General features: G+C 35.4%; 4 protein-coding genes and 3 pseudogenes across 6 annotated transcripts; 6 read left to right on the top strand and 1 right to left on the bottom strand.

Moving 5' to 3' along the window:
* Positions 1-14654: 14654 nt before the first annotated feature.
* LOC145088544 (putative F-box protein At5g50220) lies at positions 14655-17278 on the top strand. The gene is made up of 3 exons (XM_079026912.1): positions 14655-14832; positions 15791-16920; positions 17059-17278. Exons 1-3 carry the CDS (start codon positions 14812-14814, stop codon positions 17066-17068), a joined length of 1161 nt encoding a protein of 386 aa, XP_078883038.1. The 5' UTR covers positions 14655-14811; the 3' UTR covers positions 17069-17278.
* A 2028-nt stretch (positions 17279-19306) lies between these two features.
* On the top strand, positions 19307-24814 carry LOC145088543 (general transcription and DNA repair factor IIH helicase/translocase subunit XPB1-like). The gene is made up of 20 exons (XM_079026911.1): positions 19307-19867; positions 19996-20042; positions 20475-20532; positions 20635-20803; positions 20898-21162; positions 21224-21280; positions 21367-21501; positions 21636-21716; positions 22061-22160; positions 22245-22582; positions 22662-22737; positions 22886-23079; positions 23149-23312; positions 23405-23477; positions 23556-23669; positions 23746-23826; positions 23933-23992; positions 24072-24155; positions 24274-24401; positions 24580-24814. Exons 1-20 carry the CDS (start codon positions 19858-19860, stop codon positions 24662-24664), a joined length of 2319 nt encoding a protein of 772 aa, XP_078883037.1. The 5' UTR covers positions 19307-19857; the 3' UTR covers positions 24665-24814.
* Positions 24815-36915: 12101 nt separating this feature from the next.
* Positions 36916-38888, bottom strand: LOC145090805 (uncharacterized). The gene is made up of 2 exons (XM_079028876.1): positions 38776-38888; positions 36916-38420 (listed from the first exon to the last, which is right to left on the bottom strand). The coding sequence occupies exons 1-2, from the start codon at positions 38794-38796 to the stop codon at positions 37293-37295; spliced, it is 1149 nt and encodes a 382-aa protein (XP_078885002.1). The 5' UTR covers positions 38797-38888; the 3' UTR covers positions 36916-37292.
* A 5406-nt stretch (positions 38889-44294) lies between these two features.
* LOC145090065 (uncharacterized) lies at positions 44295-49200 on the top strand (annotated as a pseudogene).
* LOC145088542 (uncharacterized) lies at positions 46160-47496 on the top strand. The gene is made up of 4 exons (XM_079026910.1): positions 46160-46398; positions 46534-46721; positions 46803-46856; positions 47002-47496. Exons 2-4 carry the CDS (start codon positions 46557-46559, stop codon positions 47479-47481), a joined length of 699 nt encoding a protein of 232 aa, XP_078883036.1. The 5' UTR covers positions 46160-46398; positions 46534-46556; the 3' UTR covers positions 47482-47496.
* A 5726-nt stretch (positions 49201-54926) lies between the features above and the next one.
* LOC145088540 (uncharacterized) lies at positions 54927-58242 on the top strand (annotated as a pseudogene). Its single transcript, XR_013701170.1, has 2 exons — positions 54927-57582; positions 57668-58242. The product of XR_013701170.1 is annotated as an uncharacterized LOC145088540 (transcript).
* Positions 58243-59642: 1400 nt separating this feature from the next.
* On the top strand, positions 59643-62980 carry LOC145088539 (uncharacterized; annotated as a pseudogene). The gene is made up of 2 exons (XR_013701169.1): positions 59643-62401; positions 62486-62980. The product of XR_013701169.1 is annotated as an uncharacterized LOC145088539 (transcript).
* The last annotated feature ends 9109 nt before the right edge of the window (positions 62981-72089 follow it).

Genomic DNA, 72089 nt, shown 5'->3' with positions numbered 1-72089 from the left:
AACCACGAAGGATGGGAACCGCTTCTACGTGACTTTTACCGATGATTACAGTAGATATGGGTATATCAATTTAATCAAGAAAAAGTCAGAAACCTTTGAAAAGTTCAAAGAGTTTAAGAATGAAGTGGAGAATCAATTGGGCAGGAAAATCAAGATACTTCGATCCGATCGAGGAGGAGAGTACCTAAGTCTTGAATTCCACGATTATCTCAAGGAGTGTGGAATAGTTTCGCAATTGACGCCTCCTAGGACACCGCAGTTGAATGGTGTGGAAGAAAGGCGTAATCGAACCTTATTGAATATGGTTCGCTCTATGAGGAGTCGTGCTTCACTACCTATCTCTTTTTGGGGGTATGCCTTAGAGACTGCCGCCCATATCCTTAACCGAGTCCCTACTAAGAAGGTTGCCAAAACACCTCACGAGATGTGGACAGGGAAAGCTCCCTCGTTGGCACATATCAAGGTTTGGGGTTGCGAGGCTTTCGTAAGACGAGATACTCACGAAAAGCTCGAACCTCGAAGTGAGCGATGTATTTTCATTGGCTACCCGCAAACATCCTTTGGATATCTCTTCTATAGACCGAAGGACAATGTTGTCTTCTTTGCGAGGAGAGGAGTTTTCCGAGAGCGAGAACTCATAAGCCAAGGAGACAGTGGGAGGCAAATCGAACTTGAAGAGATTCAAGAGTCGATAGATGAAGGAACCTCTATCGCTGGCACTCAACCCGAGGAGGAAACTCCGGTTGAACCGATTGACGAATCCTTACCTCTTAGACGTTCCGATAGAGTTAGAGTTCATCCCCAGTTTTATGGTTTTCATATTACTACCGAAGGGGACACGTATATTAGTGATGGTACACTAATAAATCTTGATGAACCTAATAGCTATAAGGAAGCCATGGCAGACCCGGAGTCTGCGAAATGGAAAGAGGCAATGGATAGCGAGATCCACTCCATGTATGATAACCAAGTTTGGAATTTGGTTGATTATGTGCCCGGACGTAAGATCGTTGGGTGCAAGTGGATCTTCAAGAAGAAGACCGACGTGGATGGAAAGGTACACACATATAAAGCACGATTGGTTGCGAAGGGCTTTACTCAAACTCCCGGAGTTGACTATGATGAGACCTTCTCACCAGTCGCGAAGATTAAATCTATTAGAGTGATGCTAGCAATTGCCGCATTTCATGATTATGAGATTTGGCAAATGGATGTCAAGACCGCTTTTCTTAACGGAAAGTTGGCTGAGGATGTTTACATGGCTCAGCCAGAGGGGTTTGTGGATCCGAAGCATCCGAATAGAGTGTGTAATCTTGAGAAGTCCATTTATGGACTTAAGCAAGCATCTCGCAGATGGAATCTTTGCTTCGATGAGAAAGTCAAAGAGTTTGGATTTGTACGAAGCGAAGACGAATCTTGTGTATATGTCAAAGCCAGTGGGAGTGTAGTAAGCTTCCTCGTTCTATATGTCGATGACATATTACTCATAGGAAACGACATCCCGACTTTGCAGGAGGTTAAGTCCTGGCTCGGGAAGTGCTTCGCTATGAAGGACCTTGGAGAGGCTTCTTACATTTTGGGAATAAGGATAGTAAGAGAAAGAAGTAAGAGACTAATTGGACTTAGTCAGAATACTTACTTGGATAAAGTACTAAAACGATTTAGTATGGAAAACTCGAAGAAGGGAGAATTACCGATACAGAGTAATGCCAAGTTGAGTAAGACTCAAAGTCCGAGTACCGAGGCTGAGATAGCAGAAATGAGCCGAGTACCATACGCTTCCGCAGTTGGCTCAATCATGTACGATATGACTTGTACTCGCCCCGATGTAGCCTTCGCTTTGAGCATGGTTAGCAGATATCAGGGGAATCCTGGCAGAGCACATTGGATTGCGGTGAAGAATATCCTTAAGTACCTTTGGAGGACGAAGGAATGGTTCTTAGTCCTCGGAGGGAGTGATGACTTGAAGGTGCAAGGGTACAGTGACACCAGTTTTCAGACCGACAGGGACAACTACCGTTCGCAGTCGGGTTGGGTCTTTACCCTAAATGGAGGAGCAGTGACATGGAAGAGTTCCAAGCAGGAGACCGTAGCTGATTCAACGTGCGAATCAGAGTACATTGCAGGGAGCGAAGCGTCGAAGGAGGCAATATGGCTGAAGAACTTCATCGGTGATCTTGGAGTTGTACCCGCCATAAAGGAGCCTATGGAGATTTTCTGTGATAACGAAGGAGCGGTTGCCTTGACCAAGGAACCGAGGGATCATGGTAGATCAAGACATATCGACAGAAAATATCATTTCATTAGACATCGTGTAGAAGAAGGACAACTCGTAGTGAAGAGGATATCATCAGAAGATAACCCAGCAGATCCGTTTACGAAGGGACTGAGTAGGGTTAAGCACTTGCAGCATGCTAGGAGTATTGGGCTGAAGGATGATATTAGCATAGATTAGATAGTATTAGAAACGTGTAATAGATAAATGTAATTAACATTTGATGATTGAATAAAGGAGTTTTCTTTATGAGTAATGTTACTGTCTTATGTTAATTGTTTAGCTATTGTTTCACTTTGCATGTTTTGACTTCCAGAATAATTGAGTTTATTAGGAATAATCGAATTGTTCAAATTATCCACAATCATTCATATGTTGGAAGTAGATATGAATGAAGATTGTCATGAATTGGTGTGTAGATTGTCTAAATGGTTTTAGACATAGCAAAGGGTTGCTGCAACGTTCATGAGTGCTTATGAACTAGTTTTGAGCATTGGAACAAACCCGCGCTTGCTGGAATCACCTTATGGAATATGATATAAAAAGGTGATCGCAAGACGATAATATCATATAGTCTTAAACCCTAGATATATGGTTTGTTATTTGTTAATTGATTGTACATTGATAATGCGAAAACGCATCAGTAACTCGGTGTTATAAAACGCATTGTTGTGTATAGTTGATTATTGAATAAGTAAATGCATATAAGTCGAAGTTTATCTATAACTTTTATCTAAGAAGGTAAAAGTGATATCTCGGCCGCTCGATGATTTGATTTGACTTATGTGTCGGGCCCGGTCAGAACTGAATTGATGTGTTCGATTAAGTTCTATGTCGAATAAATCAGAGATCGAGAAACCTAAATGCTTGACTAACCATTCCATAGGATTGTCAGCATGATATCTAACAGAGGACTGTACGATCCCTTATCTAAAGGACAAGATTGATTAGATCAGAGTTTGACAGCGTCTTTGAGAGCTACGATTGCAAACCGAATTGTACTTATGCATATAGTTACTAGACTTATCCAAGTGGGAGACTGTTGGAATAGTGTCTAAGGCTGCAACTATATTAGGCAAGTATTTGACCCGGTTGTGCATGGTCCTTTTGGGTTGCATTCACCATAGCAACTTGATAGGATGATTTATTAAGAGAGAGTAAATATTATTAATATATTATGGGAATAATATAAAGAATAATATATTGTTATTTGATTAATATAAGTCATAGAATTAATTGGAATTAATTTGGTGACTTAAAGAGGTTAATTAAATAAAGGGGTATAAACTGTCAATTGTTTGATAGTTAAGCTTTAGACTATAAATCCTTATAGATATATAGTGGACGGATTTTAGAAGCTAGGATAGCTTCAAAATCATCCATGACTTATCTAAGGAAAGGATTTGGATAGCCTTAAGAGAAGATTATCCAATTAGGGTTTAGATTGTAACCCTTAAGGAGTCTACAAGTATAAATAGATCCCATGGGCAAGGGAAATCGGCACCTCACCAAAATTAAGAGAACCCTGGCCGATTTCCTCCTCTCTCCTCTCTCCTAAATCATCTTCCTTGCTATTGGTGTTTTTAAGCCATTAGAGGAGTGACATTTGTGACTCTAGAAGCTCCAAGACAACAAGGTCAACAAGGAATTCAAAGGTATGGTTCTAGATCTGTTTCAATGTTGTTATTAAACCTAATTAGCCATTAGAAGTCTTGGATTCAAAGCATGTTTAATTAGAAAGCCTAGATCCAAGCATTAGGGTTTTGCATGCGCACATAGGAAAGTTCTTATGGCTAAAACCCATCATCTTTGACGTGTCAAACTTTCAAACATCATGCATGTTGAACTCCATCTAATGTCACAATCCTAATGAGGACTATATGGAGTTACGTTAATGGAAATGGCAAACTTTCGATATTTTTCCATTGTAGCTTTATTTTTTCCAAAAACTCTAGTTAACACAGTTTTGAATTTTTCAATCGTTGAATCTATCATTTTTAAACCATCTTGTACCGCAAGATTAATAATATGACAAACACATCTAGTATGAAAAAACGAGCCTTCCAAAATAGGTTTATATTTTGCAATTAATCTTTTTGCCGCGACGGTATTGTTACTTGCATTGTCAAACGAAATAGAGAAGATTTTGTCGCGTAAATTATAAGTCTCTATAACACTTACTAAAATTGCAAATAATCTTGCCCCCATGTGAGGATGCGCAAAAAGTTCAAAAGCAATAACTCGTTTGTTCATTACCCAAGTAGAGGGATCTATCCAATGTGCCGTGACACAAAGATAGCTTTTGGGACAACTACCGGCGGAGGACCAAACGTCACAGGTAAAAGAAACACCGGTTTTTATATTTAAAAATTTCAATTGCATATCTTTTTTGGCTATATCCCAATACTTTAAAGCATCACGTCTAAGAGAAGTGCGACTTACTTGCCGGTATTGCGGTTGCATTTTTTCCCGCAAAATCCTTGTTAATCGTGGGTTGTCGAAGTGGTTGAAAGGATAGCCCTCTTGAATCACGAACTTGCAAAAACTTTCACGAAGGTCATCATTGTTGTAAATGAAGATCGACCCGTCGGGAGTAATATTTGGTTGACTTGGATCGCTTTGACCTTTTACAGCCGGACAAGTTTTTGTTGTATGACTCCTTAACGTGCTATTGCTATCTTTTCCCAAAAACATTCCGCACTTCTTGCATCTCGCTTTTTCCTTCCCGTTCGACAACAAACACAAATCGTAATGTTCCCACACTTCTTTACTCCGAGTGGTTGGTATGATTTTAACCACCGTTGCATCCGAATCTTGACCCGCGGTTGAATTTCTCGAGCTCATTTTTTTGAGTATTATGAAAATAAGTAGTAAATTTTTTGTGTAAAATTGAAATGTAGCAAATGAAAGGTATATATAGGTGTTTAGAAGTGCCAAAAAGTCAAAAAAAGTCAAAGTAGCCGTTTTTTTTAGTTCTAACGGCTAGTAAATTAAAAAAAAAATCAAATTTTCCCGTTTTTTAACGGTAACAAAAAATCCGGTTTCAAACCGGTTTTGGATCCGGTTTCAACTAAATCCGGTTCTCGATCTGGGGTATAATCCGATTTGCTGTCCGAAGTCTCGATCCGGTTTCAATCCGGTGGCCGGTTCAATCCGATCCGGTTCGGTCAAAACCGGTTTTGACCAAATCCGGTTTTCGGATCGGATCGGATCCTATAGCCCAAACCGGTTTTTGTGTGTATGTCTAAATGTTAGTATAAGCAAATTATTGTCTTTATAGAGTAAAAAGTTAAGAATGAATATTGTAAGCAATCTTTAGTGATTAATATATATGATTGTGATGGTTGAATTTGTACATTGAAACATATAATCATGTTTGTTTTTTGTTTTAGTAATAACAATATTGTAAAGTTTAGCAAAATTATAAATTTGATAATTAGAAATTTTTTTCATATTTATTATATTTTCGTATTCTTTGAAAATTTTCTTCGTTATAAAAATTAACAAGACATTAATTTACTTCTTAAATTTTTATACTAAAAAACTAAACGTGTATATGTATATATATTTGTATATATGTGTGCAAAATTGTGTGTAACCTGTTTATCATTTATTTATTCCTTAGACATGACAGAAAAGAGAAATAGAGCTAGTTGGTCTTCAGATTTTGTGAACAAAACTTTTCTAGATGCATGTATCCAAGAACTAACAAGTAATGGTAGGGAGGGTAGTGGTCTCAAAGGTACCTCATGGAATACAATAGCTGAGAAACTAAAAAAAGAACACGACTTTGTTGTTGAGAAAAAACAAATGAAATATCGTTATGACTACTTGAAAAGCAAGTATGCAGTTTGGTTGAAATTAAGAAACAAAACTGGGAATCTCTATAATCCTGTTACAAACACGTTTCAAATGACGGATGAAGAGTGGAAAGCGGAGGCGAAGGTAATCTTTTAATTTAAAACACATTATTATTTTTTATAAAAGTTTAATAATAAAATCATTTTTTCAAACAGTCGAACAAGATGGTTGAGAAATTAAGAAATGCACCCCTCCTTTACCCTGATCTATGTGCCCAGTTGTTTGACGGTGCGACCTCGACCGGTGCTGCTAGTTGGGGACCATCTTCGACACTCCCTCATCCTGCAGAAGTCTTTACTACACAAGATTATGATGATATTGACATGGTAGATACTCCATCTCAAATGGATATCCCAGCCTCAGCTTCAACAGTACCCCCACCTACAAGTGCGTCACATGCAAGTGGAGATTCGTCTGCTCGGTCTAAAAATAAAAGAGGAAAACGAAATGCACCCACAGACACACTGGATGATGACATAAGAGAGGTTGGCAAGGAAATTATGAAGGCGGCTCAAGCGTTCGCGCAAACTAATACTCTTGACAAGGAGATGGATGAATGTATTGAAAAATTGAAAGGCTTGGAGTGGGGAAATTCTGATCCGAAGTACATCACTGCACTTATGTTGTTCGCTGAAAATGTTGGTAACAGGAAGATTTGGTTACGCCTCGAGTCTTCGACTTGTGAGTTGTGGGTGAAAAGTGCGGGAAAGAATTTTGGATTACTTGGTTGACTTTAGTATGACTTTAGGATGTTTTTGTCTTTATGCTTTATGGATTTATACTATGGTACATGTTATGGATTTTTACGTGTAGGGTTGTTCTGTGTTATGTTTAGGATTTTTAAGTTTAGGTTGTTTATGTGTTATGTTTAGGATTGTTAATTGGTATTGACTTTTTTGTTATGGATTTTTATTTTATGAAGTTATATGTCATCCATTTTAATGTTATTGATTAATTTTATGGTTTATGTTATAAAATTTATGTGATTTGTATTAACATGTAACAGGTTACATATGGATAAGGAATGTGAGTTTTTAGGTTTCCTTATACTCTCATGCTATTGGTTGATGTTGGTTCAAAAAAGAAAAAAAAGAATTGAAAGAATAAAAGCTAACGAATCGGAAGAAACTGGGCATGCATATACACAAGATTTGATACACGGAGATCCTATACAATGTTTTGATATGATACGTCTTACACAAGATGCATTTGTATTATTATGCAATCATTTTACTCAAAGAAATTGGTTGCAATATAGTAGGACAATAAGCGTTGAAGAGAAGATGACTATATTTTTACATGTTATAGGACATAATGAACGTTTTCGAGCTGTTAAAGAAAGATTTCACCATTCCATACAAACGATTCATCAATGTTTTCATGAAGTGTTAAAAGCAATGATGTGCTTTGCAAGAGAAACTATTGTACCAACATATTCTAATACAACAAGAAATACCTCGGAAACTTATAGACGGCTAAAAAACATATTTCCTGGAGCATTAGGTGCACTAGACGGAACACTTGTACATGCAGTTGTGCCCGTTGATGAACAAACTCGCTATAGGGGAAGAGGAAAAGGTGAATGTTATCAAAATGTAATAGGAATTTGTGATTTTGATATGATATTCGCCTTTGTATGGGCGGGATGGGAGGGCATAGCACACAATTCTAAAGTTTTGAAAGAAGTTGCATTTAATCCGACTTCTGGATTTCCATTCCCTCAACCAGGTTTGTCATTTTTCTATAAGTTTTATTATCTATATTGTTAATATGATTAATTTGTCACCCATTTACAGATAAATATTACTTTTGTGATGCCGCATACTCCAACACCCGTGGATTTATGGCTCCTTACCGCAATACTAGGTATTGGTTAGCTGATTTTCGAAGAAACAGAGCTTTAACTAAGGAAGAAAGGTTCAATCATGCTCATGAACAACTTAGAAATTACATTGAACGTGCTTATGGTGTATTGAAAACGAGATTTCCAATTTTAAAATGTATGGCTCCTTATCCTTTTCCAGTGCAAAGAGACATAGTCATTGCCTGTGTCGCGGTCTATAATTTTATAAAGAAATACGATATTCAAGATGACCTATTTACGAACTTTGAACAAAACACTATTTTTACTCCTAATGTGGGAGGTGGAGGAAGTGAAGGCCAAAACATACAAGGCATGAAATGGGGTTCGGAAGCCGTTGAGTATATGACTACTTTGCGTGACCAGATTGCTAATCAGTTACTTTCAAATGGTTCACGTTAAATGATATATTTTTTTTATTATGTATGACAATGTGTATTTGGGTTTTGTATTACACTTCGTATTTGGATTTTTAATTATGTATGTTTAATTTGGATTTTATGTGATAATTTTTATTTGTATAATTATTTTATCCAGCACAAAAGAACAACATAAGGATAATATGGTCATTTTAATCATTCAGCACAATCAGTCATAAATAAATCAAACAACATAAATTCAGTCAGATGTGGACCCAGTGAGCATTTCTAACCCAGTAAACTCCTAACTCGGTCAGCTCTAACCCAATCAGCAACTATCAAACGACCCCTAAATCTAAAAGCCTCCTTTTAGATTAATAGATATCTTTTTTTTTTTTTTTTTTTTTTTTTTTTTTTTTTTTTAAGATTAAAGCATTAAGTTTTTATTTATCAAACAAACTTTTTTTTAGTGCAAATTTTAATTAATATTTAAGATTTAACAACTCTTAATTTGCCTAGCATACTGTAGAAAAGCATTTGTCGTTCACTTTTTTTTTTTTTTTTTTTTTTTTTTTTTTTTTTTTTTTCATTTGAGTTGACCATGATCCATAATGTACAATTTAAAAAAAACATGTGATTTTAGCAAATTTAATCTATACAAGAAAAAAATAATATTATTAAACAAAAAGCAATATCTAAACAATCACTTACTTTCCATATAAATTTTAAAGCCAAAATTTAAAGATGTGAACACATTAAATGTAATCATATTTATACCTATATTATATCGTGTTAGATGTTAGATACAAAGTATTCTGTTAGATACATAATCGTATATATGACTAAATGAATAAATAACATTATTAAAGTATTGTGTTTTCGTAATATTTAATGACTAAAGTAGGTGCAAGACCTATGTATTATATTAGTTAATTAAAAAAAATATAAATGTCTAAATATTTAAAAACTTTGAATTTATAAAAAACAAAAAAATAATGAATTATTAAAATTGATTTTTTTTATCTTTTAAATTTAAACAAATAAACAAAATAAACTAATGAGCTTAAATTTGGTAATTTTGAAATAAAAAGGTAAGTTCATTAATGAAATTGATATTCATTTATTACTATATTTATTGTAATTATTACATTAAAGTATTATGTGAAATTTATTAAAATAGAAAACCCATAAAATGACATGGAAAAGAAATTAATTCAAAATAACCACAAAATAACATTTGGGAAATTGAATGAAGTGTGAGTTTATTAGAGTAGACTAGGTGTAAAACCCATATATATATATATATATATATATATATATATATATATATATATATATATATATATATATATATATATATACATGGGTTGATTAAAGAAAATAAAATATTAAAATATAAATAAAAAATATTTTTTAAAATAAAATTTTGAAATAAGGAATGAAGAAACATATTAATTGCAATTTATTATAATATTTATTACATTTGATACTTTACATATATGAGTATAAGATTACGTGGTTTTTTAATTTTAAAAATTAAAAAAAAACGTAAATTAACATGTGAATATTATTTGTTTAAAAAAATCACAAAATGACAAGTGCCAAAACTCATTAGAGATTTACATGTGACAAAAAAAAACTTTCATTTATTAAAGATGATTTATTTAATTATTACATTAAAGTATTATATGAAATTTATTAAAATAGAAAAACTCATAAAATGACATGTGGAAAAAAATTAATTCAAAATAACCACAAAATGACATTTGACAAATTGAATGAAAGTGTGACATGTGGCAAAAAAAACCTTCATTTATTAGAGTAGATAATATTAAAAGTACTTTTATATAGCGATAATGATCAAAACTGAAAGTCCATGGACGTATTTAAGGGTGTGCGAGGTGGGCGACCGCACATCGCCATATCCTGTAGGGGGCCCAATGTTTACATAAAATTCGTTATAGTAGACTAGTATTCCAGTTCCAAAAATAAAATCAATTAAAAGGTATCATCATCAAAGTCAATTCACCCTCTAGTTATCGTCATTTTAAGTCAAAAGTCACTACAACGCTAGTACTTCTCTTGAACTCGTTAAATGGTTGAGGGTGTGTGTTTTTTGTTATTGATTAGCCGATTGTTTTGGAATCAATGCACAATTAGATTCAAAAATCAAAATTATAAGTTTCAAAATCTAATAAGATCTCTCGATTCAAAAAAAAAATTCGGCCTTCAATTTTAGATTATTTATTAACCAATTATTTTAAGTTGAAAAATTAGAATCGATCTTATGAGAAATCTAATGCTCACCTACAATGTTTTAATTTTAGAATCGGTCGACTTATATTGTCGTTTGTGTGTGTGATTGTTTCAATTTCAATCGATGTCTTCTCTTAAAATGTTTGAACAATTCAATAAGTATGAAAAGAATTTTGGTTCTTTGCTTTCAAAAAAATTGAAGGAATTTTATGACAAAGTTCTTAAGTTGTGTTGTAGTTGTCTTGAAGCCGCACTTAAGTATGATGAATGATCAAATATCCCGCACTTAACTTTATCGGGAGTTAAAGTTAGTTGATGAATTCTTACAAAGTGAAGCTATTAACACACTGATTTTTTTAAATTATATGAAAAAAATCAGTTGTTTACCTAATGCAATTAATGTATATAGAGTCTTACTGACTATTCTAGTAACCGTTGCATATGCAAAAACAAGTTTCTCAAAACTAAAACTGTTAAAGTCCTACTTACGGTCCACAATGTCACAAACAAGACTTAATGACTTGGAAATAATAGCTATTAATAACAAATATATTGGAGTGTGTTAATTATAAGAGCTGGCGAACAACTTTGCTTCTAAGAAAGCTATGAGAGCATCGTGATTCATGTAACTATATAAAATTAGATTTTATATTATCATTCTTTTATTGCTTTTCAAATAATTATCGACTTATCGTAGTATTATCGAATTTTGCTTATATATAACAAAATTTATGTCTAGGGGCCCAAGTTTATTTTTTCGCACAGGGCCCTAAAAATCATCGAGACGCCCCTAACCGAAACGTATTTCTTAGATTTATAAGCAAATAAGGCTACCAAATAACAATAAATTTTGTTGAGTCAAGAATCTTCAAAATATAAAGCGGAAAGTAATGAAGACAAAACAAAATACAAATTAGCTATATACCGATCGGAAAGTATTCATTAAAAACCTCCCGAATTTGCTAAAATACAATGTAAGTTAAGATAAAGTAAAACCTGAACTCACTTAGGTATTATAATAAATTAGGAAACAAAAATCGTACATTTGACAGTTATAATGCAAATTTTGATATACCTAAATATCATTAAGACAAAATTGTAAATTTGGTTCTTATTGTTTGCGGTTTTATTTGGATTGGGTTGAAAAACTTTTCAACTTGTAGATTGCGTCCTTATTGAAGAATTTTATTGTGGATTTGTTCCATCCACTTATCACCTGATAAACAAAGTTTATTAACCTCCTCAAATTCCCTCCACGTGAGGGTATTTCAGTCCTTTCAAATAGGTCCTTATGGTTTGCAATAACCATTGTATAAAATTTGAACAAACATCAACTTCATCACCAACATCTCTATTTTACACTGATATTCACATTCTTTGGTGGAGCTCATACGTAATTGCCATGGTTGTATGTTTCTGTAGAAGAATCACAATATTGAAGACATATTTGACGAACATAAAACCATGGGTGCCATTTTTTCTTGCCCTAACCCTAAACACTAAACATGTATGCAATGATTTTTGTGAGTAGTGATAACATTTAACGGTGATGAACAAAATCTCATTATTTTTTAGATTGAAGGTATCAAGATGTATTTTTTTTGGTGGAGATCCACCAATGTATGCAAGGTCAAGGGGCGTGTTCGGCAAAACTAGGTGGTAGTTGGTAGTAGTTAGCGGTTAGCAGGTAATGGGTAGCTGGTGGCAGGTAACATTTGATTTTGAAGAGTTTTGTTAAAAGCTTCTCCATGCAACTTTTTATTTTGGAGCGTTTTGATGAAGGTAAAAGCTAAACGCTCCTGTTGTCACCGAACAGAACTTTTTTTTACGAGCGTTTTCTTAAAAGCTAGAAGGAAGAAGCTCTCAAATGCCACGAGCGGAATACGCCCAAGATTAATCTTCCCAAGGCTTCTTAGAAACATTAACATGGTTCAAGAACACAACATATTGATGAATGAAACTAGAGAGTTAAAGATGTGTCTGTTTTGTAGTTGAGTTTCCTTCTTATGATTGGTGTATGTTATTTTTAGTTGCAAGGTGTTGGGTTATGGGGTTTTTTTTTTGTTTTTTTTTTTTTTTGGCTTAGGTATGCTAGTTTGTAGTTGGAATGTGTTTGGTTATGGGGTTAGATATGGTTTTTGGTTGTTATGGAGTTTAGATGGGGTATATGTTATGTTTAGGTGTCTTCTATGAATTCAATGTCAAACTTTCACCCATTGGTTGATTAGCATATGGTAATAACATGCTTTGTTTTGGATATCGTTCTCTTAGGGGTTGCTAGGTTTGTTGTTTCGTGGTTTTCAACCCCTTCATCGACTAGTTCCTCATTAATTACGCTTTTAGATGGTTGGGAGACATGTAATAAGTAACCAGATTTGTAGACCCGTGTTTAATGTATACCTTTATGACATTGTTATCTCTAATATATCGAGCTAGATTGAGGACATCATCATTATTCCCTAAAACCTTAGTCCAAAGTTCATTCATTCTCATGTCATTTTGAAATAATAGTATATCATTGGGTACTATGTAGCCTAGTTCACAAATTATCATGTTTATCTCGTGGACATAAAACTCATCAATATCAACGCAATCAATGAACAGAGCCTCACCATCAAGATATTTAATGTTTGGAAACTTAGTAAACCTCCCACCACGATGAAGTTCTATGGAAAATAGAGTAAGTTCTTCAACATAAAACATAAAAGCATTCAATATAAGTTAGTAACTTTGATCTTTATAGTTGATTAAAAAGTTTTTTATATACTCAATGGACACATATGAACTTACCATATTTGTTTGTGAGGTCGTAGTTTTGACCTAATGGATGAATCTTCCACACGATTGTCGTTGAACTATGATCTTGCTCTCTATTAAGGTTCTCTAGAGCGAATGAATGGGATTGCAGAAGAATGCAATTCAAAGTCAAGATAAACATAGTGAATGATTACAAACATAGGTACTACTTCAACATTATGACGATAAAAGGGTGAGTGGGCTTCGTCACATTAGAAATGACTGAAATACCCTTACATGGAGGAGAGGAGGTTAACATACATTAGCTAATGGTCTTAAATGATATACCAAATCCACAATGAAGTCATGAATAAGGACACAATATGTAAGTTGGAAAGTTTTTAGACACAATTAAAAAAAATTACAAATCTCACGGACCAAATTTACAACTTTATATGTCATCCTGTTTAATAAATGAAAGTTTTTTTTTTTTTTTTTTATCACATGTCACACTTTCATTCAATTTGTCAAATGTCATTTTATGGTTATTTTGATTTTTTTTTTCTACATGTCATTTTCTGAGTTTTTCTATTTTATTAAATTCCACATAATATTTTAATGTAATAATTGCAATAAATTTATATCAATTTCATTAATGAACTTACATTTTAATTTCAAAATTCTCAAAGTTAAAACTCATTAGTTTCTTTTATTTATTTAAATTTAAAAGATAAAAAACATTTTCATTATAATAATTCATTAATTTTCTTATTTTCTTATAAATTCGAAAGTTTCAAATATTTTCTTATAAATTCAAAGTTTTCAAATATTTTGATTTTTATATTTTATTTTTTTTCTTAAATTAATTCATGTAATACATGCGTTTCACAACTAGTCAACGTAACAGGGATGTGTTCGGCACATGACGTTTTTGAGCGTTTGAGAGCTTCTAGCTTCTAGCGCGTTTGACAAAATGCTCCATTTAAAACAAAAAGTCTTGTTTGACACTACAAACTTCTAGCGTTTAGTTTAATTAAAACGCCCCAAATCCAAATGCTATTTCATGTAGTTACAAACTACTTGCTACCAGCTAGTTTTGCCGAACACGTTCTAGGTAGGAAATGAAGCAAGTTCGGTACGGCCCACACAAATAATGTGCTTTAAAATCAAAATTAATTCTATTACTTAATTTAATTTTATAGCATAAAAAGAAATCAATGTTTGACCGAATAGTCAATAGTCAATATAGTCGATACTCAATATATATATCTGGAGATTTTGCCAGAAAAAGTGAAAAACTCAAAACCCACCGCTACGGCCACATTTGGAAGCGTATGAATCTCCCGCGTCTGCTCGATTGAGCCCTAGAAAAACTTCGATCACAACTGATTCTCCCCTTTTCTATGGATTCCCCCGACGACTCTCCGGGAGGTTCACTCCGATAACCGTCGATTTCTTTTCAAATGGAAGCTAATCACCTACAGGTTCGCTCTTGATCATTTTGTAGTCTCTCAATTTCGTCGATGTGGCTGTTTATGTACCCCTTTTCTGGTATCTTAAGATTTCTTGATGTGTGTTGGTCGAATCGTAGTTTAGGGTGTGTAGTTTTGCTTGGTTTAGGAGGATACGATCGGACTCTATAAGATCCGATTAATGGATGTTAGCTCATTTGGTTAAGCGATTATAGAAATTAGAGGTGATATTACTACTAGGCACTAGGTAACCTTAGCTGGACTTCAATTTAGGACATCTGTTTTAATAAGATGCTCCAATTTGTCCCTAGTGGCTGAAGATGTGTATGGGATCTATCTCTGCGGTGCTCAATCTGTTTCAAACAGAGAGGCGACTCTTATTTTCAGTTCATTAGAGATGAAATATGCATTCTTTTTTGGTCCTTCTTGAAAAATGATATACATTTCTTTATTGCATTGAAAATTGCCTAGAATTGTCTTAGCTGTTTGTTAGACAACACTTGCATTATCCAAGGTGATGTAGTTGGATTCTTATAGAGTACGAATGCAATGTCTTATGTTTAAATAGCTTATGGAGATAGGAAGTCAGATGTCTATTGGTCTGTGTTTATTTACATCAAGGTTATGAGTTGGGGATACAATCTTTTTGTAAAACATGCAATATCAATGGAAGAGAAGTATGTTCATTGCAATAGAGATGCATAAAGATATTTATATCAAGGCTTTCAAGAAGATCATATTCTTTACAGCATTTTAGATTGTGACAATCATACTCATACCTAAAAAAGTATCGTTACTTACTTTCATGCACAATAAAACATGCAAATTTCGTTTCGAGTACTTTCTTAATTATTACCATAAGTGCTTCTAAATAGACCTATAATTTAAGACGCGTACCTTCGTTTTCTCTAAAATCCCATGAAAGTTGGCTTGGAAAAAAACTCATAATGTATGTATTATTTTCTAACAGAAACCCTTGAAGAGGGCATTGAGAAGTTGCAGAAGACAATCTAAATCCGAACATGTGACCAAAAAGAAAAAATCGTTGGACGGTTTTGCCCTTCTTCCCGATGACGTCCTTCTAGAGATCCTCAAAAAGCTTCCACCTGATTTACTCCGATACAAGGTTAAATTCGTCTGCAGACGATGGTTCTTCCTAATCACCAACAACATCTTGTTTGACCACGCTTCCCTAATCCTACAAACGTCAACCGGAAGCAACACAATTCGTCTGATGGATATAAGGGAAGAAGAACAAGGTCTAAAAATGAAACAACAATTTATTAAGATACCATTTCATGGTTGTATAAAATCTTGGTGTAATGAGTACCTTCTACTAACCGACTCAATTAGAATCGGAATTCTTTACCTTTTCAACCTAATCACCAAACAAGGATCATTTATTTCATCACCTTCCGTATCATGTGGAGGACATTACAACTGCAAATGTGGACTCGGCATGTCGAACGATCCATTCAAAAAAGTATACAAAGTCGTCCACGTGTACATGGGCCCACCAATCCAATGCGAGATTCTCGTGTTAGAAAGTAATATCCCAAGTAACGCATGGATAATTTGGAAAAAAGTCAATGGGACTTCGTATACGGGTCAACGACAGTATTATTGGGAAAACCCGGTTTCGGTTCAAGGGAGGTATTTTCATTGGGATGTTCATAGTGATAAATACTTGGTTTCTATGGATACAGTTAAAGAGAGATTTCGTCAAACTTTCTTACCGGATGTTTATCGTATGGATAATCGGTATTCTTTGGTTGAAATGGGTGGTTTTCTTACTCTTCTTCATAAAGTCTCGTTTGACCGAGTCAACGTATGGATGCTTAAAGGTTTTCAAAAGACCAAATGGGAGAGGTTTCATTCGATATGTATATTGGGTTATGTGTGCTTGAGGGTTTTCCCTGGGAGTGTTGTTTCTTTTCCTGTGACTAGTGTGAAAAGTAAGAGATATATTATTTTTAGGAAACCCGGATCTAATACGGGTTTATATAGTTATGATCTGAAAAATAAAATCATGAAAAGACTGGAGATTGATATCGCGGATAATGAACGTTGTGTGGTTCAGTCAACAACATCAAGTTTTTGGTGAGTCTTTTATTTTTATTTATTTATTTATTTGCTTTTTCAGATGTAGTCCGGTTTGCACTGGAATGAACTGTTAATATGTTCTTGAGGGTTCAATATTATTTTGTTTTGATTTAATTTTGTGTTTTTGATGTTTAGGAAAACATAAATTTTATTGCGGTAGAAGTCGATGTCTCTGCTGTGAAGGCTGGAGTTGTTGTGAAGAGAGCTTTTGAAGATTTAGAGGACTGGTTAATCCTATCAATATAAATGGGTCCATTGTGCCATATGATCTCTTTACTTAGATTTAATTTATTTACCTTATATTTCATCAACTAATGGGTTATAATAACAATTCATTTGGTTGGATTATTAATCATTAGTGGGATTCAAAGGTTTTGAGATTATGATTTTAGTTTTATGCTTTGCAAGATTGTGATCGTATGATTGGATCAAGGTTAGAGATCCTTATAAAATGAACTTGTCTCTAAGTTTTCTCGCAAGGTCTTGTTTTTGCGCTATCTTTGTAATTTTATGTTGATTAAGACATGTCGGTGGAATTAATTTTTTAAGAATTTTACGCAACAACCATAATTCTTATAGATGCAAACCACAAAAAATTAGGAAGAAAAGAATTTATGCTAAAAAAGACATTGTGTCACAGTGCGAATTTATGAAGTTGTGATGCACTATGAGATGAATAATTTTCGAATTTTGAGAAAATTATTCATTCTACACCCTGCATTTTCTTAGGGTGTCCATCTCAACATCGTGACTTCCGGTGTCTAAACTTTGCCACAACCAAAATTATCATCTCTAAACATGTTGTCTAATTTGATGAGAGTATTTTCCATATTGCTCCAAGATACCACACCAATCTCCTTCCTATGAGATGGTAGTTATCACTCACCGATCTCTCATCATAATGAAAATGCTTTGGAAACATAAGAAGGACTTGATTCTTTGCCTAGGAGTTCTTAAATAAATATGTGTTTTCGCAAAACTTATTTACCAACAGATATATTTTTAACTTATTTATCAAACGAGTTATTTAACAATTTAATAAAAAAAAGTTCTCTATCCTTTCATATTCTTTTTTCACAAACAAAGTTGCACTAGTCTTCTTAATTTTAGTATAGAAAGAATTTTCATCGTCGTGATGTTGTCCTCTTAATTTAATATGTAAGGCTTGCATATGGAACGTTGTCCTCTTAATTTCAGCTTAAAAAAATATAAAAAAATAATTTTTTAGTATATATAATTTGATTTGGAGGGTACTGTGCTTAAATTTACAATTTTAAAAGAACTAAACTAAAAGATGTAAATAATAAGCGGGTCTCTTTTGCAAATTTGGAAGTGCATGATCTTAAATTTCATTGTCTCGTCTGCTAAATCAAAAGTTCCAATTAACCGTTTTCTGAGTCAATCCTAAAACTGAAATCAGGAAATAAAAAGGAGGGGAAGGAAATGATTAATTTTTTTTTTCGTGTTCCCGAGTTCGAAGGAAAAAAAAGAAATTTAAAAAAAAATGTGTTCCCAAATTGGAAGAAAAAGAAAAGAAAAAAAAAACAACATTACAATTTTACATTTATTTTTTTAGCAATCATATTACATACATAGTTCTAACTGGAAAAGAATGTTGATCTACATGTCATCTTCACATTTTGTGTCTTCACATTCTTTTACACACATACACATATTTAGTCAAATACCACCAATATATAATATTCAATTAAAATATCGACGGATAGCAAATATAAATAATATTAAAATGAAAATATTTGTGACTCTCTTACTAGCATTTGTCTAACTAAAAAGGAACCAAAATTTAAAAAATGTCCAAAACAATGCAATTTAATCATACTAAGACTCCAAAAACCAAAATTCAATTCGTGAAGCCAAAAATAAGTCAAACATAGAAACGTGTTATGTTTTTTTTGGCAGCATCTATGTACAAATCCTACAAGTGAAACTAGTTTAGGAGAAATCCTATTGAGTCAAGATAGGAAGACATCTGCAGAATGTAGCAGTGAGAAAGATAAGAGTTCAAGAAACGTGAGATTCTCTAATTGTACAAGGGCAAAAAAGTCAAGAATAAATGGCATTACCTGAATCATTGTGTTTACATGAGCATGATTCTCTAATTGTAGAAGGGCAAAAAGGTCAAAAACATGGCAGATGAAAACATCAACAGTAACAGTGAAAATTTTAGAATGTTTAAAATTAAAAGAATTGTTTAAAAACTTGGCTGATGAAAACATCAAAAGTGTTTGTGACTGCGCACTAATAATTTTACATAACATTCTATTCTTGTATTTTAATAATATCCCAACTTAGAATCATGAGTCAATACACATGGCCACACACGTAAAGCAACAAGAAGAAAATAACTCTAACCAAAACAGATTTCAGTTTATTGATTCAAAACTCAAAGAATACCCATATACATTATTTGATATGACATTGATTAATTCTCAGTTGAAATACAAACACTGAATTGAAAAAAGAAAAAGAAAAAAAGGAACAAGTTTTAGCTATGTGCAATCTGTGTAAGATTGCAGGGACGAACATGAAGACCTGATGAACGGCTTGAGGATGAAATCTTGTATGTGATAAGAAGGGTAATTGGATAAACTTCAAACAAATTGGATGAAGATACGGTCGACTTCTCTCCAAATCTCTCCAGGGAGGAAGATTAGGAGGGAAGATCTTCCTTTATCTTCTGTTCTTTTCTTTCCAAATCCACCAAAAAAAAAAAACTCGGGAACAAGATCATCTCCTCCTTTCCTCCCGTTTTCATTCCGTACATCCGCCTAACAAAACTCGGCCATATAAGTATATAACCTGCACTTGTCAGTGATTTCCTCACTACTATACTGTCTGAAAAGATCTTCATCTTCTCCCAATCCGCACACACGAATTGTTGATTCGGTTGACAAATCTAAGAACCGATCGATCATGGGGCACGGTATATTCGGATTTAATTTAGAAAAAAACCCCTAATTTATGATCAACATATAAGGATCGCAATCAAAACACAAAAGCTTGTATGGATGAATGCGATAATTATCTAACTCTTTATGTGTTTGCTCGCAGGTGATACAAGTGGGAGACCTAGCAAGAAGCACAAGCTATCAGCCAAGGTTGTTCGCAAAAAGAATTTGTAATTTGTTAATTGTTATTAACACCATTTGATTTTATTATTTTGGGTAGGAGAATTGTTTAACTAAAGAAAATCTGAATTCTACTACATCTAGGGTTAGGTTAGACAATTGGTTCATTGAAGTTGATGAACTGTTAATCCTACAAAGAAGTTAAATTACTGTTCATCATTGTCACCGTTTGATTATTCTATTTTCAATTGGTATATTGGAAGTGTCTTACTGTTTCACTATGTTTGATGAATTGATAACTGAACTAGGGTATCTCATATCAATGAACATTTAGATTATACTTCAACCTTCACATGAGAAAACAAAGATTTGCTCAAAAGTCAATGAAACCTTTCCTAGAATGATTGAGTAATCCTAGTCGGCTAATGTATATATATATATGCGTGTTATAACACATGACAGGAGGACTATAAAGCTGCAACTTTTGAAGAGGAGGATGCATATTATGTTGAAGAAATTGGTGAGGATGATCCTGATGGTATTTTTATCTAAGTATTATATATTAATAGTGATTTGATATCTTTCATATCTAAATCAATGTTTTCTTGGTTTGTATAAGCAGGTGATGGAGAAGGAAATAAGAGAGATTTTACCAAATTGGAACTTAAAGCAGATCATGTGAATCGGCCATTATGGGCTTGTGCAGATGGCCGGATCTTTCTAGAAACCTTCTCTCCATTGTATAAACAAGCTTATGATTTTCTAATTGCAATTGCAGAACCTGTCTGCAGGTAATATATATAAGTCTGCATCTCAACTATCAGTATATATATAAAAAATCTGAGATTGATCTTTCATGTTTGGGGTGTTTGTGCTTATATATAGGCCAGAGTCGATGCATGAGTACAACCTGACTCCACACTCACTTTATGCAGCTGTGTCAGTGGGTCTAGAAACTGAAACCATAATAGCTGTGTTGAACAAGCTTTCAAAGACGAAGCTCCCTAAAGAGATGATCGATTTCATTCATGCTTCAACATCCAATTATGGAAAAGTAAAGCTTGTACTGAAAAAGAATCGTTACCTAGTTGAATCTCCATTCCCGGAGGCAAGACTGCTTATTCTTTTCTTAATCTTTAAACAACAGATTGTATATGGATGGATATTCAAATATTTAATTATTAATTCTGTTATCTGATTGGTGTTTGCAGGTATTGAAGAGATTATTAAGTGATGAAGTCATATCTCGAGCGAGGATTTCCAACGAGGTTGTAGCTATTATTCTTATTCTTCTTTTTTATGTTGTTTTATATGAGGGATTGATCTTGATCATTCTGTCTATTCTCACATTCAGGGTGACGATGGGTTTGCTGTTAGTAGATCAGTAGGTGAAGTTGAAGGCAGACATGAGGAACTGCTAACAGAAGCACAGCTGGCAGCTGCAGCTGAAGAAAAAGAAGCTCATTCATTTGAAATTGACCCCGCTCATGTATAGTATATGATACATTGTATCCGTTTCTGATGAAGGTCATCTTATTTATAACGATCACTTAAAAAAAAAGGTCGAAGAGTGATTTGTAGATTTACTGCATCATTGATTGAAGAAAATTAATTACTTGACAGGTTGAAAATGTAAAGCAGAGGTGCTTGCCAAATGCTTTAAACTATCCCATGTTGGAGGAGTATGATTTTCGCAATGATACTGTTAGTTCTCTCTCATACTTGTATGACGACATTCTTGGTTCATTATGCAATGTGATTTGTAAACAGACTAACTGTTAATTTTTACCCATACATTCCAACAAACAGTTTTCACAATGTTCATGGCTTTAAACAATATTCATCAGTTTTAACATCAGAGGAGTTGGGTGGGAAAAATAAAAAGGGAAAATAGGTAAACGGTTGGTTTCATAAGCTTTTTGACTTAACCCATTAAGTCGTTCTTTCCAGATTAAGTAAAAAAGAAACAGTCATGTATAGCTTAGCTGTGAAAAAGAAACATTCAACCCCATAGTCTTTTCTACAATTAATTGATAATTATTGATAAGCAAATTGCGCAAATAAATCCGGATGTTGAGATGGAATTAAAGCCTCAAGCACAACCACGACCTTATCAAGAGAAGAGTCTTAGTAAGATGTTTGGAAATGGTAATTAGACGCTGATTAGAAAAAGTTGTTAATATTTGTATTTGTTGAGAGAGAGTTTTTTGGTAACATTTGTTGAGGCTGCAGGAAGAGCAAGGTCTGGGATCATTGTGTTACCTTGTGGTGCTGGAAAGTCTTTAGTGGGGGTTTCTGCAGCCTGCAGGATTAAAAAGAGCTGTCTCTGTTTAGCAACAAATGCTGTTTCTGTTGACCAATGGGCTTTTCAATTCAAGTTATGGTCAAACATTCGTGATGAACATATATGTCGCTTTACATCCGATAGTAAAGAAAGGATTTGTGGAAATGCTGAAGTTGTTGTCACCACTTACAACATGCTTGCTTTTGGTGGTAAAAGATCCCAAGACTCTGAGAAAATCATTGAAGAAATAAGAAATAGAGAATGGGGTTTGCTACTCATGGACGAGGTACATACACATACACTTTTGAATACAGTAATCATGACCATTTTACCCTTATATTCCAAAAAAACAAAACAAATTTCAGGTGCACGTGGTACCTGCACATATGTTTCGTAAAGTTATTAGCATCACTAAATCTCACTGCAAGCTTGGGCTTACTGGTATGCTTCTGGAATACTAAGGATTTAATGTTCTTTTGTCTGAGGTTGGAGTTTTTTATATATATATATATATATATATATATATATATATATATATATATATATATATATATATATATATATATATATATATTTTATTGTTTTGTAGCTACACTTGTTAGAGAGGATGAAAGGATTACGGATTTGAATTTTCTTATTGGTCCGAAATTATACGAGGCAAATTGGTTGGATTTGGTTAAAGGAGGATTCATTGCAAATGTGCAATGTGCTGAAGTGTGGTGTCCAATGACAAAAGAGTTTTTTGCTGAATATCTAAAACATGAAAATTCCAAGAAGAAACAGGTATGTATGTATGTATGATCTTATTAGAATCAATAGTAATTGTAGTTGATAATTGTGTATGTTATGCAGGCATTATATGTGATGAACCCTAACAAGTTTAGGGCTTGTGAGTTTCTTATTTGGTTCCATGGGGAACAACGTGATGATAAGGTTATCGTTTTTGCTGACAATCTTTTTGCACTCACGGAGTATGCAACGAAGCTTCGTAAACCAATGATTTATGGTGCCACAAGGTCCATATATTTTTGACTTTAAAAGAAAAAAAGGCAACCTTTTATCTTCGCTTGCACATGTTAAATTTAAAAACTTTATATTTGGTGTTCAGCCATATTGAAAGGACAAAGATACTGGATGAATTCAAAAACGGCAAGAAAGTCAACACTGTATTCCTGTCAAAGGTAATGAATGAATGTTTGTTTGTTTCATGTGTACGTTGTCTTTTAAAATTTTAAAATGTTTGTTTTTGTTTGCTGTAGGTGGGAGATAATTCAATAGATATTCCGGAAGCAAATGTAGTTATTCAAATTTCATCACATGCTGGTTCCAGACGTCAAGAAGCCCAACGTCTTGGCCGTATTCTCAGGGCTAAGGTAATTTTTTTTAATTAATTATTTAATTATTTTAAAATTTGAATTTGTTATTATATTTTAAGGATGTGGAGTGTAGGGTCGTCTGCAGGATAGAATTGCAGGTGGAAAAGAGGAATATAATGCCTTCTTCTACTCCCTAGTATCTACAGATACACAGGTAGGTAATAATATAATATATCATACAGTATTATTGAAGGTCTAAAAAAGACAAACGTATCATGAATTGATGGCTAATTTGTCAAAGACATGCTTGAATGATGTAGGAAATGTACTACTCAACTAAGCGGCAGCAATTTTTGATCGATCAAGGTTATAGTTTTAAGGTAATTCATCAGTTAGTGTTTATTCAAAAAAAAAAAACCCCGAGATTAATATAATATTTGTGTGGTTGGTTTTGAACAGGTGATAACAAGTCTGCCTCCACCAGACAGTAAGGCAGAGTTGAGCTATGATTGTCTCAAGGACCAAGTTTCTCTTCTTAACAAGGTCTTGACTTAATGCTGAATTTCTGTTGCTGGTATAACTTTGAAGCAAGCATCAGGAGTAGGTGTGTTAGCATACATATGCTTATTTGATATGATATGATATGATATGTATATAATAGGTGTTAAGTGCTGGGGATGATAAGTTAAGCTTGGAAGATGATACAGATGACATTGCACGACAAAAGCGTATGATGGGGTCCATGGGTGCCATGTCAGGAGCTAAAGGAAATATCTATCATGAGTTCAGGTTGGTTTGGTGGCCTATTTAATTATTAATTATATGGCTTTTTCTTTTTGTTATATATATATATATATATATATATATATATATATATATATATATATATATATATATATATATATATATATATATATATATATATATATATATATATATATAAGTCGCGTGTTTGGTTGGTTTGCAGGAGTGGACAAAAGGGAGGTTTTGCAAAGAGCAAGCCTAAGGATCCGGCAAAGAGACATCAGCTATTCAAGAAACGTTTTGGATGAACAGATCATCACTTGTTTTGTTGTTTTGAATGCAAAATTAAAGCAAAGCCAAATGATTCCATATATGGCATACAAACAAACATGTTGAGATAAATTGTAAATTTCCAAAACTATGTCTACATGGGCATCTACTCGATCAACAAAAACCTCTTTTTTGCCTGTAAAGAAATATAATAAACTTTACAACACTTATATTGGTTTTCCTGTGTTGTTTTGTTGGCATGGTTCAGTGCCATTTGATCAGAGTACACTGTACGTATTGTATTTGATACAAGTGTACGGTTTTCTGTGCCTGTGCCTGTCAAGTCAATCAAAGGTTTTGTATTGTATATATGGACTTGGTTTCAACTTCCAAGTAAAAAAATGACCTCTTAATAACACTTCTGATTTTTTTAAGTCTAGTCTTTTACTATTTTAACCCACCATATGATCTAGTAGGCTAGTAGCTAGACCGAATGAAGTATGACTATTTATTTATCTATCTATCTATGTGTTTGTGTTTTAAACCGGATGAAATAAATTGCAAAGGGTACTATGAAACATAGTAACACCAAGTTGTTTAATTTTGTCACATCATTGGATTGGCAACTCGATATGTACCTACTGTTTAGGCAAATCCGAGTTTAGAGTTTAGGCATGTTAGGGACGATATGTTACAAGTGTATCGAACTCAAAGATTATGCGGTGTAAAAACACTATTCTTCACCCACTCTTTCATGTTGAAGAATTTTCAGCCTACTGATGATACAACATCCGGTTCAAATAAATTGTCTAGAAACAATCTTACCCACCAACAGCTAGCTTAGGATTAGGATCCCCCTGTTATAAGATGTTCTTGAGAATTCAATTGTATTTCACTATTTTTTATTGATTTATTTTATATTTATGATGATTTGGAAAACATATATATTTTGTTGATATAGAAATTGATGACTCCTATGCTGATTTTTTTCTTTCTTTCTTTTGCGTGTTTGGTTAGTAGTTAGAAGTTAGTATCATCAAATTAATAGGAAACGTCCGGATGTATATGATGAAATTCCAATGTTAACTATCCCAACCTTATTGATTTACATCAACATTACTTTTTCTCACTCCTTTACATTATTAGCTTGTTGTTTTAGAGTTATAAACAAACCAACTAACCCCCTTATTTAATTCTCTTTATAAAGATATGTTATAAAAGGATGTAATAGATAGACAAATTGAGTCAATCTCCAAAGATTGGACCCCTTTTGCCACTATACATTTTTATTTGTGTTAGAACATATGGTTATTTAATTGTTGATCTCGACAACCATCAACTACATATATACTAAGCTATGTGGCGATTTGTCATGCACTACAATTTATTGTGAAATTAATAATGCAATATACCTCACAAAGGGTTCGATGTTCAACTAGTGAACATAACGCATTGACATACAAGACCATTACACTAGATTTGTCATTGCCCAATGCAATATAATATCAATAGTTCAATGGAAGTGAGAAGTAGGAGCGGGTGATGTGTGGAAGAAGTAGATTGGCTGAGATCGACGGTGGGAAAGGAAGTTGATGACTAAGCGCATTTTAGCCCCTAGGCCGATGAACAGTACCCAGCTGACTGGATACTGTTCATAAGCCAGGAATATATATATATATATATATATATATATATATATATATATATATATATATATATATATATATATATATATATATATATGACTGGGTGTAACGCCCGAAATCTAGAAGGTTAATTGTGGAATTATGTCAATTTCAAGTCGAACTCGACGAGTTGAAGATAAATAATCGTGAGGTTAATAATTGAGGAGCCTCAACTTGGCGAGTAGAGGTTGTTTTGGTCACAAGGTTAATGAGACAACTCGGCGAGTTGGAGGAGCCAACTCGACGAGTTGGGCGCTGTTTAAGAAACCCTAATTTTGGGGTTTTGCACCCTATTTAAACACCTTAAGTTCCAGGTGTTGGCCTCATTTCCAGCCTCCATAGCCCCTAAACCCTAATCTCAAAACCCTAGAGCCTCCTTGAGTGTTGTGAGCTCATTGTGGGTGTGTTTTGGGTGTTTGAGGCTCATTGAAGGAAGAGAAGCTTGGTGCAAGGTGGTGGTTCAAGTAAGAGCTTTCAAATCTTGGTTCTTTGCTCCATTTCCAGCACATTTCGGGTATAAAGCTCCAACCTTGCTTAGTATTGGCTTAGATCTCTTCTTGGGTTTATTTGTATGCTTTTAGCCATGGATAGGTGGTTGTTGAGGAAGTAGAAGTCCCAAGTGTTTATCCTTTCCAGATCTATGATCTTCATGAGCTCTTTTGGAATAAATGTGCCAACTTTATGGTCCTAAGGGCTTCATGCATTCATTAAGTACTTCTTTTGGTCCTTTTTAAGCTTTTGAGCTTATTCTAATCATGAATAAGTGTAAAGTTGGAAACTTTACATGGCTATCTAGCCTCTTATGGTCAGATCTGCATCTCGGAGTCGTGTCCTTGTGGAATAATTGCTTAATAATTAAGTCCTTACCCTTTTAAGTTTAGGGTTTGGGTTTTAAACCCATTTTGGTGGTTCTTAGGGGTAAGGTTGGAAACTTACCCTTCTTGAGGCCATTTCAGTTAAGATTTGGGTTGAGAAGCCCTTAATTTCGAAAAGGTCGACTTAATGAATTAAGAGGTTGGATTTCTGGTGAACTCGGCGAGTTGAGCGGGTTTTGCCTGATCTTTGCAGTTTAATGAAGAAACTCGATGATTTGAAGGACAACTTGGCAAGTTGGGTCAACTTGGGCCGTTGTATTTGACTTTTGATTTATGCCTTTGATCAAGTTTGTCCCAAGAGGTGTTTGAAGCAATCTGAATTGTAAAATATGGGTTTAGGATAAGGCCTGTATGGAATTGGGCCCAATTTGGAAAATCGGGCCATTAGTGGGCTTTTATGGATTTTGTGGTTTTGGATATTGTGGGATTTGGGCTTGGGCCTTAGTTATGAATCTTGTTAGGATAGGGGTAAAATGGTTATTTTACCCCAAGTATGGATTATGGATCATGGTTTGGAACCCAATTGCTAATTGGGTGATATTTTGGTATTGTTAGTTCGAGAAGTTGTCAAGGTAGCAACTAATGATTTCTTGCAGTGAGCTTCAGCATTCGAGGCGAGTCTCCTCACTGTTGTATGGGTCGAAGGCACCAATTTCCGCCCATTTGGTTTATGTATTATAGGAAGACCCGGGGGTTATCCCTTGGCATTATGTATGAAAGACCAGTAGGCGGCTCATGGCACACTGTATGCAAGACCAGGGTCTGAACTCTATCAAGTAATTAGTTAAGTAGTATAGTTGTATTCTAGTTGTCTTTGTGATGCTTGCATGGAAGACCAGGAGGTGGATCTTGGCGCTTGTCTGTAAGACCAAGTGTTGTTGCCCCCAGCTTGGAAAGAAAGACCACGAGGTGGCTTGTGGTATAATGGCAAGACTATGGTTGGCACATAACACACTTATTGATTATGGTATATGAATGATATGTATGGCTCACAGTTATGTATGACATGTATGGATCATTGGATATATATGGTATGTGGTATTAGGGAAACTCACTAACATTTGTGCTTATAGTTTTCAGTTTATGTTTCAGTACTCCAGTTTTCAAATGAAAGAGCTCGGGACGATCGCAACGCATACACCCGTGTTTTTCGCAATATGTGATCTTTGGGACTGGACTCTGATAATTGTGTTAATTGAAATGCTTTTCAAAGTTTAGAACAAAGTTACAATAGTATTTTGATTATAATAAAAATGAAATTTTTACTTTGGATATTTGGGTTGTTACATTGGGTACTGTTTATAAGCCGGTAATAGAATATATATATATATATATATATATATATATATATATATATATATATATATATATAATGTGACTAAGATTAACACGAAAGACAATCCGAGTGCATGTCTTGGAGATAGTGTTTAATGTCATTAACTAAACATTTCTAAATAATAACAAAATCTTATTGGGTTGTCATCATTATACAATTAGCGATAAGGAAATTTAGAAAAATAAGTTATTATATTATTATTATGAATTAATAAATTTATTGGAAATTATTTTGGTAATTAATTAAATAGTTTCAATTAATTAAAATGCTAGAATATTAATTGATTCCTAGAGATTTATTAGAATATTCCAGAAACCTTTTGGAAGATGGTAATGATGATTTCTAGGAAACTTCACAGATAAATGTAAAAGACCTGTCTTGATGACAAGTGTTATGTAAGTAACATGCTCGTTGTTCAAAGTGTTTTCCTATCATGTTATTTTCTAAATTTTATGATGAAAAAAATACGTTAACATTGCATTGTAAGTGGAAAGAAGGAAAGATTATTGTGTTAGTGAACCCCACATGCCTTGCACGGTGGGGGTAATTTAGTCTGTTTTACATATTAGAAATCTGTCAAATGCTTCTTCTATACCTGCTTGTTTCTTTCTCTCACTTTTTTTCTCTATCAAATACTCCCGACTATCAAGGTAAACAATGAAGAACATGGAATGTGGATCGCATACTAGCAATAACCCAGGAAAGACTTTTTATGCATGTCCCAACAAGGTAAATTGCAATTTGTTCATCTTGTGATGTTAACCCTAGTTTTCTTAACATTTACTAATTGTGGCACATAATTGTTGGTCAGGATGCCTGTTCAGGTTTTATAGCTTTGGTTGATGAAATCCAGTGCAACGATGAAGGTGTGATCATAACTGGGTTGATTAGGTCGAAGAAAAAGCTTCAGTCTAAGGTGTTTAAGTTGAAGGTCGACCTAATATGTAGTTGGGTATTTTTTTTTGGGTTTAATTATGTACAAGTTGTAATCAAGGTCATTTGGAGTAAATTATGAACATGTTGTTTAACATGAATGCTTGTGTAATTTGTTGATATTATTTTGCTTATTATATTACCCTTAAAGTTAATGTCTTAAACGATCTAGTGTCCACTGATGTTACCCTTTAAATTATACAAGGACCACAACGAACCAACCAACCAAATTATTGGACCACATGTGTTCAGTGATGTTACAAGGACCACATGTTCCCTTGTAACCTAACCAAATTACCATTGTTTACTTAAACTATTGACCCTATGTACATTATGTAAAATGCACCATGCACATTCATTAAATAACAAGGAAACAAGTACAAATGTGTCTGAAACAAACAAACAAGTAGCAATTTTTATCAAACATACAAAGTTACTACAAATACAAACATAACAACCTAGAACAAACCAATTCCAAACATAACAACCAAGTAGGACGAAGTACAAACATAACAAGTACAAGAAAGACATATCCTAATCATTAAGGTCCAATGGGTTTGCACTAGTATCTCCTTTCCCATCCTCTCCCTTAACCCTCTTAGCGAGTTTCATCCTGATAATTCTTTCCGATTTCTTTCTTTTACACTTACCTAATGAATTTTCTCCATTTTGTCTTTAAGGCACTAATTTTGATCCACTTCTTCCTGCACCAACTCCTTGTGCTCCTTTACCATTTTCACCGACTGATGTTTTCCTTTTTTCACATTTAGTTTTGGCCGCCTTCTAACTTGAGGTTTTTGCACTTGAGGTCTTTCAGCTAGGGGACATGTTACCTTGTTATGTCCTACTTGTTTACAAACATTGCATGTTATTTTTTCCCCTGTCTTAGACACAATATGTCTCGGAAGCTTTTCTGATGCATCTCTTCTTCTATTTACCTTTGGCCTAGCTGACATTCTTTTCTTCAATGGTGGAAGAGGTGGTATGAATTCAGTAGGTGGCCACATGTTGCTACCATTCATCCCATGTATTTGGTAATTGTAAGTGTTCTTGTAAAAAGCACCATAGAACATTTGATCCAACAATGACTCCAAAGCTCTTTCAAAAATAAAAAGTATGGGGAAATACTAATAGAGTACTCCCGTACGCTCCCGTAACCGACACACAATAGTGTCAAAAAGACTTTGTACATGATAGTACTTCTGGCACATTATAGGACTCTAGTATGCGTAGGACTCGTACCCAAGAACATAATAATACCCCGACACAAGCAGCACCTAAGACACATGGCTTTGAAAAGGACTTCGTACATAAAATGTACTTCTGTACGTAGGACGTACTCCACCGATCATCGATCTCACCACACACGTACTCTAAATAAGAGGCTACCCAATGTCCAAACTTAATTGAACTAAACATCCCTTTTTAAGTCTTAACCCATCACTAGGCAAACGTACAATGCTTATAATCAATTTTCGATACTATCTCCGTTTAGGCAAAGCTAACTAGTGTATACTTAACATATAGTTTTAAGTAATAATATCATATATACACATCTTAACACATATTGAACCATAACTGATTCGCACGTTGTATATAATCAAATATATATCTAACACGTATTTCAGGTAATAACAAATATTTCACATACATATATATTTAATACTTTAATCAATACTTGTATTAAAATCATGTCCATGAAAGGGACTATGCACATGATACCTTATCGGATGAACACATAGTTCAAAAATACATAATTCGTACTCCTAGATCTAAAATTTACCTCCTTACCTAATCCATATTCCCGGATCGGGTATGTCTGATCTATCTTAATAAACAAACGATATATATATATATATAGACACACACATACACATACACATAACACGTATTTTATAAATTACTTCATATCTATGTCTAAGATGAAAGGGACTATACACTCACTTAATAAGACGACGACTGGACAACACTTCGTCTCTTAAAATAATATTCTTCGATGAAACCGGGATGTTCTCTCAGAAATTGGGCTTTTCACGGGCAGAGTTTCGGCTCGAAAACTCTTTTTCTCGGGATCTTCGGAGCTTCAGAACTGGCTTCGGGTGTCGGGATGATACCAAGGCTTCGAGGGGCTAAAATTAGGCTTAGAGAGGGTATAGAGAGTGAGAGAATGGTGAAGTAGCAACCATGGCCGGCTGCCCTTTGGTTCTATTTATAGGGCCAATTTTCTGGATTCACGTCGTGAACCTCAAATGTTCACGTTGTGAGTTTGGTCCTGCTCAGGTCATGGCGTTCGTCATCAGTCCACTTGCTCTTTCCATCACCTGTTCACGTCGTGAACTCTTTCAGAGGTGGAAGTTTGTGCCCCGAACTTCAGAAATTCATATGTCTCGCATACGAGCTCCGTTTCGATGTTCTTTATATCCACGCGTAGGTGAGATTATGCTCTACAACTCTCGTTTAGACTCTGTCGGCTAATTTTGATTTAATTTTTATTATATTATTTTTTGTAGGCAGGGATTTTTGTAGGCAGGGACAGAACAACTTCGTTAGAAATTCATAACTCCTTCATCTGATGTCCGTTTTCGTCTGTCTTTTTACCGTTGGACTATTATCAACGAGATCATCGATTCTCTTTTAGATTGTTTCGGTTAGAAAATCACTCGATCTCATATTCGAACTTTGGGCTGCATACGAAGTCAGATTTAGACGTTCTTTTTATGCACGCTCTCTGTTTAACATATTCTACGACTTTCGTTTAGATCGCTATGGCCAAATATTGCTCTATCGTAAATTCACTATTTACGTCACGTAGTGGCGTGTCGGTATCGTCGCGGAACTTCGACAGGGCATAACTTCTTCGTTATAACTCGGATTTCGGTATTCTTTATATATTTGGAATCCTTGTCACGACCACTACAACTTCCTTTAGAGATATCGGTTTATCTAATATTTATTTTCGACGCTTATTTTATCGTTAATCATAATAATTAAGTTTAAAGCACATAATTCATTCTTATTTCTTTAAAACGAGTTCCAATGGTTGACCTAGACTATTATATCGTCATTAATGCATAGCCCAGAAACACGGGCGTTACAATATATAGGGTAAAAAGACCATTTTACCCCTCACCTAGTTTGGTCTAAGACTAAGGCCCAAACTCCCAATCATAAAGGCCCACAAACCAATAATCATGAGCCTTACCCTAAAGCCTATTAACTTTTCCTTAATCCAAAACACATATGCTCATATGGCCCAACAAAGCGCTAAGCAACCAACCTTAAAAGATAGCCCAAACATACAAGGCCCAACAGACCGAGTACGCGGGGTGTACAAGCACGTACGTGCAGCGTACTCGCTTGGAGGCTTGTATGCTAAGTGTACCTGCTTGTACGCCCAACGTAATCACCCTATTCAACCCAAACTTGATTTTTCACTTAAACAATTAAGATAAAGTTCCAAAACATATATTTGACTTCCTTGAGCTGGATTATCACGTAAAGTTGCCAACTTTACGTTCACACATGGCTAAATAAAGTTCTTAATCTTAAATGGGACTTAATAGATGACTTAATGCATGCATGACACCAAAATTCACATAAAGCTTGCACCTTTATGCTCAAGGATACCAAAACAAACTCAGATCTGAAAGAACAAGCCCATAAGCAACCCAGCTCATCCATAAACCTAAAAAAGGAGACCAAAATCACAACAAAGAGATCTAGACATATACCAGCCAAGATGCAAACTTGATACCTCAGAAAGCTTCCCCACAAGATGATGATCCTGGATCCAAAGCCTTTCCACCAAACAAAACAACTTCAAGCTTCTCTTATTTCCTTCCCAAGGGCAAAATGTGCACTAAGACCTTCTAATAGCTCAAGAACACCACCAAAAGGCTACAAGGGTCGATTTAGGGTTTTTAGGGTATGGAGACTGGCTTAAAAATGAACAAAAGAGGCTAACATAAAGCTTATATTGTGTACATCATGAAAAATTAGGGTTTCTTAGTCATCCTCGTACGCTTAGCGTACTCCTTGTATGCCCGGCGTACGAGGTCTCGCACCCCAATCCAAACTTCGCACTACGCTAAGCGTGCGCCCCACTACGCATTGCGTAACACCCTTCGTATCAGTACGCCCCGCGTACTCCCTATGTACGCCCAATGTACTAGGTTTCCTTCTCAAACCCTAAAATACTCCGAAGGTCATAACTTCTTCGTTACAAATCCAATTTCGACGGTCCTTATGTCCATGAAAAGGTAACGAGAAACTCTACACTTTTATCCGATTTTCCCCGCTTGCCATATAGCTCCCGGAACAATAATCCGATTTCCATAAAAGCTCGTTGCCATTTTACCAAAATACCCATTGGCTCCAAAACCAAATCCGAACATCCGAATCATCTACATTTCATCACCCACACCCAAATGGGTAACGATTCGGAACAAGCGTTACAATGAGTGACCTTTGGGAAGTTTGTGTGTCATGTGTCCCAAAGCAGATAATATTGTGGTATTTGCTATATGGGATCTTACAAATATTATTAAAGCTAGGACACGATTCGATGTATTCAACAAGGAAATTGAACCTAGTAAAGCGGTGAATATGGGTGCCTACATGCACCTGATCCCACCGACTGAGAATGAGAACTAAACATTCTTTCTAAGGAGTGTGGATACTTTCCCGGTCAGAGTGCGTTTTAAAATTATAATGGCAGTAGATCCCATAAGAGCTTTCAACTTAAGGAGTCCCAAGGGAGAAATTTAATGATCGTCGACCTGGGAAGTTTTCGTGTTGTGATGCCCAAAACGGAAAATATTATGGTACATGTATTTAGGGATGTTACAAAGGTTCTCATCCTTGACTGGCTGACGAGGCTCTCACCCTTTGAATTGTTATTTAACATAGACAAAACTTCAAAAATGGTCCCTGTGGTTTTCAAAAATATCAAGTTTAGTCCATAAGTTCAAAAAACCTCACGGATCGTCCTTGTGGTTTCAAAACTTTTAACATTTGGTCCTTCCGGCTAACTCCGTTACCATTTAGCCGTTAAGTCAGGGGCATTTTTGTCATTTCACTACACAGGGACCATTTATGAGGTTTTCAATTACTTTTTTTAAATAAATAAATAAATAATATTTAATATGCAATGGGTCCCACCCACTCACCCTCTCTCTCTCTCTCCAATGAAACCCACCATTGTATTTGCAACTTCAAATCCAAGTTCTCTTACACACAAAATACACCAAATGAAACCACAATAAACCATAATTTTGAAGATTTCAAATGTAACAAACGAATCGACGGTTCATATGAAGTCGATTGCAAGTATTTAGCCCGAAAGATGAAGTCAACATCCCCTGTCCCTCCTTATTCTTCTTCTTTTTATACAACCACAGGCCATACTCTACAGGCGAGCACTTCCAATGCATTGTGAAGTAATGGGGAAAGGGTATTTTTGGCAACACAACCCTGTCCCTCCTGATTTTTTTGGACTAAAAACCTTCAATTGAGTTGCAGGTTATCTCAAGCATTTCATCGATCACTTCCAGTGCACTGTGAAAGGGTATTTCCGCCAACACAATCCACCTTTCCTGAGAAGACAAAGACTGAAAGTCACGTTTGATAAGTTTGCACCACTCTGTGAAAGGGATTTTAGTTTTACCGCAAAATCGATTTTGAAAGATGACTGAAATCGACATAACCTTACCACAAAATCGATTTTGAAAGATTAACTGAAATCGTACATAACCTTATCACTCTGTGAAAGACGACTGAAATCGTATAAAATTGATTTTGAATGAGTGGAGGAACAGGGAACGATGATAGGCTGAGGGGATGCCTAAAAGAAAGATGACTGAAATCGTCGGTGATATTCCTTTCTCAGACACTGTTACTATCGCCACTTCCCATCCATCTACCTTGTTGCTCTGGTAGTTGTTCATGGCATCTTGCATCCATAATTTGAAACACCACTTCACCTGAATCGACTTCATTTGAATGAGGCTTCACCTAAATCTCCTAATTAGTGTTCCACCTGCCCATATATGAAACCTTTCCCTTTGTTGACCACCCATCTACTAATTCATTTGATAATTATCACCTTTATCAGCATATCTCTGAAATCTAGAATCAAACCTAAGAAATCGAGTTTGAGCACTAATACCTCCAACAAAGCGATTAATTATGAGGACTAATCAGTTTGATTACTTTTTAATACTCATCGATTTATCAGATTATCAGTTATGGGCATCATCCTTTTATTTCATATTTATTGTGCTAATGGAAGAAGGTAATCGGTAGAGTTGATTGTTTTGTATGAGGTCCTGTTTCTGGAAATGAAGAAAATGGGTGGGATGAAACCGAGAGAGAGAGAGAGAGAGAGAGAGAGAGAGAGAGAGAGAGAGAGAGAGAGAGAGAGAGAGAGAGAGAGAGAGAGAGAGAGAGAGAGGGTGGGTGGGTGGGACCCATTGCATATTAAATATTATTTATTTATTTATTTAAAAAAAAAGTAATTAAAAACCTCATAAATGGTCCTTGTGTAGTGAAATGACAAAAATGCCCCTGACTTAACGGCTAAATGGTAACGGAGTTAGCCGGAAGGACCAAATGTTAAAAGTTTTGAAACCACAGGGACGATCCGTGAGGTTTTTTGAACATAGGGACTAAACTTGATATTTTTGAAAACCACATGGACCATTTTTGAAGTTTTGTCTTTAACATATATATTAGACACACTCGTACCACTTCCCCATTCGATAATTTATCAAGTGAGAACCGAAGAACCGCATCTATGTCTTTCAACTTCACCGCATTAGTTACTTTTACAAATGGAAGCAACCACTTCATGCACTTCGTTGATGTCAAACGACTTTGAATAAATTCCACAAAACATTGGCTCGTTATAAGACAATAATCCCTCTTTCCAGAGTAGATCTATTAGACACGCACCTTAAAATATAGTTCATCTATGTTGAGTTGTGGATTTGTACATGCCTCTTTATATAAACATGTATTACTACAGCGATGGATCCTCTTCCACACCAGGACATCAAGCTATATATCAAAGCACGACGACTTAAAAATTGCTTCACACGTTGGGGAAGATTATGGCTTGCCAATTATTATTCCACCAAGTTATGTATCTCATTTCATTGTCAACAAAGCACCATGCACATGGTTATGCTAAAATAACAACATATCAAGTCATTAAAACAAAAATTGGGTGTTGCATTTCAGAGAAGTTGCTTGTATTTCGGACATGGTTTTCCTTTCGAGCATGTTCTTTGGATTTCACAATTCGTTTATCATTTTGGAAAACTAAATCTACTGCTCAACTACTTACCAAACCACATGATAATGACTTTTTATGCCTAACTACCGAGAATACACATTGACTACCTATTTGAAATGAAAACAAAATCCTTGTCGGAGAGGTTCTTCGGATTTTGGGCAAAGGATTTTATTTCAGAGTCAGATGTTTAATATTTAAACATGATAAATTGTAACAAATATGTACAAACTAAAAAGAAGATGTTCAATTCTGAATCTCTTCTGCGTATGATTCCATGTTGCTTCAATTATAGAGTTTGAAATGGCATGTTATGGGTACCGCATTTCAGATTTCCATTAAAAAATGACCTCACAAAAAAGGTGGATACCTGTCAGATCAATGGGTCCAAAACATCCCATTATCTAAAAATTAAGCCACATAATCAAGGCTACAATACTAGTACAAATGGATGACATCCCATTATCTTACATATGGACTTAAGTGATACCTCCTCTTTAAGTTCTCGAACTCGCTACTTGTAGTTTTTGAAATCAGTAGCATGTATTACCCCCTTGACAATATAAAACTTGGTGCTGATGTATGAACCACACAAAGATCACTTTCAATGTTGATTTTCAGCTCTTTAATAATAACTACTCCATATTTCAAATCATAACTATACATACTTTTACTTGATTCAGAATCCTTGAAGATAATATATCTCTTACTTATCACGGTTGAAATGGGATATATTCTAAAGTACTGATCCGGGAAAGTTACTAACTGCAACTTCTCCCACTCCATCCTCCGAAAATCTTTAAGACTCCATATGTAAACTTTGTCCAAAGAAACTCCACCAATGAGAGTAAGGAAACCACCCATCTCAAAAACAGAATAGAGGTCTATGATACGATCATCAGAACTTTTAGGTAGGTGCAATTGGAAAATTTTCTCTTTCACCATATCCATGGAAACCAGGTACTTAGAAAGATTAGCGCTCCAGTGAAAGTATTTGCCTTGAACTGAAACCGGGTGACACCAACTAGACATCCCTTGACTCATATAACCCGGGACTTTGATATTTTTCCACTTTGAGGAAACACAAGAGACGATATCTTTTTTCAAAATAAGAATATCACATTGCATTGGTGGGCCCATAGACACACGAAGGACCTTGTATACTCTCTTCAATCCGTCAAAAGAAAGTGCCACTCCGCATAGGCAAAAATAGCGTCCCACACAGGATATACAAAGAGGTAGATATGATCCTTCCTTGGTGATTAGATTAAAAAGATATACAGATCCTTTTCTATCAAGATCCCTTATCAGAAGAAACTCGTTACACCATGACTCTATCCTACCTGTGCAAGGTATGTGAAGATACCGCTCTTTCACTTCTAGCCCTTGTCTTTCTTCCCTTATGTCCACATGGCGTGCTCTGTAGATTCCAGTTGGCTTCTGGAGGATGAAAGAAGCATGGTCTAGCAAGATCATGTTGGTGATTATATGGAACCATCGTCTACAGACATACTTAGCCTTATAACGAAGGAAAGCATCAGGAAGCCTTTTAAGGATATCCAAAAGGATGTCATCTGGAAAAAAGACAACCCCGTTGACCTTCTTTTGATTTCTCGTCATGTGTTCATATTCAAACTCTTTCCTGAACTTTCCGATTGTCATCTTCATCAACTTCTGAAAGCAGCAACATGAAAAAGAAAAAGAAACAAAAAACAGCTATTTAAGTTTGTCCGATTGTATACCGTTCTCAGGAAGGACCAAAACAGAGTCAAACACATCTTCCGACCAAAACAGGGTCAAATTCACAACTTCCGGCACAAATTGTTCAGCTTTGTATACCATAGATTCTAAAATGGAGTTCAATTGTTGTAAACTAGCAATTATATCACATCTAGAATCTATAACTATTTAGTCATTAGAACTAACATCCATTGATCAGATCGTCGTAAAGATTTCATAAAGACTTATCATAGAACAAAAGAAGTAGTACATAAGAATCCCCATAAATGAAATTGAGATGAGAGAAAACCTGTAGGGCGGTAGCTTCCATTTATGAATGAAGAAATCGATTATAATGGAACTTAGTTATTTGTATTTTGTTGCTTTATCGACAGAAATTGAGAGGGTTTTCTAGGACTCGAGAACTTCTTATTGGTCATGTCTAACGTCACGATTCTAGTAGCCTCTATTTAAACAAAATCTTTTTTTCTATAATATTTTAAAAAAAATGCTATTAACGATTACATAATTTATGATATATCTGAAATATTTTTAAAACTATTGGTCAGTTTACATATGATATTTAATTTTGTTTGAACCAAGACAATATTGTACGAATGTTCCGTCTATGTGGTTAAGTGGTTAACTGAAATTCAAAAAAAGTTTGAACTAATACGGTCCAAACTTTTCATTTTTTTTTTTGTCAGTTTGGTACATTTTATTTTTAAATTTTTTATGATAACTATTTTGCCATCAATATTTTCTTTTGAAGTTTTTTTTAATTATAGAAATTAAAACGAAAAAATGAAATGAAAATACTCTCTCTCTCTCTCTCTCTCTCTCTCTCTCTACAAATATAAACACACTCAAGAACACATATTCATATTCATATTCATGAACACATACATAAACACTCCGTATTTTTCATGTTTATTCTCCAAACACATACACAAAATCAAATATGATGAAGGGTTTTCTAATGAACACATTCAAGAAGACAAAATCAGATAGAGTCATGGGTCTCCGATCTCCTCCTCAGACGACGACGTTCTCCTCCTCCTCCTATTAAAGTAATCCTTAGCGTCGCGCATCGTGAAACTCTATGATCCGGTCATCGTTAACGGCCATAACGAATCAAGATCTAGCAGGGGATCGAAGGTGGCGGCGTTGGCTAGGCTTTAGAATTTTTCCCCCTCGTCGTCGTTCGCAGTGTAGATCTATCCGACCATCATGTTTCTCCTTACCGCCACCATCTCCGAAACGATTATGTAATAGGTTAGGGTTTGTAATGGTGGCGAGCTGAAACCCTAGTAGTGGCTGCGCTGAACTCGACCTCATCGACTGATATTTGGCAACCATAATTTCTTTACAAACCCTTTCTCAAATCTTACACCGATAAAGGTTTGTGTGTTTAATCTCTCGTCGGTCTTGTTCGAGTTCGTCTGTGTGTTTAATCTGTATATGTGTGTGTGTGTGTGTTTATGTTGAATCGCTTGAAAAATCAATGGATGTTTGTGCTGATCAGTGTGTGTTCATCAGATTTCATGTGTGTGTATGTGTGTTTTCACATAATCTGATTTTGTATGTGTGTGTGTGTTCATCTAATTTGATTTAGATGGAGATAAAAGTGGCGGGCGTGGTCGAATGGTGGTGGTGGTGGCCGGTGGTCAAATGGTGGTGGTGGCCAGTGGCTCAAATGGTGGTGGTTGTGGAAGCTATTCTTCTGTGTTTTTGAGGAAGAAAAAAGAGATGGGTAAGAGAGAGAAAGAGAGAGAGAGAGAGGGGGGGGGGGAAGACATATATATATATATATATATATTGTATTTTCTTTTTCTTTTTCTTTTTTTTAATTTCTATAATAAAAAAATGAAAAAGAAAATATCAAGGGCAAAATCATCATTATAAAAAAGTTAAAAGCAAATTGGACCAAACGCGCAACAAAATGAAATTTTGGACCTTTGGTGTCAGTCCAAACTTTTTAGACCAAAGTGACAATTTTCAGCTAACCATAGGAACCATTCATGCAGTTTAGTCTTTAAACAAAAGAAAATGACAAAAAATAGCGACAATTTCAAAACCAACCGCAATTCCAAAACCAATCTCAAATGAATTTCTCATCCTAATTTCAATCGCAAATGGAAAATGACTTCAACCCATTTGACCATCTTCGCGACTCCTTAATTCATACACAAACCCAATTCCAAACTCAAACACAACCCGAAGTTGTCCGTGAAGCATATTCGGAGCCGGAAGAGATTCGACCACAACCCAAGAAAAGTGGAAAGACAACTCTAAAGCAATGGACTATGGATGAAGAAATGGTGTTGGCTCTTGCGTCGGTTGATGTTTCTAAAGATCTGAAGGCCGAGATGAACCAAAACTGTCCTACATTTTTTCCAGAAAATTACTAGGCATTTTCTCGCGAAAATGAATCATGGAGACTATAGGAAAAATGATCAAATTTACTCGAAGTGGAGAAACGTCAACAAAATTGTGATGGAGTTTAATGTGGTGTTTACATCAGTCAAACGAAAATGGCAAAGTGGTGCAAATGACGAATCAATTTTGCAAAAAGCTCTTGCACTAATTTCAAATTTCTTCATGTTTGGAATATCGTAAAGATGTCCAAAAATGGCAAGACATCAAAAAATTGAAAATATTCATGGGTGGTTCTTCTAAAAGAGCTAAAACTTCTGAAACAACACATAGTCAATCGTCCAATGCATATTTCGAGATTGACCTTAATGAAAAGGAGCCTTTTGAGGTTCCAAGAACCACTCATCCAATGGGAAAAGACTAAGCTAAGCGAAAGGGAAAAGAGACGACAAGTGATTCAGGTGACATCGAGCATCTAACAACCAAAATAGACAACTTGAAGTTAAAGTTGGAGCAATACTTGGTGGTCGCACAAGAAAAAGAAAAAAAATAGTGTAACGACGATCTTAACAAGAAACACTAGCAATCTTATCGGACGCGAAAAAGAATTGGTGATAAAGGCCAAAGAGGAGATTGCGAAAAAAATATAATATCTACGTTTCGTTATTTAAATTTCTATGTTTCCTGTTTTAAATTTCTAGGTTTTGTAATTTTAAATTATATGTTTTTTATGTGTGTTGTCATATTAAATTATATGTTGATTTTTTGTTGTAATTTTTTTTTTATCTATTTTAATAAATCTTTATGTTTTATAAAAATAATCTGTTTGAAATTTTAAAATTTAATATTCATTAATTTTAGAAAAAAAATGAAGGTGGCAAACATGACAACCCACGCCTTTGACAAAAAATTGAGGTAGTGTGACAAATCTTAGTTGACACCTGGGTGGACTATTGCAAGTGTGACACTACTCTCTCCGACCTTAGTGATTCTTTTTTTGTAGGTTGTTGTAACACCCATAATCAGAAAGACCAAGAAAGGAAAGGAAAACCCTAAGTCAAAGGGTCAACTCGTCGAGTCCAGGGAGGAACTCGGCGAGTCGGAGCGGGATCCAGGGGATCAATTAAGTAGCCGACTCGGCGAGTCGGCAAAGGGGACTCGGCGAGTCCGGTCTGAAGAGGGAAACCCTAAATCCGGGACTTTGTGCACTATTTAAGCATCTCATTCTCTCCCTTAGGGTTCCTTACAGCTTCTCTCATCCAGAATACCGAACCCTAGCCACCATATCCGTTTTTGAGCAAAGATCTAGCATTGGTGTTGTGATTTGAAGCTTGGAAGAGAAGGAAGTTCATGGTGGTGCAAGAGGAAGCCTTGGATCTAGAGTTGGTGTGACTTTTAAGAGCATTTAAAGGTAAGAAGTCGTTACCTTCACTCTTTTGCATATAGTTTTCCCTTTGTTATGAGATTTGGGGCTTTTATGCCATGTCCTTGAACCATTTCGAGTTAGAGCCCAAATCTGAAGTTGCTACTTCAGATCTAAGTGTATTCTGGCCTAGAGAGTCATAAAGTATCAGTCTTGGGGGTGTAGGTGAAGCATGGTTGTCTTAAACCCAAGTTTGGAGTGTTTTGGACCTAGATCTCCTTAGCTACACGTAAAGTTTGCACCTTTATGTGAGGGATAGGCTTTGGAGGAGTGGATCTACAGTTTGGAGTCCCTGCATGACTCAAAAAGCCTCTAAATGTTCGAAGGACTGAATAGAATCGACGAGTCCTTCGAGTGGACTCGGCGAGTAGTATGAAGATTAGGAGGAACTCGATGAGTTGGATGAACAACGCGGCGAGTCTGTTGAAGATTGTCTTGGACTCGGAAAGTCTGTTCTTGGACTAGGCGAGTCAAGTCGCGAAACCCCAAACCCTTCAAGTTAAGACTCGGATCAGTGAGTTGAGTGAGGACTCAGTGAGTTGGGCAGGTCAGGAATCGAAAATCGGTAGACTCGGCGAGTCAGGGGCTGACTCGGAGAGTCAAGTCGCGAATGAAAGGATTCTGAGCTAATGAACTCAGCGAGTCAGTAGGCAGACTCGGCGAGTAGGGTTGACCTGGAAGGTTGACTTTGACTAGAGTTGACTTAGTTGACTTTTGGAGAACAGTTAAGCTAAGTGATATATGTTTCGATATTGGTAGCTCGAGGAGCTAGTGGAGCAGCGGTTCAGGTAATTGTCGGTCAGCATCCAGAGGGGTTACCAGCAAGTTCAGCAGTACGAGGTGAGTTTCCCCTTATGTGAATGGGTCTAAGCCCACAATGTCAGCCCATGTAGATATGAGTAGGAAGACCCAGGGGATTGCCCTAGGCACGATATGCCAGTATGATAATTAGGACCAAGGTCCATCGATTGCGGGCGGGTGCCCAAGGAATGGTTTGCATTATAGGGTATACTTGTTGTCTGTGTGATACTTGTATGTGCCTGGTAGGGAGGTGAGTGTGGGCGAGGTCCCGTATCTCACCAATAGCAGAGTGTGGACGGTGTTCCACATCTCATTAGCGGGAGAACAAGGGCGAGGCCCAAGTTAGGGAAAGAGTGAGTGTGGGTTGGGCCTGTATCTCACTATTAGTAGGAGCATGGACGGGGTTCCATGACTCATCAGTAGCAAGACAAGGGCGAGGCCGAAGATAGGCGAGGCCTTAGGACAGGGTCCATTAGTAGATGTTTAGCTTATGTGTTGTGATATGCTTATATGTTGTGATATGCTTATGTGTTAGTATATGTTAGTGGGCGAGGCCCAGTGACAGGCGAGGCCTAAGTGAAACAGATCTGTATCCGAGCGGGGCTCGAAGCCAGGCGGGGCCTGGAGCGGCGGGGCCGTTGTAGTGGGCGAGGCTCGAGGTAGCGGGCGAGGCCCGAAATAGCGGGCGTGGCCCAATATATGTTGTACGTGTTTGAACAGGGTATGTGGTAGGTTGGGGAACTCACTAAGCTTCGTGCTTACGGTTTTCAGTTTTGGTTTCAGGTACTTCCGGTAGCGGAGGGAAGAGCTCGGGGTGATCGCATGGCACACATCATTGATTAGTCAGCCTGGTATGTTTTACTCTGATAATGTAAATGTGTTTTGGAAATGATACTCTGAATTCATGTTATGACTTATGAGTTATGATATGTTTTTATGAATATGGTTTTGATAATGATTTAAAAAAAAAATTTGGTACGAATTTTGGGACATTTTTTTTCATTGGACAGTGATTTTCAAAGATGATGCATAGTACTTTACAAAAACTGTAAAGCCAAAGTAAATTAATATGGCCTTGGCCTTCTCCACCTACTAATGGTTTTGAACCCTACATAAATAAATTCCATAAACACTTGTTCCAGTGGCCACACCCAACACCACAAGATTCCAAATATATGAAGCTCTGCAAAAATAAAATGAAAGCACAGGGTTTATGTTGATGGGTCGTAGGGTCCTCATTTGTCTTGGTAACAGCCAAAAAAAAAGAGTAAATTTAAAAGCTAGAAATTCTTGTACTCCTAAATTTAGTACCAAATTAAAATGAACTCTCGTATTGCTTTCCTCTTTTCTACTCTTGTTATTTTTCTGATTACCGCCTCCATTTCTGCTTCCAATGATGGTGGTAATGAGACCGATTATCAAGCTCTGTTGCAGTTCAAGTCAATGATCATGAATGAAGAAGGTCTAAGCTCATGGAACTCTTCCTTTCATTTCTGTGATTAGAGTGGTGTTTCATGTGCGAAGCGGAATAAAAGAGTCAATGCTCTACGACTGAGTTCCAAAGGCCTAGAAGGCTCGTTGTCTCCTTATCTAGGGAACCTCAGCTTCCTTCGTGATCTTTATCTCAAGAATAACAGTTTTCAAGGTACGATCCCTCATGAACTCGGTCGTCTATCCAGGCTACGTTTTCTCCAACTTGGCTACAATAAATTCAACGGATTCATTCCAACTAACCTGTTTGGTTGTTCTAACCTTGAAGAGCTTGGACTCTATGCTAACAAGCTAGTTGGAAGCATACCCAAAGAGATCAGTTTCCTCTCCAAACTTACTTATCTTTCAGTTTATGATAATAACTTAACCGGTGGAATCCCGCCTGTTTTGGGGAATATAGCATCAATGGAACTGTTCTCTGCTACAAGAAATCCGTTGGGTGGGAGCATTCCTAACCCCTTAGGAAATTGGAAAATTTTAATAGAATTTTACTCAGGTGCTTGTAACTTATCTGGAACCATCCCTCATTCCATTTTTAACCTCTCACTCCTAACTAATCAGCTTACTGGTAGTCTTCCTTCAGCCATAGGTGAAATGCTCCCTCATCTTGAGTTCCTTCAATTACGGGGTAACAAACTGACCGGACCTATTCCACCCTCCATATCTAACTGTTCGAAGTTAAAATTTCTTGAATTGATGGATAACAATTTTAGGGGGAAGCTGAAAATTGACTTTGCAAAACTAAAAGATATGTATTTTGTATCCTTGGGTAATAACATCTATGGATTTGGAGAAGCAGACGATATGAAGTTTATTGATACTTTGAAGAACTGCAGCAGAATAAAGGTGTTACATCTTAGTAACTGCAATTTTCAAGGAGTGCTGCCCACATCAATTGGTAAAATCTTTCTGATCAAATAAGTATTCTAACTTTAGATAGAAATGATTTTCATGGAAACCTCCCTTCAAGTATAGGTAATCTGGTCGGCTTGATCGGTTTCTCTTTAACAGAAAACCAATTTACAGGAAAAATACCCTCCACCATTCATAAGCTTCAAAACCTACAAGAAGCTTACTTATATAACAACCAATTTTCAGGGCCAATTCCAGATGCCATTGGGAACTTATCATTGTTGACTGGCCTTTGGTTAAATTCCAACAGATTGGGAGGACATATTCCATCAAGCCTGGGAAATTGTCATCATCTATTGGAGTTACACCTTGACGATAATAAACTCAGTGGAAAAATACCTACTCAACTTCTTCAACTTACATCTCTAACCATCATACTAAATCTTTCTCAAAACAACCTGTCTGGGTCACTTCCAATAGAGGTTGGCGACCTCAAGATGTTAACTTATTTGGATTTATCTCATAATAGTTTATCAGGTAAGATTCCTAATAGCATTGGTAGTTGCACTAGCCTTTCATTTTTATCCCTCAAATGCAACTTGTTTCAAGGCATTGTACCTCCAGCATTAATTTCCATGAAAGGAGTTTTGACCCTCGATCTTTCTCATAATAATTTATCAGGCCAAATTCCTCGATTCTCAGAACAGTTCTCATTTGAATATGTAAACCTATCATTTAATGATTTTGAGGGTGAAGTCACTACAAGAATATTAAACTAAGGCGACGACGGCTATCCCGACGACAAACGTCGTCGCTACAGGTACCCTATGCCGACGACACGTTGTCGCCATAGCTTTTGAAACTTTTGACCAATTTCCTTTGACCACTACATCTGTGCCGACGACAAGTTGTCGCCAGAGGTCTGACGGGAACGACGAAAATGTTGGCGGTAATATGAAAATATATACCGACGACGTGTCCTCGGTATAGGTAAGAAAAAAAGTATTTTCCATTTATTTTTATTCCAAGTGCCAGAAAAAGTAAACGACGTAGTTTTGGACACCCTATGCTGACGACAAGTCGTCGGCACAGGGTTTTTAATTTAGATATATATTTTTATTTCAGGAATAAATGATACGTCGTTGTTTATGTCGACCCTATACCGACGACACGTCGTCGGCATAGGGGTATACCCTAAAACAGATACACAGCCTTCTTTCATTTGCACACAACGACTTGTTTCTGCATTCTCTCCTCCCAAGCGACGAAATCGGCTACCCAACGACAATATCCGGCGATTAACCCAATCCAAGGTTGTTTCTACCCCTAATTTGTTTTTTTATTGTTGTTTGGTATTGATTTTTACCCCTAATTTGAGGTTTTTTGGTGTGTAGGAACCGGTGGTGAAGCTCAACCGACCTAGTGACTGCCTCACCCTTCCAGGTTGGGTAAGTGATAAACGAAATGAATATATTGTTTAAATATATTATTATTAATTATAGTTTCTTGTTTAAGGAATATTATTATTTTTTGAATGTTTAAGTTTAGTTGTTTGTTTTAATTAACGTATGTTAATTGTTTTCTTTATTTTAGGAGAAAATTCAAAATGAATATGAGAAAATGCAAAACGAGGTTGGGGAAGGAGGAGAAGTAAACGAGGAAGAATGTTTAGAACGTGCCCTTGGGACAAGACGTGGACATGCTCGCGGGGTGGGTAGGAGACCAACCGCCAACTTCGGTTTAATTCCAAATGAACGACCTTCCACTTCCAAATCGTCTCAATCTCAACCCCAATCTCAATCCCAATTCGATGCACAACAAATGCAAGAATATTTGCAACAATATAATGCATCATTGGCGGCTTGTATTCCGAACTTCCAACCACCACCATTTCCTAACTTTCTATTCAACTATAACACACGAGCAAGTAGCTCTCAACAATTTGCCGAAAGGATGGAAGGAAAAGGAGAAGGAGAAGAAGAAGAAGAAGAAAAAGAAGGAGAAGAAGAAGGAGAAGAAGAAGAAGGAGAAGACGAATATGATAATGATGATCGATTTTTTTTAGTATTATGAACAATGTTAGTTAACTACTTATTGTAATATTAAACTTGAATTTGATGTTTTGAATTTGAACAATGGTACCTAGTTAATGTATTTCAATTGATATATGCTGCAATGTTTTTTGGATATGTTAAAAATGCAGGAATGGTAATGTACAAAACCTGTAAAGCTAAAAAAAACAACCAGTAGCTATCCCGACGACTAGTCATCGCTATAGGTCCATGATCGTTAACTGATAAAACCCTATAGCGACAACATGGCGTCGTAATAGCCTCAACTTGTCCCGACGACTAGTCGTCGCCATAGGATTTTAATAAAACTTTATTTTTTCCCCCGAAAATGTCGTTGACAAAATCTGTGCTGACGAAATGTCGTCACAATAGAGTTAGCTATACCGACAACGTCTACGTCGACGACCTAACAGACTATGCCGACACGCCTGTGCCGACGACTTGTTGTCGCCATACCCTATGCCGACGACTTGTCGTCTCCATAGGGTCTGAAATTGTCGTCTCCACAGGGTCCGATTCTTGTAGTGAGTACCGGTGATAGGAGTTTTTGCCAATGCAAGGAAATTCTCTGTTTTGGGGAATAGCGGGATTTGTGGTGGCTTGGCTCAACTTGGGTTACCGAAATGCAAGGAGACAGAAAAACATCAAAAAAGGTTTCCTTTGTTCGTCATACTCATTCTGGTCGCATCCACACTTTTCACCATATTATGTTTTGCATATTTTTTATGTAAGAAGAAGAGTCAACCGTCTCAATCATCAAGAGGAGAACGATTCATGAAAGTATCATACAGTCAACTTCTCAAGGCTACCAATGGCTTCTCCCAATCCAATTTGATAGGCGAGGGTGGGTTTGGCTCTGTTTACAAAGGAGTCCTTGATGATACGATTGCTGCAGTCAAAGTTCTACATCTTCAAAACCGAGGTGCCCACAGAAGCTTTATAGCAGAGTCAGAGTGTGAAGTGTGGCGGAGTATTCGACACCAGAATCTAGTTAAAATAATAACTTCATGTTCAAGTGTTGTATTTTAAGGAAATGATTTCAAAGCTATGGCATGTGAGTTCATGCCCAATGGGAGCTTACATGATTGGTTGCATTCAAGTGCAACTACATCCAGAATCTTTTCCAGAGAACAAATATTCTCATTGATGTCGCATCTGCACTTGATTATCTTCACAATCACTGCCAGCCATCCATCCTTCACTGTGACCTGAAGCCTAGCAACATTCTACTTGACGATGATATGGTGGCCCATGTTGGAGACTTTGGTTTAGCACGATTTCTTGGAACAAATTCAAACCAAAAAAGCATGAGTGGCATTAGAGGAACGATTGGGTACACACCTCCAGGTAAAGGCCATTTATTCCCACATGCTCATATTTATTTGTAGTATATTACCTTTTTCCTAAAGTAATTGTGCTTATAAGTTGCAGAGTATGGTGTTGGGAGTGAGATGACAAGCAGTGGGGATGTCTGTAGTTTTGGAATACTATTATTGGAAGTGATGACAAGGAAGAGGCCCACAGTAAGTTTGCATGCATGGCCTTGCCAGACCAAGTAACAAATGTCATTGATGACGACCTCCTGAATTTTCTTCATGAGGATGCTATTGCTACAAAACATACAATAGCAAATGCAAAGAAAATGGAGGAATGTTTGGCTTCAATTATCAAGCTTGGAGTATCATGCTCCTTGGATTCCCCACCACAACTATTGTTGTAATTTAAGTAATAAGTTGATTATCCGAAACATTAAACAATGAATAATGAGTAGTCAATATGGTGTTTAAATAAAAGTGTTTTATTTGCGCTCAAAAGTTTTGGGGCCATATAGGATTAAGTATTATCGTTGTGTTTCATTTTGCATGTTTTGACTTCCAGAATAACTGGGTTATTCGAACCTCCACCGTCGGTCATACGTTGGAAGTAGGTATGAAGGAAGATTGTCATGAATCTGTCTGTAGATTGTCTAAAGTGTTTAGACATAGCACAAGTTTGCTGCAGAGTTCATGACTGCTTTGATAAGATTAAAGTATTGGATTAAACCCATGCTTACTTGAATCACTTCATGGATGTATCACGGGTGATTAGTGAGATGATAACATTATATATTCTTAAAACCGAGACGTGTGAGTTGTTATTTGCTAGTCGGTTGCACATTGATGATAAGTAAACGCACCAGTAACTTGGTGTTATAAAACTTATTATTGTGTGTGATTCGATTAGTAGGTGCAAACAAGAATTTGAGCCAAGGTTTATCCATTCCTTTTACCCAAAGTGGGATAAAAGCGATATTTGTGGGCCCCTCGATGATTTAGTGATGACACCCTAAGCGCTTGGCCAAGCCAGGACTAAGTTGATGTGTTCAATTGTAGTCTTTTATCAGTCGTCATAAATCAGATGTCGGGAAACAATACATAGACAGAGAGAATGATTTAAATCCATGTAACGTGTCTATACGATATCTTGAGAATGGCAGAATATATAATCCCTTATCTAAAGGACACGCGTATCTGATAAGATCAGAGTTGACAGCGGCTTTTGAAAGCTGCGATTGCTGATCAGGTTCTAAAGTTATGCAAAATAGTTATTAGACTTATCCAAGTGGGAGACTATTGGATTAGTGTCTAAGTCCATAACTATTTTGGTATGTACTTGACCCGATTATGAGTGTGGTCATTTTGGGTTGCCTTCACCATAGCAATATGTAGGATGAATTAAGGAGAGAAAGGTTTAATTATGATATTATGAGAATAATATATTAAAGGAGAAATCATATTGTTTAATTAATATTAGTCAAGAATTAATAAAGAATTAATTTGTGGCTAAAAGAGATTAATTAAACTTAGGGGACTGGAATTGTAATTATAAGATAATTGCAATTGGGCTATGGATCACCTTGGGATAATAGGTTGGACGAATTCTATGGGGAAGCCCATTAGAAATAGTCCAAGGCATGTTCCAGAAGGGGTCCATGGGCTGCTTAGGGCTTAAGCAGTCAAATTAGGGTTTCCTTGTTAGATAACCCTAATTGCCTACCTATTTAAAGAACCTTGAGACCCAAAAACATGGCTAAGTGTTCCTTTAGGGTTTCCAGCCGCTTTTGGTGCCTCCTCTCTCCTTCCTCTTCATCCAAGTTGCTTAGTGGTGTTTGTGACTCCATTAGAGGTGCAACACTTGAGGCACTAAGCTTTCTGAAGCCAATGATTGATTGTTATTGATATATAACAATCAAAGGTAAGATCTAAACCCTAATTTCAGTTATAGTTTATTAGATCTAGAGTTTATGGCTTTGGATAATCAATTGCATGTTCATTAGACAAACTAGATCCAAAGCTATTAGGGTTTGCATGTACATCATAGGAATGATGTTTTGCTCAAAACCCATCAGTGGTATCAGAGCCTAGGGCAGTTTGTTAGTGAATTTGATGCTCACTTGATCGAAAATTGGCTGAAAAATGATTTTTTTAAATTTTGGGGCTGGACACGCCGAGTCCATGACTGAACTCGCCGAGTCCACTGGGTTCTCGACGAGTCCAGTGCTGACTCGACGAGTCCAGTGCTGACTCGACGAGTCAGCGAGTCTGGCAGCGTTTTTTGGCGATTTTCTTGCTGTTTTGGCTTGGGATACTTACCATAAACGTTTTTAATTCATAAAATCCGATTTTTATTGATATTGGGTGATTATCCTTGCCAAAATAGAAGATAATTGTCAAATGAAAACACAGGGGTTATGTTGATGGGTCGTAGGGTCCTCATTTGGCTTGGTAACAGCAAAAAAAAGAGTAAATTTAGAAGCCAGAAATTCTTGTACTCCTAAATTTAGTACCAAATTAAAATGAACTCTCGTATTGCTTTCCTCTTTTCTACTCTTGTTATTTTTCTGATTTCCGCCTCCATTTCTGCTTCCAATGATGGTGGTAATGAGACCGATTATCAAGCTTTGTTGCAGTTCAAGTCAATGATCATGAATGAAGAAGTTCTAAGCTCATGGAAACACTTCCTTTCATTTTTGTGATTGGAGTGGTGTTTCATGTGGGAAGCAGAATAAAAGAGTCACTGCTCTAGTACTTAATTCACAAGGCCTACACGGCTCGTTGTCTCCTTATCTGGGGAACCTCAGCTTCCTTCGTGATCTTTATCTCAAGAATAACAGTTTCAAGGTACGATACCTCATGAACTGGGTCGTCTATCCAGGCTACGTTTTCTCCAACTTGGCAACAATAAATTCAACGGATTCATTCCAACTAACCTGTTTGGTTGTTCTAACCTTGAATAGCTTGGACTCTATGCTAACTAGCTAGTTGGAAGCATACCCAAAGATATCAGTTTCCTCTCCAAACTTACTTATCTTTCAGTTTATGATAATAACTTAACCAGTCGAATCCCGCCTGTTTTGGGGAATATAACATCAATGGAGCTGTCCTCTGCTACAAGAAATCCGTTGGGTGGGAGCATTAATGACACCTTAGGAAATTGGAAAAGCTTAACACAAATTTACCTTGGTGCTTGTAACTTATCTAGAACCATCCCTCATTCCATTTTTAACCTCTCACTCCTAACTAATTTTTCCTCACCGGTCAGCTTACTGGTAGTCTTCCTTCAGCCATAGGTGAAATGCTCCCTCATCTTGAGTTCCTTCAATTACGGGGTAACAAAATGATCGGACCTATTCCAACCTCCATATCCAACTGTTCGAAGTTAAAATTTCTTGAATTGATGGACAACAATTTTAGGGGGAAGCTGAAAATAGACTTTGCAAAACTAAAAGATATATATTTTGTATCCTTGGGTAATAACATCTATGGATTTGGAGAAGCAGACGATATGAAGTTTATTGATACTTTGAAGAACTCCAGCAGAATAAAGGCGTTACATCTTAGTAACTGCAATTTTCAAGGAGTGCTAACAACTCTCAATGATAGATGTGAAATCCACGAGCTAATCAATAAGGATACTCTCCATCGGTTGTTGACGTCTTGAGAATTATAGATGAAATTTTTAATTTGATGCCTTTTAAATATCGAATATGGATTGAAATTTATGGATTTAATGTATAATGTCGAATATGGATTTAATGGATTGAAATTTATAGATTTACTTTTATATTTGTTGGTTTTAAAATATAGATTTGATTTATGTTTAAAAATTTTATGTATTGAATATGTAATTATTTTTAATTTTTAAATTTTTTCATGAATTTATAAAAAAAATTATAATGCCAAAATCCGTCGCTAATCTGTCTCAAAAAAAATAGTCGGTAATCCGTTAGTAATCAAGTCATTTCGAGATTCCATTGGTAATCCGTTAGTAAATTATTCCAAATTCCGTCGGTAATCCGTTAGTAGGATATTCAAGATTCCATTGGTAATCCGTCAGTAAATTGTTCCGTCGGGAATCTGTTGCAAACAAATTCAGTCGGTAATCCGTTGCAAAAAATATTATGTTGGTGATCCGTTACTATTTCCAACGGAAAAATCCGTCACTAAAAATTAACTGTAACCGTCTGAAATTCGTTACAAACATTAGGGACAAGAATATACCGACGGATTTTTGTTTGTTACAATTCCGTAAAAGAGTATTAGCGACAGATTACCGACGGTTTTGGCCGTCGGTAATGCTTTTTTTTTGTAGTAGTGTAAAGAGAAAACATACGGATAAATTAAAAGAAGGGATAAAACATCTTAGGGCAGAGAGTGGGATATTGATGGTACAGGAAAGAAGGGAGAAATCACCACTCAAATTAATATTAATATATATATACAAAATAAATAATAATAAAAATTATATATAATAGTCATTTTATTTAGATTAAAGACCAAACTTGTTATAAAACATCAAAATAAGGATAAAACACGTTACAATACATTCAAATAAAGATTAAAATTACAAGATATATCTTTTAGGGACCAAAACAGCAAAAATCAGTATACTTAGGTCCCATTTGATCGTTTCTGTGTGGGAAAGTGCTGTCCGGGAAAATTTTCTAACTAGGAAAGAAATCATGTTGTTTGATTGTACATCTGATTGACTGCGCTGAATAATGAAAAAAAGGATTAATTCAATAAAAAATGAATTTAAAAAAAGTTATTTAAAAAAAATTAATAATCTAAGAAAGAAAGAAAGAGGCGGGGTTTGGTGCATAATTGTCTTTCCAGCCCATTCAGCCAGAAAGATATGATTTTGGGGCTTTCTGGGAAAGACATATCTTACCGGAAAAGACTCATTTTTTGTGCAAATCAAACAGTCTTTCCGGTCTATTCAACCAAAAAGATCTGTTTGAACCTAGAAAGATGCGTATCAAACACGGCCTTAGGGACCTTTCTACTAACTCTCTCTTACAGCTTTATTTTCCTACAGGGACCGATCGCCATTCACATGAGATTCCCATGCATAGATCCCAGTTGTAGAACTGTGTTATATTATTATCCATTTTAACCTGCTCTATAGCTCATGTTGTAAACTCTTTAGTTAAAGGATAGAGTTACAGGATAGAGCTACAGAGCCGATCATGGGCTCTATGCATGGGAATCACATGTGAAAGGCTGAAGACCCAGAAAAGAGTATAAACTTAAAAGCCAGAAATCCTTGTACTCCTAATTTAGTTATTGTGAATGTTTTTGATACTGAACATCCATAAAACGTGGGATTCAAACACTTAAGCGAGATTTTCTTAAACCACACAGGAGTTAGAATACCCGTGGTATTTTGCTTTCTAAAACAAATTAGGAACTTAATGCAGAAAGATAGTTGTGTTACTATTCTAAACCCAAAAAGGGGGTTAGAATATATATACTTATTGTTTTTTGGTTTTCTAAAACAAATTTTGGAGTTTTATGTGGAAAATAGTTTTTTCATATATATTCTAAACCCAATGGAGGGGTTAGAATACTGGTTGTCTTTTTTAGTAAACAATTTTTGGAATTTAATATGGAAAAATGGTTCTCTTATTATTCTATACCCAAAGAGGGGTTAGAATACATGTCATGTCATTGTGTTGAAAGCTACAACTCTTAGCCAAATAAAAGTTACGCAAAGGGTTAGAAGGTGTCAATAAAGTTTAATAAATAAAAAACTTTGATTTATAGAGAGTAAACATTTTTTTTTTGGATTTTATAAAGATCTAAACCAAAAAAGGTTAAAAAAAACCGTCTAAAGAGCACTTGTACCAATTCCACCAATTATGGTAAAACTGTTTTGTTGGAACTCGATCAGTTCATAATTTCATATAATAGCTAGCTCTTAGTCTGTTTCTTATCTTCAAAACTGTTTAAAGTCCATGTCTGGAGCATATATACGAATTATTGCTATAAGTAATTTGACTCGTAGGATCCTCAATTTGTCTTGGTCAAGATTCCGGATTTATGGATGGCATTCATATCCACCGCTTGCATGTCACGTACAATATTAACAAGCAAAAACTGAGTATAAATTAAAAAACCAGCATGCGATTATCATTGTAGTCCTACGTAGTTCCAATATGAACTCTCATATTGCTTTCTTCTTTTTTTGTCTTGTTCTATCTCTGATTACCTCCACCATCTCCGCTTCCAGTAATGAGACCGATTATCAAGCGCTCTTGAAGTTCAAGTCTATGATCAGGAATGAAGAAGCTCTAATCTCATGGAACTCTTCCTTCCATTTCTGTGCTTGGAGCGGTGTTTCATGTGGGAAACTTCACAGAAGAGTCACTGCTATATCGTTGGAGTCGCAAGGCCTAGAAGGCTCGTTGTCTCCTCATGTAGGAAACCTCAGCTTCCTTCGCTTCTTTTATCTCTCAAACAACAGCTTTCAAGGAAGGATCCCTCATGAACTCGGTCGTCTTTCCAGGCTACGTTTCCTCTATCTTGGCTCTAACAAATTCAACGGGGTCATTCCAACTAATCTGTCTCGTTGTCATAACCTTAAAGATCTTAGACTCTATGATAACAAGCTAGTTGGAAGCATACCCAAAGAGATTAGTTTCCTCTCAAAACTTACTTTTCTTGATGTTGGTACAAACAAGTTAACAGGTGGAATCCCGCCTGTCTTGGGGAATATAACATCGATGGAAGTGTTCTCTGCTGCTGAAAATCCGTTGGGTGGGAGCATTCCAGACTCCTTAGGCCATTGGAAAAGCTTAACAGGTTTTGGCTGTGGTTTTTGTAATTTATTTGGAACCATCCCTCATTCAACTTATAATCTCTCAATCCTAGCTAATTTTTCCTTGCCTGGGAATCAGTTCACTGGTAGTCTTCCCTCATCGTTTGGTGCAATGCTCCCTCATCTTGAAATCCTTCAATTATGGGGTAACCAGCTGACCGGACCTCTTCCACCCTCGATAGCTAATTGTTCGAAATTACTACTTATTGAAATGCAAGAAAACAATTTTAGTGGGAAGTTGACAATCGACTTTGCAAAACTAAAAGATCTTTGCGTGATAACCCTTGGTGGTTACATCAGTAGTGGACTCGGAGAAGGTGATGATGATATGAGGTTTATTGATACTTTGAATAACTGCAGCAAATTAGAGATTTTGCAGATTTATGATTGCAAGCTTCAAGGAGTGCTGCCCACATCAATTGGTAATCTTTCTCATCGACTCTATGATCTAGACTTAGAAGGAAATAATTTATATGGACACCTCCCTTCAAGTATAGGAAATCTAGTCGGCTTAAACACTTTAATTTTATCACGAAACTGGTTCACAGGAAAAATCCCGTCCACCATTGGTAAGCTTAACAAGCTAGAAGTTGCTTATCTATATGACAACCAATTTTCAGGGCCGATTCCAGATTTCATCGGAAACTTATCATTGTTGACTTGCCTTTGGTTAAATTCCAACAGATTGGAAGGACATATTCCATCAAGCCTGGGAAATTGTCATCATCTATCGAAATTGTACCTTGATGACAAAAAACTTAGCGGAAAAATACCTAAGCAACTTCTTCAACTTTCATCTCTAACCATAGCATTAGATCTTTCTCGTAACAACCTGTCTGGTTCACTTCCAATAGAGGTTGGTGAACTCAAGTTGTTGGCTTACCTGGATTTATCTGATAATAATTTATCAGGGAGCATTCCTAGTAGCATTGGTGGTTGTACTAGCCTTTTATTCTTATCCCTCAAAGGCAACACACTTCAAGGCATGGTACCACCGTCATTAAGTTCCATGAAAGGAGTTTCGACCCTCGATCTTTCTCATAATAATTTATCGGGCCAGTTTCCTCGTTTCTTGGAACAGTTCACCTTATTAGAATATGTAAACCTATCCTTTAACAATTTTGAGGGTGAAGTACCGGTGGTAGGAGTGTTTGCCAATGCAAGTGCATTCTCTGTATTGGGGAATAGCAGGCTTTGTGGTGGCTTGGCTGAGCTTGGGTTACCCAAATGCAATGAGACACATGATAAACATAAAAAAAGGTTTCCTTTGTTCGCCATATTCATCCCGATTGCATCCATACTTTTCACCATATTATGTTTTGCATATGTTTGGTGTAAGAAAAGGAAGGGCCAACCGTCTCCATCATCGAGGGATGAACTGTTCATGAGAGCTTCATACGGTCAACTTCTAAAGGCTACCAACGGCTTCTCCGAAGCCAATTTGATTGGCGAGGGTGGCTTTGGCTCTGTTTACAAAGGAGTCCTTGATGATCATGATGGTAAAATTGTTGTGGTCAAAGTTCTTCATCTGCAAAACCGAGGTGCTCACAAAAGCTTTATAGCAGAGTGTGAAGCATGGCGGAACATTCGACACCGGAATCTTTTGAAGATAATAACGTCATGTTCAAGTGTTGATTTTCAAGGCAATGACTTCAAAGCTTTGGTATACGAGTTCATGCCCAATGGGAGTGTACATGACTGGTTGCATTCAAGTTCAAGTACATCTAGACTAAACCTTCTTCAAAGAATTAACATCCTCCTTGATTCCGCATCTGCACTTGATTATCTTCACAATCATTGCCTGCCAGCCATCATTCACTGTGACCTGAAGCCTAGCAACATTCTGCTAGATGATGATATGGTGGCTCATGTTGGGGACTTTGGTTTAGCTCGATTTCTTGGAATAAATTCAGACCAAAACAGCACAAGTGGCATAGAGGAACAATTGGGTTTGCACCTCCAGGTAAAGTTTATTTATTACCACATGCTCATATATATTTGTCGCTACTACATTTCCTTTTATTAAAGTAATCACTTATAAGTTGCAGAGTATGGCGTTGGGAGTGAGATGACAAGTAGTGGGGATGTCTACAGTTTTGGAATACTATTGTTGGAGGTGATGACAGGGAAGAAGCCAGCGGACAACATCTTTAATGAAGGCCTCAGCCTTCATAAATTTGCAGACATGGCTTTGCCAGACCATGTGACCGATGTTATTGATGATGACCTTCTGAATTTACTTCAAGAGGAAGTTATTGCTACGCAATGTACGGAAGCAAAAGCAAAGAAAATAGAGGAATGCATGGCCTTAACTGTGAAGATTGGAGTATCATGCTCTATGGATTCCCCACCACAACGGATGAATATTGAAAATGTTGTCCGTGACTTGCAGCATATTCCGGATATGCTTCAAAATATGTGAGGTGTCATGTGAGTCCAGATTGTGTGTATTTATTGTTAAATATGGATGTATTTGAGTATTTGCTGAATCTTGTATTTTGATGGTATAAACTATGAAATAAATGGATTGAATGTATTATTTTGAAAATGTCGTGGTCTTTTAAGAAAAAAATTGGGTAGAGTTGAAAGAATGGAATCTTTGGAGGGTCAAGTTGCAAATCTTGGAAGTTTGAAAAATACATATACCATTTATTGTTTTTTTTTTTTCATGTTGGGTTTTTGTTGGTGGGATAAGAAACAAAGAAAAGAATCCAACAACAAATTGAGCATATTATTAAAGATTAAGAACCAATTTTTTTTTTGGATTAAGGTTGTGGAATCGATTAAGGGATAGAGTTCGTGGTCAAAGGTTTGAAGCATGTGCACTGTGTTTATATCGACCGATTTGTTTAAATAAATTCCATAATCAATTAGATTCAACCTACACCCAACACAACACCACAAAATTCCAAATCCATGGTCTTCCTCTTTTCAATTTCGTTCACACGCACGTGTTTGTGGCGTTTATGTGGTTTTTTTATTTTCATGAATTGGTTGGACTTCTCATCATCATATATGAAGTCGAAGTTCTCAAAAAAGAAAATGAATGGGCAGGGGTTATGTTTGTGGATGACATTGATTCCACTAAGTGTGTAAAACTTGACACTTTTTTGGTATTTGCCTATAAATTTAAAAACCGGCAATGCCATAAATTGAATCGGCAGTAACACTGATTTGAGACAAAAGAGAAGTTAGTCTTTTAATTAGGTAAATTAGATATGTATAAACAAAAAGGAAGACATGGCACTAACTTAGGGGTGTTCTAAAGCTTAGTTCACCATTTCTGTCCAAAAACCATCACTAACCCATTGCTATCAGTTTCTTGATTTCTTCCATACTACTTTACAATCCTTTAAGTTTTAAACATATAAATGGCATTATTTCATCTAAAATATATTATTAGCAACAACTATACATCTACAAAGGGCGTTTTAAAGTGTGAAACTATCTTTAGGTCAAAATGTGACTAATTTGACAAAATCCCAGATTTTATAAATTTCAAAAAGATGGTGATTCATATAATAAAAGGGTTTTTGTTTGTATGTAATGAAAACCAACTGGTTCTTATAATAAAAGGGTTGTTGATGTTGTGTATGTTTAGTTTTTTTTTCTTATTAGGGAGAAATCGTCATAGGGTAGAGATTGGAATCATAATACCCTTACTATGAAATCCTACATCCGCCCCCTGCTGAGCGTGGGTTGTTTAGCCTTTCACATGTGATCCACATGACTAGGCTCTTTAACCCAGTCCAATTAGATGTACCATGGATTTTATATATTTATGGCTAATCGAAGATGGTAAGTTAGGTTTCCGAACATTTTTTTTCATTGGACAGTGATTTTCAAAGATGATGCATAGTCCTTCACAAAAACTGTAAAGCCAAAGTAAATTAATATGGCCTTGGCCTTCTCCACCTACTAACGGTTTTTTGAACCCTACATATATAAATTCCATAAACACTTGTTCCGGTGGCCACAACCAACACCGCAAGATTCCAAATATATGAAGCTCTGCAAAAATAAAATGAAAGCACAGGGGTTATGTTGATGGGTCGTAGGGTTGTCATTTGTCTTGGTAACAGCAAAAAAATGAGTAATTTAAAAGCCAAAAATTCTTGTACTCCTAAATTTAGTACCAAATTAAAATGAACTCTCGTATTGCTTTCCTCTTTTCTACTCTTGTTATTTTTCTGATTACAGCCTCCATTTCTGCTTCCAATGATGGTGGTAATGAGACCGATTATCAAGCTCTGTTGCAGTTCAAGTCAATGATCATGAATGAAGAAGGTCTAAGCTCATGGAACACTTCCTTTCATTTCTGTGATTGGAGTGGTGTTTCATGTGGGAAGCAGAATAATAAAAGAGTGACTGCGCTCTAGTATTGGAGTCGCGGGGCCTACACGGCTCGTTGTCTCCTTATGTAGGGAACCTCAGCTTCCTTCGTGATCTTTATCTCAAGAATAACAGTTTTCAAGGTACGATCCCTCATGAACTCGGTCGTCTATCAAGGCTACGTTTTCTCCAACTTGTCTACAATAAACTCAAGGGAGTCATTCCAACTAACCTGTCTGGTTGTTCTAACCTTGAAGAGCTTGGACTCTATGCTAACAAGCTAGTTGGAAGCATACCCAAAAGAGATCAGTTTCCTCTCCAAACTTACTTATCTTTCAGTTTATGATAATAACTTAACCGGTGGAATCCCGCCTGTTTTGGGGAATATAACATCAATGGAACTGTTCTCTGCTACAAGAAATCCGTTGGGTGGGAGCATTCCTGACACCTTAGGAAATTGGAAAATTTTAACAGAATTTTACTCAGGTGCTTGTAACTTATCTGGAACCATCCCTCATTCCATTTTTAACCTCTCACTCCTAACTAATTTTTCCTCACCTGTCAATCAGCTTACTGGTAGTCTTCCTTCAGCCATAGATGAAATGCTCCCTCATCTTGAGTTCCTTCAATTACGGGGTAACAAACTGACCGGACCTATTCCACCCTCCATATCTAACTGTTCGAAGTTAAAATTTCTTGAATTGATGGATAACAATTTTAGGGGGAAGCTGAAAATTGACTTTGCAAAACTAAAAGATATGTATTTTGTATCCTTGGGTAATAACATCTATGGATTTGGAGAAGCAGACGATATGAAGTTTATTGATACTTTGAAGAACTGCAGCAGAATAAAGGTGTTACATCTTAGTAACTGCAATTTTCAAGGAGTGCTGCCCACATCAATTGGTAAAATCTTTCTGATCAAATAAGTATTCTAACTTTAGATAGAAATGATTTTCATGGAAACCTCCCTTCAAGTATAGGTAATCTGGTCGGCTTGATCGGTTTCTCTTTAACAGAAAACCAATTTACAGGAAAAATACCCTCCACCATTCATAAGCTTCAAAACCTACAAGAAGCTTACTTATATAACAACCAATTTTCAGGGCCAATTCCAGATGCCATTGGGAACTTATCATTGTTGACTGGCCTTTGGTTAAATTCCAACAGATTGGGAGGACATATTCCATCAAGCCTGGGAAATTGTCATCATCTATTGGAGTTACACCTTGACGATAATAAACTCAGTGGAAAAATACCTACTCAACTTCTTCAACTTACATCTCTAACCATCATACTAAATCTTTCTCAAAACAACCTGTCTGGGTCACTTCCAATAGAGGTTGGCGACCTCAAGATGTTAACTTATTTGGATTTATCTCATAATAGTTTATCAGGTAAGATTCCTAATAGCATTGGTAGTTGCACTAGCCTTTCATTTTTATCCCTCAAATGCAACTTGTTTCAAGGCATTGTACCTCCAGCATTAATTTCCATGAAAGGAGTTTTGACCCTCGATCTTTCTCATAATAATTTATCAGGCCAAATTCCTCGATTCTCAGAACAGTTCTCATTTGAATATGTAAACCTATCATTTAATGATTTTGAGGGTGAAGTACCGGTGATAGGAGTTTTTGCCAATGCAAGTGCATTCTCTGTTTTGGGAAATAGGAGGCTTTGTGGTGGCTTGCCTGAACTTGGGTTGCCCAAATGCAGGGAGACACATGATAAACATAAAAATAGGTTTCCTTTGTTCGCCATATTCATTCTGATTGCATCCACACTTTTCACCATATTATGTTTTGCATATTTTTTATGTAAGAAGAAGAAGAGTCAACCGTCTCAATCATCAAGAGGAGAACGGTTCATGAAAGTATCATACAGTCAACTTCTCAAGGCTACCAATGGCTTCTCCCAAGCCAATTTGATAGGCGAGGGTGGGTTTGGCTCTGTTTACAAAGGAGTCCTTGATGATCATGATGATACGATTGTTGAAGTCAAAGTTCTACATCTTCAAAACCGAGGTGCTCACAAAAGCTTTAAAGCGGAGTGTGAAGCGTGGCAGATTATTCGACACCGGAATCTGTTAAAGATAATAACTTCATGTTCAAGTGTTGACTTTCAAGGCAAAGACTTCAAAGCTTTAATCTACGAGTTCATACCCAATGGGAGCTTACATGATTGGTTGCATTCAAGTGCAAATACATCCAGACTGAATCTTTTACAGAGAATAAATATTCTCATTGATGTCGCATCTGCACTTGATTATCTTCACAATCACTGTCAGCCATCCATCCTTCACTGTGACCTAAAGCCTAGCAACATTCTACTTGACGACGATGATATGGTGGCCCATGTTGGAGACTTTGGTTTAGCTCGATTTCTTGGAACAAATTCAAACAAAAACAACACAAGTGGCATTAGAGGAACGATTGGGTACACACCTCCAGGTAAAGGCCATTTATTCCCACATGCTCATATTTATTTGTAGTATATTACCTTTTTCCTAAAGTAATTGTGCTTATAAGTTGCAGAGTATGGTGTTGGGAGTGAGATGACAAGCAGTGTAGTTTTGGAATACTATTATTGGAAGTGATGACAGGGAAGAGGCCCACGGACAGCATCTTTAACGAAGGCCTTAGCCTTCATAAGTTTGCATGCTTGCCAGACCATGTAACAAATGTCATTGATGACGACCTCCTGAATTTTCTTCAAGAGGATGCTATTGCTACAAAACATACAACAGCAAATGCAAAGAAAATGGAGGAATGTTTGGCTTCAATTATCAAGCTTGGAGTATCATGCTCCTTGGATTTCCCACCACAACGGATGAATATCAAAAATGTTGTCCATGAGTTGCAGCATATTTTAAATATACTTTAAAATATATTGAGTATTTGGAGAATCTTGTATTTTGATGGTATAAAATATGAAATAAATGGATCGACTGCATTATTTCGAAAATTTGGTGGTTTTTTTAAAAAATTAACTTTTTGGTACATTTGAAAGAACGAAATTTTTGGGGGTCATGTTGTAAATCTTGGAAGTTTGAAGATGTGTGCACCGTGTTTATATGAAATCAAGTATAGTGAAGATCTTAAGGCAGTGTTTGGTGCATTGGACTGGACTGAACAATACTGGACTGGACAACACTGGACTGGACAACACTGGTCAAATTACCTATTAAGCGTTTGGAGACACCAGGATGAGACAACACATGACATTAAAATGACTGAATTGTATATATATATATAGGTTCAGGTGTTTAAACTAAATATTGTGTTATTGTATGCATAATTGTGGGCCTATCAAAATTGAATAAATATTTAAATAATTAAATAAATAAATAAGGGTATTTTAGTAATTTGATTAATAGCTTCCACAAATACTCCCTGTAATCATGCTAACATTCAGTTTTAACCTAATTTCTTTTCTTATATACACCTTCATCGACTCCAGCAAAATCCCAAATCCGAAGAGTGACAACAATGTTGTTGTTCATCCAAATCAATCAAACACAACGCCAATTCGAGCCGAACGTTTGCTGGTAACATAATTTTGACTTTTCTGTTGACCATTGTTCATCCCGATTGAGTCCCAATTTCATTCGATCTGAACATCATACTTCAAACGTGAATCCATGTCAATACCTAAATCCATTCATTCCAATAATGGGCTCGACTCTGATTGCAAATATGAGTCACGATTCAGAGACCTCGTTTCCGACTACATTCACATGTGAAACAATCGGAAAAAAAAAACCATAAATCCAATTTTGACAAACAGTGAAGATTGAACCCAGAAGAAGTGACGCAAACGGGAATTCTTGATATTATATTAAGGCAAAAGGGATGGACCTTGAACAGTATATGATCGAAATAATGGCCCAAGAGCTTGTTCTTGAAGAATTGGATGATTTCCATGGCAACTATGGTGGTGATTCTTGTTGGTTCAAGCTATACAAGCCCTTCAATGAATTCTGCAAATGTAAGTATTACAAAACTCTTTCAGTTTATAGTTAACAGAGTTCCTTGATCCCCATATCTGATATTTGGCAAGATTTATAATTCTTTTCACCACCTGTATTTTGGATTGCAACATGAAAAAAAAAAAAAAAAAGAATTCATACATAACTATGATTTGAAGCTGCCCGCAAAATATATTTATAGGTATGTAATCCTTTGGTATGCAGTAATCAAAGAGGGAATGGAATTGAGCATCACAACGGAATGGAATGTGATTCGGGACATTTTTTTTCTTATTGTTACTTTTTGTAAATAATGTAGTGATCATCAAGCTTTGGAATAGGGGGGATGCAACAAAGTGAACAACTCTCTTCCTTCACTTTTTTTTTAAATTGAAAATTAATTTACATTTGTTATATTGTTTTATTAGTGTTGATTACCATTATTTTTAATGATCAAGTGTTGAATACTATTATTTTTGTAGGTACGAAATGAGAGATATCAAAGAAAAAAATGGTACATATGAAGCTTACAACATTCTACTGGAATGAAATCTTGAATTTTGATTCTGCCAGAATAGAATTTTGAAGATGAACATTGTATGGGATGAAGATGAACAATAACCACCAATCTTCCAAAAAAAATTGATTATTCTACCAGAATAGTATACAATATAATGAAAAAAAATAAATATATTAGCATATTCTGGAAGAATGATTTATATATTGTGTTTTTTCGTTATTAATAAGTGTAACATTCTCATAGAATAATATATAATTTTTCTTTTTCTTTTTCTAAGAATGTAATGAAATTTTTTCTAACTTGTATCCAAAATTTTGTTATTCTTCAAGAAGTTTATTAAATCAAAATATATATTATGTCAGAATGTGTATTCTTATATGGTTTAATCATATTTATTATTTTTTAATATGTTGATAAAAATATTCCGTCAGAATATTTCAAATTAGGAGAATTATCATACATAGAATCAGATTTTTAAAATTAATAGAATCTATTTTCCTTAAAATATGCAATTTTCCTTTTTTAAATTTATGTTAATTGACTAAAATACCCTTAGAATGAAATTAGAAGGTATTTTTTAATTATATTTAATTTAATAATATGTATTATTCACTATCCAAAAATAAATAAAATGATTGGTTCACAGTTATGTATACAATAATACAATATTTAGTTTAAATAGAATAACCTAAGTATATATATATATATATATATATATATATATATATATATATATATATATATATATATATATATATATATATATATCACAGAAGATATCTAATCATAAGCACACAAAAAAGATTCACAAGGTTTATTAAATAATTGTATTGAAAATTAAGTCATGCAATATATGTTAACATTGTTCATAAATTATAAACTCAACAGAAAGTAAAAAAGGTAATTAGTAAGATGCAAAACATTAATTGCAGTAATGGGGTTTAACGAAAAAAAAAATGGTCGGGTAATAAATAAATAAAAAAAAGAAACATGAGAATAAAAGTATGGATATATTTGTCAAAATGTTTTTGTTCCACTTTGTTCCATCTTTTTGGGCGGGACTAAAATTTAATCAAATATAGTCCCATTTGACTTGGTCAATAACTATTTTTGTTCCTGTCTGATCATTGCCAAACACTATCTAAAAAAACATGTTATGTTCTGTTCTATCCACTCCTATGTACCAAACGCTACCTAAAAGAACTCTCGAGTACAAATTGGGTATTATTAAACATTAAGAACCATTTTTGTGCAGAAATCGATTGGATTAGGGTTATGGAATTGATTAAGGGATAGAGTTCGTGGTTAAAGGTTTGAGGTATGTGCATCGTGTTTATATGGATTGGTTCCATAATCGAGTAGATTCAACCCACACCCAACACCACAAAATTCCAAAACCCATGGCCTTTCCGTTTTCATCTGAAAGATATTAAGTTCTTCCCACCTTAACAACAACCACACCACATGCTACAAAGGGGGTTTTCAAGTGTTAAACTATATTTAGGTCAAAATCCGACTAATTTGACAAAATCCCAGATTTTATAAATTTCAAAAAGATAATGATTCATATCCTTCATAATCATTGTACTCCTATCACATTACCTCATCTTTCAAATTTCAACAAAAAAATTCGATTAACAATAAGTTGGCTAACATCATACATACACCAGTTGGGTTTACGTAACTCAATTTCCCTCGTATATACAAAGACCTGTTGATTCCTTCACGAAATTGATTCCTAAGCTTGCTTTGGATCAAACTTTAACTTCCACTTTGGCAGTTTTCTTTTTTCAAAATTTCGATCTCTTAACTCCATAGCTTAAACTTTCCTACCGCCCTCTTTGAGTCGATTGAGAAGCAAAATATAAAAAGAAAAATGATTTACGAGGTAGCAAAGTCTTAAAAAAATCACTCATTTTTGTTTTGTAAAAAATATACCAATAAATTATATCATTAAAGTTATTATTTTTTAAAAATTTCTATCACCGTTAAGACAAAGGTTCTAAATAATACAAAAAACACCATTTTATTTTGTTTAGTACCAGTAAATTATAACACTTGTATACAGAAGGAGGATGAAGATTACCTAAAATTCGAGATTAGTATCAACCGAAACCAGGTACTTAGAACAATTAACATGCTAATGAAAGTACCTTCCTTGAACCTTAACTGCAACTGACTCACCCATATCCCTATGATCCATATTAAGTGGGTGTTTGACTTATCTTTTGAAAGACCAAAAGTCCTTTTAGTAAAAGTTGCAAAAAGTCAGGTTTTCCTGACTTTTCCAAAAAGCTCATTTTCCTTATATCCAAAATCCAAAAGTAGCTTTTAAAAGTGTTTTTACCAAACATCTTTTACCTTTTATCTTTTCCTAAAAGGACTTTTGCCTCTCAAAAGATAAGCCAAACACCCCTTAAAAGGTAATTTGATCTTTTTCCACTTTGAGGAAACACTAGGGAATATCTTTTTCCAATTTTAGAATATGATATTGGATTGATAGACCCATATACAAGTGAACAAACTTGTATACTCCCTTGGATTTGTCAAAGGAAAGGGCCATTTCACATCTGCTCGTATCATTTTGTGCACAAGATGTTGGACATTTGGGAAGAAATGATCTTTCCTTGGTAATTATATTATAAATATACAGTGAGTTTCTTCTTCTGGTGGGGTTTGTTATTAGAAGAAACTCATTATACCATGTCTTTATCCTTCCAAAGAAATGTATGTCAAGATTTTGTTGTTTCAATTCTAGTCCTTGTCCTTCTTCCCTTACATCCACATGGTGCCCTGTAAAGGATCCATATGACTTCTAGAGGATAACAGAAGCGTGGTGATCTAGCAAGATCATGTTAGTGATTATAATGAACCATTGTTTACAGACATACTTAGCGTTATAACGAAGGAAAACATTAGGAAGCCTTTTAAGGATATTTAAAAGGACGCCATCCGGAAGAAACACAAACCAATGAACTTCATTTTTCTTTCTCTTCATTTGTTCATCTTCACACTCTTTCATGCACTTGCTCATTGCCACCTCCATCGACTTCTGATTCAAAATAATATATTCTTACCTTTTTTTGTAAGCGGCAACAAGAGGAAGAAACACAACTATGTACATAGCCACAAGGGAAAATGCATGTATGATCTATTACATACATCAAGAGAACATGTTTGTGTTTTATTTCGGATCAACAGGAAGTAAGTATATTGTGTTATATAATCAAGACATGTAAATCCTATCAATTGTAAACCCGAGTTTTAAGTTCCCAATCGATTTGAGCCTTGAAAGTGTATAAACTAACACCCTATTCTGGTATTTGAAGGTTTTTAAATCTTAACATTTGTTATATATAAGTAATTTGTTTCGACATTGACATTTGTGTCGAATTGAAAGAACGTAAGAGACACAACTCATATCAAGATGATACATAAAAAGCCACATTAAACACATTGCAAAAAGAAAGGAAACTTGTAGAACGCCAACTTCCATACGTGCGATGATAGTCGAAAGTTAGGGTTTTTTACGGCATAAGCTAGAACGAGTGTGATGTCAGGCGATGAGCGTTTCTATTTTTTAAGATCTCCAAAGGGATAATGACTTAAAAGGGTAATATATTTTTCGATTTGTACACATTTGGTCACTGAGTTTTTTTTTCGTCCACATTTACCCCTTCAACTTGTTAAACTGCATCTAGTCCTTATGACCGGTTAATTCATGTTAGCCGAGAAAATGACTTATTAGGGTAATATATTTCTCATTTTGTACACATTTAGTCCTTAATATTTTTGTACACATTTAGTCTTTAATATTTTTTTTTGTTTCAAAATAAGTCACTTTTTGTTTTTGTATTAATTCAATACTTATGAATGATTTATTTAGGGTTTTTCTCACGACATCTAACATGGGACTATCATTGATAAGGTGTTTGGGGTTGTTGATGCTTATGTCCATCGCGATTGCATAGGTCTTGTGGTTTGGCTTAGGTTTTGTATTTCGAGCGTCGTAACTTCTTCATACGATATCTGATTTTATCGATTTTTATATCTACATGTTCGTCTTTTAAGTTTGCTATAACTTTCGTTAAGATTAATCTCGTTAAATATAATATGTTTTTACTTACGATTTTACAAAAAAACATCCATACATGTATTCATAAAAAACGTATGGATATAAAGATCGTAATTAAATATATTACTTTTTAACAGGAGTAATCTAAACGAAAGTTGTAGTAGACGAAAATACAAACGCATAGATATAAAGATCGTTAAAATCCGAGATAATATGAAAAGTTATGACGTTCAAAACACATGACCTAAGCAACCAAGTAGTCGAGATCGCAATGGACATAAGCATCAAAAGCCTAAAACACCTCGTTAACGATTGTTCCATGTAAGATGTTGTGATAAAAACTTAAAGAAAACATTCATAAGTATTGAATGAGTACAAAAATAATATATATATATATATATATATATATATATATATATATATATATATATATATATATTTTGCAACAAAAAAAATTAAGGATTAAATGTATACAAAAATATTAAGGACTAAATATGTACAAAATGAGAAATATATTACTCTGTTAAGACATTTTTACTGGTTAACCTGAAATAACCGGTCATAAGGACTGAATGTGTACAGTTTAACAAGTTGAAGGGGTAAATGTGAAAAAAAAAAAAAAAAAACTCAGTGACCAAATGTATACAAATCGAAGAATATATTACCCTTTTAAGCCATTATCCCTCTCCCAAATTGCCGCTCAATTTATTTTCTAAACTACCGCCCCGTTTTATTTATTTAAGAGAAAACGGAAATTTTGGTTAATTCCTATAAGATTTTTATTTCTAAAATTTAAGCAAAAATTAAATCATTTTTTAGAAATAGACATAAATTTTAAGTCATAGATGTGCTCATTTATTTAAGCAAAAAAATGGAAAGCCTACTATCAAAATTGGAATTTCAGAGTTCACATTAGCAAATTCCACTTTATAGGTAAAACCATCATCCATTTAAAAGGTAAAACCTGCAAAATCTCATGGTGTAGGTGACTCCTACGAAATTATGTGTAGCATTAGGGGTGTAAACGAGTCGAGTCGAGTCGAGTACTGCTAAGCTCGAAGCTCGACTCGCCTAAAATACTCGAGCTCGAAGCTCGAGTCGAACTTGCCTCAATCTTAGATTTGAAGCTCAGACTCAACTCACGAAATAGTCGATACTATCGAGCTCGGCTCGCGAGCTCAGTTCAGTTCGACAAAAAGTTAAAAAAAAATAATAATAAAAAAATAAAAATAAAAAAAAAAAAGTTAAAATCATTTCAAATTAAAAACATTTCACATGCTTTTACTTTCTTCAAAATAACAAAAAATTCACAATAAACCATCTAATGTCAATATAGCACCAACCATCTATGTGATTGAATTTTTCATACACCCAAAACACGAAAAAAGAAACATTCTCAAAAGTTTTGAATTGAAACTTAATTCTTTACTCCCTAATCGGCGTATAAAAGCTAAAAGTGTTGAAATATTTAATAATTTAAAAGTATATAAAGGGTAAAATTTTAATTTTATAAATACTCAATTAAGCTCGCGAGCTTACTGAGCCGGGTATTTTACTACTCGAGTTCGGCTCAATAAGGTACTGGAGTAGCTCGAGCTTGAGTCGATTTCGAGTATTTTCCGATCCGAGCTCGAGTTTCTCGTGAGCTATCTCGTTTCATTTACACCTCTATGTAGCATGTCATTACTGAGATATGTAGTATGTGATTTAACAATCATATTGTGTAATATGACAATCATATTGCGAAATTAAGATTAAGTTTTCAAAAACTTATAAATTGTTCTTTTAACTTTGTTAAATTATATTAAAAAAAAATCTTTCACAAAATTATGAATTTTTCTGCCACATATATTTTTCATTCTTGCTTCATTTGTCTACAACGTATTTGGTGGTTGCTCTCTTGATTTTGACGGATTACTATTTCTTTATTTATTTTAATTCCCCTTCCCCCCACCCTTTGAGACACCAACACTTCCTATCAAATAGTAAGGGAAATATGTTAGAGTATACGGTGTGGGTCACAACAAGAAACGAATTGGCTGAGTTGGCACATGAAAACGGCGTCATGACACAGGGAACACCCCCCCCCCCCCCCCCCCCAACTCGTTGAAGCTCATTATGACACTTTTCGTGCTCGTTACCACATATTGAAACGGGAATAGTAACCAATCAAAATCATTTTCCTACCTCTTTCTCTCTCTACCTTTTTCTACCTCTTAACAAGTTATAACATTGGAACACCATTTCCTACATGGTGTTATGGTGGTGTTAAGGTTGATGTGGCATATAAGATGACGTTATAACACCTGCCCATACCCAATGCTCTTAGTGAGATTGGAACCAAAAAAAATGATATGACATTGTGTTAAGGATGCTACCATTCCCTTTAACGTAAATAATAACCATTTCAATCTATTACTTACAATAAAGGAAAATTGAGTTTCCTAATCTTTAATCATAATCTTCATTGATGTTTTTAACAAAGAAATAGATGAATTTCTTTTATTGTCTTTATCATCATCCCATGTTCATCACGTTAGAAAAAAATAAAATTGTGTTCCACTTGCGATCTTCACTATCATGTACTCTCTTTATAGTTGCTTTCTTTTATACCGAATAGAAAGTGTATTTGATAGATTAACCCATATTAAATCTTTATATATATTAAAAGAAAAACTTGATGACACCACCTTCAACAATCAGGACCATTCATTATGTTTTATTGATTAATTTCAATAATTGGATCATTTTGATTATGTCATCATAAAATAAAATTAAATTAATATTAACTAAATTAAGTTAATTACGTTTGGAAAGTTGAAAACTTATTAATGGTGATTGAAATTTTTAATTGGAATGTATTGAAGTGAAATAAATGTCAACATAATTGTCAAAACATAAATATGGTTCTTTTCTTTTTTAAAATCAAGTAATTTGTATATATCTTTCATAATTATAGAAACTGAAATCAAAGAATTCAAAATAATATGATATGAATCACAATATTAATTTCTTTATATCATTTCCAAAATCTTTGTTCAAAATTATGTATAAGTATAATCTCATTCAGTTTTTATCACAATTTAGTGAAATCTGGACTTTACAGCATCACGTTCGAATACCAGCTTCATAAGCTTAGCAATTTTTTTTTATTGATTGATTAGTTTCTTACATCTGATTATAGTTTGTGTTCAATATATGTATCAATGGCTTATTAATGGGTTTTTGATAAACGGATTTTCTATTCTCTCTCACTCTATGTTTGTGTATGTGTGTGTTTGCATGTGTGTGTGCACGCGCTTGGATTGGATTCTATGTTTGGATTGGATTCTATGTTTGGATTGGATGAAGTAAATTCAGTTTAATTAGTTCTGTGTAAATTGGATTGGATTAGATGAAAAAACAAATAAAGAAAAGTAAAAATGGACTACCTTCCCGAAGGGTTAAGTGTCTACATATGTTATTTCTTCAAAATAACTTATATATGATTGTTGTAAAAACTACTTTTATCTGGAATGATTCATATATTCTTTAATATATGTGTGTGTCTGTGTTTCTCAATAAGCATATGCATTT

The sequence above is a fragment of the Lactuca serriola genome, chromosome 2 (genome assembly GCF_051521515.1).
Source record: "Lactuca serriola cultivar US96UC23 chromosome 2, Lser_US96UC23_V15, whole genome shotgun sequence".
NCBI lineage: Eukaryota > Viridiplantae > Streptophyta > Magnoliopsida > Asterales > Asteraceae > Lactuca > Lactuca serriola.
This window is presented reverse-complemented; position numbering and strand designations above follow the sequence as displayed.

What these genes read in the sequence shown, in the direction of transcription:
- LOC145088543 (XM_079026911.1), top strand. An exon ending in ATATTATGTTGAAGAAATTG is followed by an intron (nt 20,533 to 20,634) that starts GTGAGGATGATC and finishes TTGTATAAGCAG; the next exon opens with GTGATGGAGAAGGAAATAAG. An exon ending in GAGCGAGGATTTCCAACGAG is followed by an intron (nt 21,281 to 21,366) that starts GTTGTAGCTATT and finishes TCTCACATTCAG; the next exon opens with GGTGACGATGGGTTTGCTGT.
- LOC145088544 (XM_079026912.1), top strand. Translation starts at nt 14,812, where the DNA reads ATGGAAGCTAATCACCTACAG. An exon ending in TGGAAGCTAATCACCTACAG is followed by an intron (nt 14,833 to 15,790) that starts GTTCGCTCTTGA and finishes ATTTTCTAACAG; the next exon opens with AAACCCTTGAAGAGGGCATT.
- LOC145090805 (XM_079028876.1), bottom strand. Translation starts at nt 38,796, where the DNA reads ATGGAAGCTACCGCCCTACAG. An exon ending in TGGAAGCTACCGCCCTACAG is followed by an intron (nt 38,421 to 38,775) that starts GTTTTCTCTCAT and finishes TGCTGCTTTCAG; the next exon opens with AAGTTGATGAAGATGACAAT.
- LOC145088542 (XM_079026910.1), top strand. Translation starts at nt 46,557, where the DNA reads ATGTCGACCCTATACCGACGACACGTCGTCGGCATAGGGGTATACCCT. An exon ending in GGCGATTAACCCAATCCAAG is followed by an intron (nt 46,722 to 46,802) that starts GTTGTTTCTACC and finishes TTTGGTGTGTAG; the next exon opens with GAACCGGTGGTGAAGCTCAA. An exon ending in GCCTCACCCTTCCAGGTTGG is followed by an intron (nt 46,857 to 47,001) that starts GTAAGTGATAAA and finishes TCTTTATTTTAG; the next exon opens with GAGAAAATTCAAAATGAATA.